General features: G+C 46.5%; 1 protein-coding gene across 7 annotated transcripts; it reads right to left on the bottom strand.

The window, feature by feature from the left end:
* Nucleotides 1-23,372: 23,372 nt before the first annotated feature.
* On the bottom strand, nucleotides 23,373-60,815 carry znf516 (zinc finger protein 516). Of its 7 annotated transcripts, none has more exons than XM_034528541.1 (7): nucleotides 60,709-60,789; nucleotides 56,899-57,092; nucleotides 35,068-37,368; nucleotides 31,029-32,390; nucleotides 27,962-28,066; nucleotides 26,111-26,181; nucleotides 24,236-24,415 (listed from the first exon to the last, which is right to left on the bottom strand). In XM_034528541.1, exons 3-7 carry the CDS (start codon nucleotides 36,806-36,808, stop codon nucleotides 24,356-24,358), a joined length of 3,339 nt encoding a protein of 1,112 aa, XP_034384432.1. In that variant the 5' UTR covers nucleotides 36,809-37,368; nucleotides 56,899-57,092; nucleotides 60,709-60,789; the 3' UTR covers nucleotides 24,236-24,355. The 7 variants fall into 7 exon arrangements, with proteins under 7 accessions (XP_034384437.1, XP_034384432.1, XP_034384433.1 ...); XM_034528542.1 differs by lacking the exon at nucleotides 60,709-60,789 and adding an exon at nucleotides 57,938-58,786; XM_034528539.1 differs by lacking the exon at nucleotides 56,899-57,092 and having other exon boundaries at nucleotides 60,709-60,815.
* Between the last annotated feature and the right edge of the window lie 11,274 nt (nucleotides 60,816-72,089).

Raw genomic sequence — 72,089 nt, 5'->3', positions numbered from 1 at the left:
CGGCTACGGTGTGTGTGCCTGGAGTCAAGTGTTGCTAAAAGTTTGAGCTAAAGTGTTAACATAAAAGAAGTTTTGGATGATATAATGTGTCTACAAGTACATGTGAGAGTCTGATCTCGTTCAGACAACAAAAAGATGTGACACTTCCTCAAGATGGGAGGAAGCCAGACAAAGAGCTGAGGCTGCCCTCAGGCACACTGGCGCTTGGAGCTAAATGCTAACGTGCTCACAAAGACAATGCTAACATGCTCACCGTGTTAGTTTTAGAGTATCAAGCTGAGGCTGACGGGGCTGTGGTTCTCCAGGAATGGTGCTGGAGGAATTAGTCTCAAAAGTTGTTCACTTCCGGTTCCCTCGTTTTTTTTGGGGGGGGGGGTTAGATGCCTGAAATAAGGTCCGTGCTCAATAGAGGCTTACGATATTTTTTAAATGTCGTCCTACGATATAAAATACGTCAGTGCATACCCTTCTTGTCTTTTAAAAGTGTCCGACTCGCTGAGCAAAAAGCAAGCAAGTGAGTGTCATAAACGTTTGTTTGCAGCAGAGCTTATTTCTTGCTAGTGCCCACTTGACTCAAACAGCAGTGACCTTTGACCTCAACACATTGGAGTTAAAGCATCTCCCTCCGTTCCGTTGTGTCTCGGCCTTTAATTAACAGAAATGATAACCGCATATTTTCCCGGTGGCTTGAACAAATTGAGTATAAATCCAACCAACCTGCCCAAAGAGGAGCTAATATGCTGAATCTTGAAATAACGCCCCGTGAGTTTCACTCTCGCCCATTGACTTGAAGCTGCTGCAGCTCCTGTCTCATGCTCGTGGTGCTCTTCCATCACTGCACAGGACGAAATATGTAGAGAACCTCAACACCTGGACCGAATAAATGGTTGACTCAGTGGATATTGATCAACGGCCGTAACAAGCCCCTGCTGACGTATCTCGCTTGTTCACGTGCCCGTTGGACGGTGAAAAAAACTTTTCTTTTATTGCCCCTTTCAGCGAATTCATTCTTTCCCGCAGAAACGGTTTTATTTGGATGCATACGCAGTCGGACGGAGAGAGAGGAGAGAGACAAATACAACAAATAAGCCTTGCCACAGCATCGCACAACATGGCTGCGCGTCGTCCCCAGGAGGTGTTGCACGCGGAAGGGAGGCCTGCCGCCTGCTCGCCGGCCTGGTACGACCCGCTCGGCTCTCAAGTCTTCCGGGTGATTAATGAAATCTTAACGGCAGGCCAGACACAAATATTCATCACCTGGCTGCCCCTATTGTAATGCATGTGGCGAAGCCGGAGCGTGACAGAGGAGAGGGGAGACGCGAGCCGGCCCAGAGACAAAACACAACATGGGGGCGCGGGGATTATTACCAGGCCCACGGAAAAACAACGCTTTTTTGTTCCTCCTCGACAAAATGGAGGCATGTGATTTATGGACAGCCAGCATCTGTTTTGGGAGCAAAAGGGAGACACGGATTCATGTCCGCTATTATGGCCTGTCCATGTTACTGGGGTTGTTGGTTTGTGTTGCTAGGAGGGGAGTGGGGGGTTTGGGGGGGGGGGGGGGGGGGGGGGGTTACCGCCGTTAAGAGCAAGACCTTCTGGGAAAGTACACCGTGTCAATTCCTAGTCGTGCTGTGAATCTGTGACATTGTAGCGTGTGGGTGAGGTGTTGTGTTACATTGTATCTCACAAACAGATGTAGTAGGCCTACGAGGCATCCGGGGGCGTTGTTTTTTTTGGGATAGAGTCAAGTGTTTGGTGGGTGGGACTGAGAGTGAAACACACACACACACACACACGCACACGCAAACAAAAGTTTTGATACACCAACTGATAATGTGTCTCCACGCGGCGCAAGAGGGAGGATGAAATCTATTGTATCATCATTCCTCGCAATAAATACGGCTTTGTAGGCAAGACTGATATGATCATTTTGATTTATGACATGCACAAGACTTCCAGGAATCTCTGGGACTGTGTGTGCGCAGGAGGTTGACTGTGTGTGTGTGTGTGTGTGTGTGTGGATTTTTAGTGTCTTTGAGAGGAGCGGCGGCAGAGGGACAAAGAGACATACATAAATACAGATGGAGGGAATGAAATAGCCAAGCAGCGGAAGTGAGACAGAGTGCAGCAGACAGTGAGGGAGATTGTGTGTCGGTGTGTGCAGTGTAGCATTGACTCCTGCATGCTCCCAGTGATAGATAGTGTCAGGTTAGGCTGCTCAGTGGCAGGTCTCACACTGTCGATGCTGTGGCTGTGGGGAGAGCAGGGCCCCGAAATGTTTTAACACCCATCGCTGATCCCTGTCAACATACACACTAACACACATGACATCAGGCGGCGCCGGCGGATACACGCCGCGTATACGTGCACCCGAGTGTGTCTTTTTTTGTGTGTGTGTTTGTGCACACTTCACATTCTTTTTTTTTTTGGTGTGCAGAGCATCATCTCGTCCCCTCCCTGAAAAACAAAAAAAAAACTTTGCATCTCCGAATCAGGTGCCTCAGAAAACAATTATACCAGCCCATTTTTTTGGGGGGGAGGGGGGATTTTTGTAAGGATCTCTTTTTCTTTTTCTTTTTCTTCTACTTTTTTTTCTTTATTTTTTTATTCCTCCATGCAGCAACAGAGAGAGAGAGAGAGAGAAGAAAAAAAAGCCCCTCATTGTTCCATTGTTCACATTGTGTCATTCTTTGCCTTTGGAACAGCGATTGTTTGCTGCACAGTTAGGAACACAATGGTGTTCACATAAAAATGAGCCACTTAGCTCTCACACTAAACTGCAAATTGCATAGCACTGCAGAGGAGAGAGTCGGGCTTTTCCAAATTCGCTTATTCACATTTTCCGCTCCTTACCAGCCCTATAAAACCAACCGCTTCTGCTGAGGTGGACAGAAACGGTGACAGACGTAGCGGCGGGCGCTGTGTCTGTATCCTCTGTTTTGATAGAGTAAGAGGAGAGATATTCAATTATACGGGGAGAATTGTATTATCATTCGGCGTAATCGTTTGGAATCAAAATCTATATCCTCTTGCAAATAATACCTAACGTTAAAATATTAAGCGCTGCACAGTTCGTGGAGTTTTCCGGCGGGCGTGTGACATATATATATATATATATATATATATATATATATATATATATATATATATATATACGCCTCCAGTGGGAAATCCTTTCTGTTTGTGTGAGAGTCCTACGCTCACTTTTACTGCAAAATCGTACACGGCACGTTCATATTTCCCCCATGCTTGCATAGCAAAAGGTGGCATGTTGCACCGCTGCAGCTTTAAATCTGAAAAGTGGCCGTGAGGCGCTCCCGGCGACGAGCGACTGGGAAGTATTGTGTCATCCGTAAAGAAGAAATAAAAAATGGCGCACGGGAGTGGGTGATTTTTTTTTTTCCAGCAGGTGTTAAAAAATAGTTTTGCATGGGTGCCTTTGCTCTCCTGTTAGTGGAACACGTCTGGGAGACCTCCAAGTACTCTCTTGGGCCAGACAAAATCAATTTCCTCCTTCACCTTCTTTTTTTGGAGTCCGGCTATTTGTTTTTAACGCTGGCATAGACTTATGGCTTGTGGAAGGCAGTTATGCCAAACAGTATAAACTACACCTCCTGACAAACATTCGGAACGCCATTGAACTTTCATTCATTTTTGGTGGTGTCAGCCTCAACTTTTTCCGAGGCTTTGTTATGAAGAAGTAGTGCTGTGAATTCCAATTTCTCAAATGTGGCACGCTCCTTTTTTCTTTCTTTTTTTTTTTTTTTATAAAAAGAACATCTGTCTATGTCTTTCCAAAGCCTGCATTTATCATTGAGATCTGTTTATTTGAATGATCCCCCTGGATGAATTACCTGAGCCGGTACATGTACAGCATGTACAAGAGATAGAGGGCTTTTTTTTTTTTCCTGTGGGAAATCAGAGTCACCGACTCAGTAGCCAACATTGCCATTAAATCAAATATAATCCCACGTTTACCGGCGAACACGTGTCATTAATTGATGTTGCCTCACTCAATCATGATTTATTTATTTTTGACTTTTAAATACAAAAATAAAATGCATACTTCTGCTTCTCCGCCCTCCTCTCGGGAATCGTGTAGATGGATTCAATGAACGGCAGATGATTAGGAAATTATTTTTTAAAAGTCTTCTTTTCATCACCGTGTATGTACAAAACGTTCCTATCCCGAACAATCGCAAATGGCAATTTATAAGCTATAGATTTGAACTGTGGAGCAACGCGTTGGCACAAGAGAAAAGGCCATTGTAAAGCGAGGCGCAATTCCCCTTTTTTTTTGATAACATAAAAATCCCCTTGTGAGCAATCATCTTTGTGTATTTGGCCGGAGTCGCTTTCACACGGTTTTTCGGGCTCCTCCTCCTCTCTTTCTGCATCGACCCCGGGGGTTGATTTCCATGAGAATCAACGCGGCGATTAATCACAGTGTTCCTCCACTCCCAGATGTCATTCAGGGCCTTTTAAAGACATCAGCGCTGTGTGATGTTTATGGGAGGAGAGAGATATGTGCTCGGCCCAAAGACCCTTGTGCAATCTCCCTGTGGGACCCTCATACAGTCAGTCAGCTCCTACTGTCTGGATCGTCCCGAACGCGGCGAAACGTCCTCCACTAGTGGCAGAAGCAATCAAAACCAGCTGACCGACAGCTGTGCTCCATATCTGATTGACGGTGTTCATGGAAAGTCCTCCAGATAACCCCACACACTCTCCGTTGTGTAATTTTCTATTTTTTTTTCTTTTCTTTTACCAAAATGTGGTACTTTTCCTGCAAAAAATGTATAGTTTCTGTAGAATTACAGTAGTTTTAAAGGTGTACTTTACACACCTTCGTCTACACACTCACCGTTGCCCCCTGTCATAACTGTAACGTAAGTTATTGGGGTGATTAGACATTTAAAAGACTTCTCCCCTCTACTGCATAGCCCAGAGTCAACATGGTGTTCTCTCACACGCTCTCATTTATAAATATTTCCTTTTTTTACTTGGTGGTATTCGCTGATGACGTGTTATATGAAATCGTCATTCATCATCATTTGATTCATCTGAAGCAAAATGTTGAACACAGAGAAGAGTCACATTAATTTGACAATTTAACTTGTTGAAGGGAAAGTAAATAGTCTTAAATTGTAAGTTTACATTTTACATATACTGTATGTATGCATATATAAATATATATATATACAGTGTATATATATAAATATATATATTTATATATGCATACATTTGTTATTGATACCATATTAGAAGACCGACATCCTCCAAAGTGTAGGATAACCCTAACCCAAGCGTATAACTTAACTAAGATAATACCAATAATTACAAAATGATATGCATACTACAAAACAATATGCAAAACATATATCATATTATGACAACTTGGTTAATCGTATAGTATTAAATGAATATAACTGATGATGCTTTTTAGTGTAAGAAGAGTTTCTCTCTGCTGGAACAAAAAATAAATAAACAAATCATCAATAATGCTATTTTCTCCTTATTTTTAATGAAGTAAAGTGAAAGCACAGGCAGAAATGAGGACGACACAAACAAGGGGGGGGGGGAGAAATCCCCCCCACGAACCGAGCTAAAAGGTTGAGATTTGCTCGCTCCACCAGGTCCCTGATAATGGAGGGGGAAACGCAGGCTCCCAGTGACGTCTGAGTGAAGGTGGTGGGTGGAGGGGTGAGCTCAGTTTAAAGAGTCTAGTGAAGTCAAAGACGTGTTAATAAACAGTTATGGAGAGCCCCGGGGGCTGGGGGGGGGGGGGGGCTCGGGAGCCGTGAGGATGGAAGGAAGCAAGAAGGGTGAAGGGGTTTGGGGAGGGCACGGGGTGCTGCATGGGAGGGGGGTCAGGATCATGGTAGTCAAACCGCTGTTTCCTCCTGGGGAGAAGAAAGGAGTTAATGACACCCTAGAGCTTACCACCCCCACCCGCCGTTCCTCCCTCTCCTTTATGGAGGGTGAGCGACACACACAGCCCTCTCGGAGGTGAGGAGGCCAGGGAGACAGCCACGCCGTCCCACTGCCCCGCTAGCGGGCGGCTCTAACAAAAAGGAGGGAGGAGGGAGGAGGCGCGATAACTGTGATTATTATTACTAAATATAATATAAAACAGTCAGTGCGGGGGGGATGGGGGGGGGGGGGGAAAGGGATCCACCCATCCGCCCACAGGCTCACGATGGAGAACTCTGTTGGAGACGCGGGGACAGGTTTAAAGACAGCGCCTTTTCAATGCCAGGGGAAAAGGGAGGGGTTAATGAGGGGCTTGGTGAAGGAGCTTATGGCAGGGTGAGGGAGTGTGGGGGAGAGGAGCGAGGGGCACCCGGAGGAGGGGATGCCAGGCATGCCGCGGTGTCAGCGGAGGAGACGGCGGAAACAGACCCGGAGACAAAGCGGAGACGAGCCCACAAACGAGGGACGAACAGTGACACATGTGTCAGCGCGGTGTTGTGCTGTGATTGTAGCTTCCTCCTCTTTGGGCCGGGGCGGTGTCATTTTTGTTGAAAAGGTGAAATGCATCCATTTCTCCCAGTTTTGTCAAGATGGGGGGGTGGGGGGGGAGCAGGAATCACATGCGATGATGGAGAGAGTAACAAAGTACGCCGTGCCATTTTGAAAATACCAGAACGTCGTCGAGGATTGTTATTTTTTTTGCCGTTCTCTCGTCCGTGATTCATCACGAACCGATGCATCCTTTCCCCAGAGTTTCATGAAAAGTGGAACAGTGGCGACGAACCAGCGAACAAACACATAAACTGACACGGAGCCTTTTTTTAAATTTTTTTTGGGGGGGTCTTTGATATACGCTGATGAAAGAATGATTTTTTTTATCTCGTCTCTCCGTGACGAAATGACAAGCAACAGGGGGGGGGGGGGGGGGGGGGGGGGGGGGGGGGGGGGGGGGGGGGGGGGGTGGCGATCCTGAGGGGGTTGACCGAGCAGAAAGGTCAAGTTGAGACGACACCGGGGCAGGTCAAGGTCACAGGAAATCAGGGGTGGGGGGACAGCAGGTAAGTGCTGATGTGCCGTGGCAGCAGCCCTGAGCAAAGGGGCACTAAGTATGGGACGGTCCAGGCTGAAGTCCCAGGACCATAAATCCCTCCTCTCACTGTCCAAAATTCATTAATGGCCACACAAAGTGGCCAGTGAAGCCAGATGGAGGGAGAAACGGGGGGGGGGGGGGGGGGGGGGGGGGATAGGTGGGTGTGCTGGTGTGGGGGGGTTAGCGTCTATTCTCGGGACACGGTGGGGCCCGGGATAGCGGATAACTGGTTCTACTCCACTGTAGTGTGAAATTATAAAGCGTTACCTGCTTTAATTTTCCAAATACAAATTAAATCCTCAGTAAGCTGACTTTAAATCAATAGTTTCATTTAAGGGGACCGCGTGATTTAACAAAAATGAAAACTAGCTGGTCCGCTCAATGGAGCCGGGTCATAAATCACAGAGCTTTGGGAGGCAAAAAGCCGATTTGACTTGTATATGGAGCGGCTGGTGGCCAGGGGGGAGCGCAGCGGGGAAATGAACTCAGGCTTTATTAGGACTCATATTGACCTGCCTCTCCTCCACCAGCACCACCTCCACTCTCGGAGCGTCATGCCGCATACACCCCCGATTGGAAAAACCCAGAGGCGTTCGACTGGAAAACATTTAAGTCACGCGCGACCCCCCCCCCCCCCCCCCCCCCCCCCCGAGTGAATTTCTGTTTTTTCGTTCCTCAATTCTGGCGACTTTTCTGGTTCAAGAGGAAAAAGAAAATGAAGAGATAAAACAGTTGAAAACTTTTTTTTTTTTTTTTTAAAAGGGGGGGGAGGCAAACTTGAATCGAATCGGCAAACAACAGAAAACAACAAATGTATTGTCAAAATGCAAGAGGAAAAAAAAAAGAAGACAAACATGTCTCACCGGTGAAGTTTTCATTTGTACATCAGTTGTGCATGCCAACATCAAACATTTAATGTCAGCGTTCTTCAGAGACACAGACGAAAGGAAGCGAGATGCAAAGGCTCACATTGTCATCAAACAATCAAACAGTCATCCGCTTCTCTCAAACAGCTTGCAGCTCAGCTCAGCTGGCACCAGACACTCACATTACAATAAACATCCTCTCCTAATGCTGCGCTTACGCCACGCCAATGCTTACACAGACACAATGCACACAGATCACGGAGAAGAAGAAAGAAGAACACTACTGTTTTAATAGGTCGGAACTGACAGCTGGAAAATGGAAGTCGGGAAAACACGGAGAATCGCCGTCAATACTTTGCCAGAGGAATTATTGAAGGAAGGAGGCCGTGGACATTAAGGCCTGATTGTGAACGAATGGTTCAGAGCGCCACAATAAATCCATTATCAAGTTGTTATGTCATACTTAAATTCTCCCCCCAAAGTGTTCCCATATATCTTGTCAGTGGTTCATTAGCCGTTTGGACAGGTAAAGCTTTCTGAGTTCGGCCCACAGCTGACCCCATATTCTGCCTCTGTGTTCCACTTAAAAATAATGGACATCCCCTGTCCCGCATCCATCAATCACGCGGCCAGAAAACAGTTTGGAGGGGTTCGGAATTACAGTTACAGCGGCTTTCTGACTGGGGATAGATTAGCCAGGCATTAGCAGTGTTTCATTAACCTTGCGTTAAGTGACACGCTCGCGTGATTAATGGACATTATTAACAAATGGGAGATTGTATTCCCGAAAATGAACCTTTTGTGAAATGTCTGCGGTATTGTTAATAGCTTTTGTTTATTAATCATTCATAGGAGAGAGGGGCCTTCATTTCTGAGGTAGTGATACATAGGATGGCTGCGAAGGAGACTTGACAGTGAGGTCCGCGTCTGTCTGCCGGCGCACGCCGTTTGAATTTTGAAGTATTCGACCGCGTATGCTGGGAAAGAAAGCAGGGTGCTTGTACTTGAGTATTTCCATTGATTGCACCTGTATGCTCATAATTCAGAGGACATTATTGTACTGTTTTACTCCACTACATTTATTTGTCAACTAGAGTTACTAAGAAGCCTTTGGCTCGTGAGTTGATGCCCTTTCAGACATTTCGGGCTTCTTTCTTTTTTTTTTGAGGCCCAACAAGTAAAAAAAAATCACACACTATTTTCCAAATATAAAAGATAAGAGAAACATCCCATAGAATGGTGTTCACAAAACGACCTTCTTTGCTGTCCCTGTGATCGTTTCGACCTCCGCTCAGATTTATCTTTGCAGGGGCCTCGACCTCTATGATCAAGGTCACCGACATGTATGTAAAGAAGTGCAAACTAGCAGAGAACAACTCAACCCACTATAACAGGACTTTGACTTGGAACCGAGTATTTTCAAATTGTTGTACCCACCTGAGCGAAGGGCTGGAAGAACTTCTTGCACAACTGGACATGTGTCTGTTTCACAGCCATCAATCACGAATGCGACACAGTAGTGAATCACATGTGAGCTATTATGAAGGCTTTGACATTTGCTGCTATAAAAACCGAGCGTGGGCCACACAGGAGGTGATGCATTTGACATTTTAGACTAAGTATGAGCGCCGATAACCACTGTGGTTGAGCAGACAAAGAAAGCAGCAGCACCTATAGAGACTTAAAGGGAAAGGAGACCCCCGCGGGCGCCTTGATTGACACAAAGCAAAGACATCGCGGCACGGAGACGAAGCAGAAGCAGCTCGAGGCTCGCCGTCTTAGCTCCGTTCCCTTTTCCGTTGCTCGCCTCGCGAGCTGCCTGTCCGTGGCGTCGGCCAGAGAGTGGGCGAGAGTCCATCACCTCTCATCCTGCCGGGCTCTTCTGAGGGTTGCTGTCCTGCGCGGTGAAAGACAGTGGGTGAGAGGGGGGTGAGAGGGGGAGGGGGGGGGGGGGGGGGGGGCCTCCTGTCCTGCTGTCTGGAAACTATCCGGGGCCACATGGGAGCTCTCACGCCGCTGACGACCTGACAAACCTGGGCTGCGTGAGGTGCGGGTTTGTTTGAGCGCACACCTGTGTGTGATTTTTTTTTTTTTTTTTGTCCGTGCCCTTGACTGCCACGAGTGTTTTGTAGCAAGCTTTTATGTGCACTCCTTCTGGGGTGACATCCTGCACCCTCCCGGCAGCTTAAGGCCCGAATAAAAAAAGAAAGATGTATAAAATTAAATAAAAAAAATTGCATCAGGTCTGACAGGATAGGCAGCTCAATCATCAACTTGCCGGCTGTCAAATCCCCAAGCCAGGCACAAACACACACACACACACACACACTTGCATAATGCAAGAGGTTAGAGAGCCACTAGAGGGTGGACCAGAACCCCCCCCCCCACACACACACACACACACATACACACACCTTTTACTCAGCCAGTGTGATCGTACGCATGTGAAGCACGACGTGGCTATGAAAGAAAACTGGGCTCCATCGCCTTCTCCTGTGTCTGAGTGTTAAATATATAAAATATCAACTCAAATGCTGGACGCTTGATGTGTTTGCATGTGGAATCAAACGCTGGACTTTCCCCTCCTCTCCCACCTCATCGTCGCCCCTGTGGTCTCTCTCTCTTTCCCCCCCCTCCACCACCTCCTCCTCTTCTTCTGTGTCCCACAGCCTGCTGCTGGGCTGCGGGATGACTGACGCTGTCATAACGTCTGGCAGTCAAACAGACCCGCTCCTGACGGGTGGTGGCAAACGCAATGTGACACAGCCAGCAGTATCTGGTTTCTCCTGCACCGACTACATTTCATATGGCTCAGAGGGGCTTAGAGCGGCCATGGGGAGGGCGTCTGTGTGTGTGTGTGTGTGTGTGTGTGTGTGTGTGTGTGTGTGTGTGTGTGTGTGGCTGCAGGAGGTAATCGAGCAGATGTCAGGAGAGAGTCTGAGAGGGGATGTGTACACTGAGGGACGACTGAAACCTGTCACATTGATTTTCATTGGTCTAGTAGCATGGGCGTGTGTGTGTGTGTGTGTGTGTTTGCAGAGTGTGTAGAGTGTGTCCATGTTCAAAGCAGTGGTAACGGAGCAAATGTGATCTGTAGAAACACAGTGTTACATTCACTTACAGTTTGAAAACCCAGTTGCAGGGAGAAAGCGCAATATGGGAGAACTACTTGATGTAAAAAAAAAAAAAAAAAAGAAGAGGATGACAAATGTATTTGATTTTTGAAAACAACCACATCAGCATGTGTGTCGGAACACGTGCCAGTATAAATCGCAAGTTCATGGATCACGATCCATTTCAAGGGAGCAAAAATGTCAAATTTTTTCTGATAATCAGAACGTAATGATTCTCTCCCCCCCCCCTCCCCCCCCAAAAAAAGGGAACATTCCAATCATTCATGTCTGGCAACGAGAAATTGTTTAGTACGGATTTAAAACTTCCGGCGTGAGGAAAGAATGATTAAAAGAAATCAGCAACACCCATAAAAAAAAAAGGAACATTTTTGTGGGATTAATGAGCGTGTGCTTCATGACAAATTTGTTTAAAAAATGATGTATGAAAGAACCTTTTTTCATTCCCCTCTCATTTTTTGAGGAACCAAACATATTAACCTGTACAATGTGTCCTACCTGGTTAGTCGGGGCATTTATTTTCTGACTGGGACGTTAAAAAAACACAAATCATCACAATCACCATTATTTTTAGCCGCGTTCTCAGATTGCACTGTAACTCCACATGTTCCACACACGAAATGAACCAGAGGAAAATGTCACAGCCATATATCCTCAGGCTCATTTTAGTGTTAAAGCAGCCACAGTACGGCTTGTTGAGCAGCATGGGCAGCAGCATGACATCCGTTCACCTACCTAGCTCCTTCTTCTCCCTCCTCCTCCTCCTCCTCCTCCTCCTCCTCCTCCTCCTCCTCCTCTATGAATCCTAGAAGCAGAAGATTCCCAGCAGAGGAAACACAGACGCTCTCCAGGTTCTAGGTTAAATACAGACACCACAAGGCCGCCGCGGCGCTCATCACCACCCCTTCATCCCGCCATACATAGTGTGCCATCTTTTGGCCGCTCGAGGAACTGCTTCCTCGTTCCTCTTTTCCTTTTTTCTTCTTCTTCTTCTTCTTCTTTTCAGGAAAAGATCATAAAATCAGTGAAATGAAGTGAAATGGCCGTCTGGGGATGGATACGTCCCCATTGCAACGTGAAGTGGAACTTGAGGAAAATCGACGGCTCTCCTGCAGCTTTGCGGAGGACTATTGCTGCAGGGCTCTTTTTTTTTTTTGTGTTCAAACCCTTACAATTTATGCAGCGCTCTCCAGCCCGTAAAAACACACACACATGTCTGCCTTCTGATGTCTCACGCGCTCGATCCCGACGAGAGGATTGGACCAACGAATGAGCCGAGAGCGGCGAGTAATTATGGCGGTTGAAAACAATTAGACATAAATATTACAACTTTTGTATGAAAATCACAAGGACTCGTGTGCGTGCATACGTGTAAATGTGTGTGTGTGCCTCTGCGTGTGTGTGTGTGTGTGTGTGTGTGTGTGTGTGTGCGTGAATGGCATGCATGCATACACTTCCACACTGCAAAATACACAGAGAGAGAGATAGAGATATTCACCTTCGAAGGGTCACTCTCCTCTTCCTGGCTCATTAAAAACAGCCCCATTAGCAGTGTTCCTTCAGAGCCTGACTGCCGACAGATATGTGAGTGTGTGTGTGTGTGTGTGTGTGTGTGTGTGTGTGTGTGTATACACTGGAATTGTAAAGACATGCAGTGTTTTGGAGGCCTCTGGGCTGCCGGAGAATACATTAAACAGCAAAGAGCCCCTCTCCTCTTCCTGACTGACTCCTGCTGGGACTACTTAGCATTTCTGGGGTGAAAACTTCTCCAGCAAGGTTGTCAAACACTGTATACAAATTACGGCGGAGCTAAATTGCTCCCGTATTTAACTTTTGCGGTGGGCTCGTGTGTGTTTTTGAGCGTGTGTTTGTCTTGGCCCGTTGAAGGCTGTATTCCCTCGATGCACTTATGGGGGCAATGTCGCTGGAAGGTAGAGAGATTTGTAGGGTTTTGCAACAAAAAAAAAAGAGGACGTTCAAAAGCTGCAAATCCCACAAGAGTCCCAAGACATCGTCACAATCGTTCGCTCGTGAACATTCGGGGGGAGGGTTTTAAATCTGTTTTTGGGTCACAGATGGCAAGAGGAAGTAAAAAATATCTCTTTGCACTCGCTGTATCACGGTCCACGGAGAATAAAAGTGAAAGATTAGAAATGGGATTACATGCTAACCACAATCAGTTCACATGTGAGTGTGTCCTTGTTGAGCTTATGAGTGAGGTCCTGGATCCGACCAGGGCTGGAAGTCTGTCTCCAAACTACTCCATAAGGTCTCTGTACTGTACTCAGTAGTTTATTGCTGTATTTGTAAGAACTACTACATGTTTTATGACATTTTGAAAGTTTCATTCAAAGATATTCCTCATGTAGACAAAGTGCATAAGTATTATCAGCAGAATGTAGGAAAATGATGAAATGTAAAAGAAGTCAGTGTGCAGAAAACTGGCATAAGATCATAAGTATGGTGGAGATGGAGCTACTTTTCACCATTCTAGTTTGCAGTTTAGTCCAGTGTTTCTCAAGCTAGGGTTCCGGCCCCCTCCACAGGGTCACGAGATAAATCTGAGAGGTCGTGAGATGATTAATGGGACGGAAAGAAGAAGAAAAACAAAGCGTCGCTACACACAAGTTTGTATTTATTTATTTCTGTTTACTTTATTGGTGAAGTTTATAAGGGATATCTCTTTTTTTGGTGTTATTGCTGACACAAAATGTACAAGGACAGTACTTGTTGTTTATTTGTTTCTACAGTTGTTGTTTTTTCTTCAAATGTAGTTTATGATAGAAGACTGAAGATTTTTTATTTTTTTTAATATGTGTTAATTTAGGTTATAAGATTTTTCTCTATATAATCATTTAATTAAATTCAGTTTTGCCTGTGAGGACAATTAATATCAATTATGTTATTGATATATTTATATTTTAATGGCATTTAAATTGAATTTTAGCTTAGAATAGTCTAATAAATTGTGTATATGGTGATACTTCGAAGGACACACTATACAGGATGCCATTCTCACGTTCATGAAATGGTACAACTAAATAAAAGTTGACTGAAAATACACATATATCATTTGATATATATATATATATATATATATATATATATATATATATATATATATATATATATATATATCCCACCTGTTTTGACCTGTTATATTGAACCTGTGATTGAACTGCACTACAATTTGCTCTGCGGTGCTTTGTTTAATCGTACGTTTCTCTGTGTGTGTGTGTGTGTGTGTGTGTGTGTGTGTGTGTGCACGTGGACATGGACGTGTCTCGTAAGACTCACCGACACCAGTCATCCATTAAAACTGAACCGGGATTCAGAATACTGGACCCATCAGAGGTGCCAATAACGAGGAGCCCCTTAGCAAATTACAGGGGGGATTTTAGTATGCCGGCTAATGGCATCGGCACCGACACTTTGCCAATACGCGTTTAGCGGCGCGGTGGTGCGGCCGGGCCCCGGGTGCCGGCGGAGACTGACACGTCTCTCTTGAGTCTGTCCAGGCGGGAGATTGGCCTGTCTGTCAGCAGCCAGGTCCCTGCCATTACCCGTGATCACCCCCAGCTCTTCTTACCCTTTTAACCCCCTCCTCCCTCCCTCTAACGCAGCCTCTCTTCTCCCTTTGTCCACAGCATCCCTCCGTGTTCTCCTCTCCTCCTCGCCCACCTCTGTGTCCTCCATCCTTGTATTACAGCGGTGTTGTGGTGGTAAACAAAAAAACAAGGTCTTTAAACTCTGCCCTCCAGTCGATGATCCTAATGAGAGAGAAAACAACCGATGTAATAAAAATCAGATAAACTCTTAATTATTGGGCTTCGTGAAACTCAATTTGCTCTAACGCCATTCAGGTTTATATGATGCATTGAAATTACTCTTCTTCTGTTCCAGTTCAATACTTATTAGAAATGATACTGACAAAGTTAATTATTTTGATTTGATTTGATTACACAAAAATGTGTCTTTGTTTAAAATCGGTTAAACCCATTTTATTGGCTGTTTCTTAAAAAATGTGTCCTCCAAGTTTGATCAAATTAACAGTGTACATAGTAGAAATTTGCTTTGGAATTAATTTAATTCAATATACGTTTAGAAAGTAAAGGTTACATGATTTTCTGATGGTTTTACACCCATTACATTCCTGCATCCCCCCCCCAACACACACACACACACACACTCTTAAAAGAGGTATTTGCTATCAAATTAGCATCATATTATGAACACGTGTAGCTGGAGAGGCTGATGCTGAACCACCTTGGTCACATGCTCTCTGTGGGATCTTGTGACCTCCCTGTAGAAACACATGGAAAAAGCTCTCTGCCCTTGAACAAGGTTGGAGAGCGTCACTAATTACCGGGGAGGAGGGCTGTCGTATGATAGTTACACATTTTTCACACAATAATCTCCTCCGTGTACAGATCTAAGTGAAAGAATGATAATAAAACGCGGGGCAGTTCCTCGGGCCCCGTTATCCTCTGTGATGTGGCTTTGCTTGGGGGGGGGGGGGGGGGGGGGGGGGGGGGGGGGGGGGGGGGGGGGGGGGGGGGGGGGGGGGGGGGGGGGGGAACTATAGTGTGAGTGAGGTCTTCGAGCCGCTGGAGGAGAAGAAGAGATGAAGGGTATCGGACGGCATTTGTTTCAACGAGAAGGGCTGAGGGTGATGGAACAGGCGTTGAGCCAGAAAAGAGATGCCCCCCCCCCCCCCCCCCCCCCCCCTTTTTTTTTTCTTAATCTTCCGCGATGCTCGTGTCAATTGGTAAAGGGGGTGTGACCGATAGAATAGATTCCCAACTTAAAGGCTTTGTGCGACTCCCTCCCTCCCTCCCATTCTTTAATTTCTCCCTCCCTTGTTGTCTCCCTGCAACAAAAAAAAAAGGAGCAGGAAGTAAAGCGTAAAAGAGGACGACTGAAAGATCGCTGCCAAAAAAGTGTAACGTGAAATTTAAGCTGCAAAGAGGCAGCCAGCAGCATTAGCTGGTTAAGTATCAGCAGCAGAGAAGGGGGTAATGAATGTAGAAGGGGAGACATATGAAATGTCATTAATGTTAATTCTAATCACTTTTTGGCTATTAAGCACAAATTAGTGAAGGCGATGTTAAATGTCATGGTCTGTCCTGGGATTCACATAAGAGAGGGGTGTGTGTGTGTGTGTGTGTGGGGGGCACAGAATAGGTTCTCATTTACATACTTAAGATCCAACTTAATTCTCACAAGGGGTGATGGAAAACGAAGCCGAGTCGTAAACCCGATGACGGTGAAGCGGCGAGGCTGAGGAGAAGAGAAAAAAAAACACACAAACGTTTTCTGGCGGCTGATTCTTCATTGTTCGTCCTCAAGGTTATTTTCATGAGCTTGTCGTCGAACGTCATTCCCTTGAATAATTCCGCCCGGGCTTCTTTTTTCTCTCCTCCCTCTGGCTTTAAGGTTTGCGCTATTTAAGACCAATCATGTCAATGTGGAGAAAAAAAAGCATTAATCCTGCTTAAAATATATCTTACATGACTCGAGTGTATGTTCACAGCCCCCCCCCCCCCCCCCCCCCCCAACCCCCACCTCTGATTCTGTCTCTGGATATAGACTTTGGTTTGGTGGAGATAGTTGAAGTAAATAATCATGTGGGCTGGATACAAGAGGAGTTCATTGTCAAGTTCACTTATGTACTCACGGGGGCCTTGTTTTCATGGAGGTACTCCGTATCTGTTGAGCACTCCAATCCGGGAGAGGAATCAAGGCGGTGAAACAATGCAGCGTTTTAGAAGCACGTCGAGCTACAGTCCCACAAAAACCATGTCATGTAATGCATTGCGATGGATAGGTTAACCTCAGTGCACCGCAGAGGCCTCTGCATTCTTGTCCACATTGTTCTAATGGCAGCCCACGGTCTTTGGGAATATCCTGTTCTCTCTTTGTGTGTGTGTGTGTGTGTGCGTTTTCTTTTTTTTGTGTGGCGCTCTCTCTCTTTCTTTCCTCTGTGGCTACAGTTGACTGTGGGAGAGTAAATAACATTTGATATGCATAAACAGCCCCTTCCTATTCATTACTGTCAGAGCGTTGGAGTGCAGGAGGCGGAGGTCAGCATGTGAAGGTCCTCCTCAGGCAGGAGAAACGCCTGTGGTAGCTGTCACTCCTCAACTCCCCACCCCTCCGCCTCACCACCACCACAACTCAACCCCCCCCAGCCCTCCCTCCATCACCTCCCCTTCCTCCACCCCTCCATCGCTCCCCTATTAGCACAGGCTCCGGGTCATAACCTTTCCGTGGCATTTTGCGATTCCACAACCCTTTGATTAGTGCAATATTTACATATTTCACAGCGGTGAGGGCGTTCTTGTGTCGCAGACACTTGAAGTGTTGTAAATGCGTTTGGCCTTTTGCCTGGGAGATGCAGAGGAGTCGGGCTCTCTGGTGGTGACTGTAGTCAAGGCTGCCGCGTTGATATACGCCGTAGCGTGTTTTTAAGTATATTTACCATTGCACATGCACGAGTGGCATTCGGTCCGCGATGTGGCCCCCCTGTCCTCCTGAGGAAGGCCGTTTAGCAGCCATTAGAGAGGGATAGTGCTCCCTGGTGGCTGATATAGATCATGCCCTCTGCCTTTGACGGTACACAGCAGCGCTCCGGAGGGTTCCACGCAGAGAATAAGAGAGGAGAGCTACTCCAGACGGATGACTGCAGTTCTTTGTTTAATGCAGGAACAGCGCTAGAGAGACCAGAGAAGGTATGCTCATGGTGAGCCACACGATATGGTGGACTGGAGCAAGGGTCAGAAACCGGCCTGCTATTCTATCATTGATTGTTTTTGTTTTTTTAAGTTATGTCCTTGGTGGGAGGTGTCGTGTTCCACATTGCTGACTACCATTCTTGATACTCCTCCTGAAGGAGAGTACACTACTACTAAGTAAGAGTTGCAAAGGTTGATGGATACAAGCTGGTCAGCTTTACCAGTGTTATTCAATTGTTGGTCATTTGGAAGGATGTTTAGTCTTAATAGCGCTGTACCTTTAAGGATGGTGGCCTGTCAATTTGTCTGTCCAACCACTTTGGTCCAAGTTGAAAATATCAAGGGCATGAGTTTGCATAAAGCCGGTAGGGGACATGTCCCGACCAATATTACGGAGGACCGAATTGTCCCTACCAATTTCTGAGTGAACTCAATCGCATTATGTTTGGATGCAAAGTCATATTTGATCATTTCAAAGTATCTACGCTTCCCCAGACGACCGAGCAACGCTCGCATTTGATTGGCTGACATGGGGGGGGGGAAAGTTTGGACTGCAGTGCGGTGTCTTTCCTCTGACCCCCCCCCCCCTTAGAGACAGCTGTGCCCTGTTTGGGACTGTCTCTCTACTGGCTGTAATGTATAATGTAATGCACATGCATATAAAGCTGTCATATTATATTGTTCAAATGGGGATAACGGCGCACGTATTTGTACGGCTCTCTCCTTGAAGTTATTCTTGGTGTTGCACTCGTTTTGAACAACACGGAAAGTGATGAAAGTATTTGTGTGGAGAATGAAAGAAGAGAGAGAGAGAGAGAGAGAGAGACTCGGAGTGTAAATCCTGCCTACTTTCTTACGTCAGTCCTGTGTGAAAAGGCCGCGCTGGTAAGATTTAGTTCTGGTAAAGTTGTGAACAATTTTTTAAGCATACTGATGCCTGTGCTGTTCCCTGGAAGTCCAAATGTCCGTCAAATGGTCACATAACATCCGCCCCAATGAGATGTCTATCCGAAAAAGACCTGAATCGGGTTGTTCCCGGACATATAACAGACGTGCATTCAAACAGGTAACAAATTAAAAAAAACTTCTACATATTCTGACGTTACCTGTAGGTATGAACCCAAAGACTTCCAAAGGGAACAACAATGGCTTTTCTTTTGCGACACATACATATACTGTGTTCCCCAACCGCACCTGTCCGTCAAATCTGAGTCAGCCTGACATGTGGCGTATTTTCCTGCCTCAGTCAGTCAGTCAGTCAGTCAGTCAGCTTCTCTCCGCCGTGTGACAGAAAGGAGAGATGTCAGCGAACAGGTTTTTCCGGGGAGCTCAGGGCCGTAACGTCTGCCTTTCGCGGTGACTGATGAGGTCGGGAAGAGTGACGGGCAGCTGCAGTCTTTTCTCAGCCCGCGGGCCTGCCTGGCATTAACATTATGTGCCATGTTCTCAGAGGGAACCTGTCATTCACCCGTCGCTCAAACCGACAGACAGATGGTGCACGTAGACACGGAACATGAAAGAGACTGGCAGAGGAGCGACGAGTCCCTAGGTGGTCCCTGGTAGTTGAAGGGTGAGGGGTTTCTCATCGCCGTTGCTTGGCAGCTCGACTTCAACCCCGCGCGGCCACACGCGGACATCAAGGTGCCAACCGGGCGAAGATCAAAGTCGCTATCCATCAAGCATGTCACGTGCTATGAAAGGGAACAGCTTGCAGTGCGCCTGAGGTCTGATCTGCTTTCACCCCATCTTCATGAATCACGACCACTTTCTTTTTCTTTCCGCGGGGTCGTGTAAATCGTGTGTGGAGCCACGTGTGTTTTTTTTTTTTGGGGGGGGGGGGGGGGGGGGGGGGGTTCTTCATTAAAAACAGATGCAATTAGCATCCAGCTCGTTGTTTGTCGTCAGGTGGCAAGACTCCACCCCCCACGTGTGGCATGAAATAGCTGGAGAAAAGCATTTGTTGTGACTGTGGGAATACTTCTACGGGAGCATGTGTTTCCATAATGAGACACTAAAAATATGTTGGACGGACTTGGTCAGATTTATTCATCCATCCAACTAAGCAGATACCTTTTATAGAGGATGTGAATCACACCAGATATATAGAAAAAGTACCTATTGTAGGACAAACCAACCAACAGACGGGCTATTTGTTACTCACTGGAAGATAAAAAGGCCCATTGGGAATCTGCAACGACTGCCTGGGTGTCAATATCCAAAAGGTATGCACTATATGTAAATGAGGTTCCACACTACATGCAACCGTGGTCTTGAATCAATAAATAGGTCATTTAGAGCTTCCAGTAAATCGAACCTGCATGTATAGCCCTTCATAACCTCACCGGCATGTTTCTACAGGAGCCCAGAGGAGACAAACCAAACACTCTTGGGCAATATAGGTAACTTTAGGGTAAAATCCCAAGAACGGTTTTATCAATTTTATTTTAAACCTCAATTATAGCAAAATCAAAGTGTGTTGCAGGTTGTTGTGGACTGTGGACATGAATATTTAGGATTGATATACCAATACAGCTTGTGTGCACAGTGCTGATGACAGCGAGTGACCATGGCACAGATATGTTGTATGAGTGGCACGAAATAATAAAAAAAAAATATGCAAGTTGTTGTTTTTTTATTCAGAGACGGTGCACTTTTTTGGGGGGCGTTTGTAAATTGTGTGATGAAAAGGAGAAGAAGAAGAAGAAAAAAAAAAGGGAACATTTGCAAACTGCAAATCTGTGTGAAGCTTTTTCATCTAAACTTGGACGTGTTCAGTCACAGTTGCCGAGGTAGATTTTAAACAAACAAGCAAAACCAGATGAAACGCCGACCAACAGGTGCCATTTTGTGTGTGTTTATTGTGGACATGACATTACATCTTTTTTTGAAATGATGTACAAAAGTGTAACAGAACTGAGAATGGCTCAGACGAGGTAGAGCTTTCACATCGGGTTTGCTGGCATGAAAACTACACGGTATAAAAACAAAAACAAGCCAGAAAAATCAAATTCAACAAACGGTCCTGTCTGCCTCTGTCCTCTAATCCTTTTTGAAGTGATAATAAATACAGATATCAACCAAATACATTTGGAATAATAATGTCTTCTAAGGTAAATTAATCATGAAGTTCACAACACATAAAAAAAAAAAAGCAATACGGACACAAATAATACAACTTAAGAGGCAAGATGAAAACCCAACCCGAAAGAAAAGAACAACACCTGCCAGCCCCATCAGGGAGGGCAGCCATGGCCAAGCTACTGAACACATCCTACAGTTTAGCAAAGAGAAAGACAACAACAAAAACTCCTATGAAAAATGAAGCACTTCACCTAGCATCGTCGAAACTTTCAATGAGGATAACAAAGCTAAAAAAATCTGTGCCGCACAGCCGTTTGCCATTACTATCTATGCAATGGAACAAAAAGCCTCTAAACCAGAAATGACATTGAAGTGTGTTAGCTGGCACCATTAAAAAGACACTCTCAAAGAAACCTTAGCTAGAGTTGGACAACATGAGAAGGGTTAAAGCAGTAACATAGTCTAAGTGCACTAGTAATGCCATTTGGTTTCTACCGCTGTATATAAGGGTTTGGTAAGAGTGGATTACAGATAAACAGTTCATATATACACTCACTCCTGCTTCATAGTTTTTCTAAGTCACACTTCGGAGTACAAATTCATAACTGAGGAGTTAATCTTAAAGGGAATTCTGTACAACATTGGTATTAGTACTACCTCGAAGGCTAGAGTATCCGTTTCAAGTATTTTTCACTACCCACGCCTTCAATATACACATGTGTGTATTATTAGGCATATTCAAGCACATGACGTTGTATGCATAACTCAACAAACCCACTGGTATAGCAACCGTTTCATCATCATGGGGGAAAAAAACTGCTGAGGTCTCAAAATAGATGTATGCTCCGTAATCTTGTAACTTGTTTTGAATTTTGGACTTTAAAAATGTCTCCACGTGTTCCACTCTTGCTCTGTAAGTCTCAACTGCCTTGCTTCTTCTTCCTCTTCCCCCCCCACCCCCTCGACGTGTCAAGGCCGATGAGGAGAGAAACCCCGGCTTCACACCAGCCGATGCACTTAAAAACAGGCTTTCATTGCAAAGGAGGTAGAGCGAGGAGTACACAGGAGTCAGCCGACCTCGACACACGTCCGTGTTAAGGCCGTGACGGCTCGTCAATTCATTTAAAGGCTTCAAAGCGTCTCCATCTCGTCCCATCATACCTGAGCTCTCTGATAGCGTGACCTCCTGACCTCCTGGCTGCTCTCTCTCTCTCTCTATCTCTCTGACCACCTTACTCGTTCTTCCCAGAAATGCACATCTTCACGTCGACCGTTGAAGAAATTAGACCGACGGTATGAGACGATGTGCTTAAAACGCTTCGGTCACAAAACCAGCCCCGCGTCTCCGATTGTTTGCTATGTGGGACGTGCATGCTGATGCATAACATGCTGAATTATATTCTGTTAAAAATATGACGTCTTCCAGGTTTAAAGGAAGAGTTTTGGGACATACGCTTACTCATTTTCTTGCTGCGATTGAGATGAGACGATTGATACCGCTCCACTAAATATACAGCAAGCAGCCTGTTAGCTTAGCTTAGCTTAGCTTAGCACGGGGGTTACCAGCTAGCCTGAGCGAACACAACTTCTCACCAGTGTACACGAGTAGAAAACCAAGTGTGTGAAGAAGAAGTTTGTTTTTGAATCGGGCTACATCGACGCTGAGGTATAATTTTCGTCTGACAGGCATTTCACTAGAGAGACTGGGTTGGTTTCGGGTATCAAAGCGTTCGTCACATAGAAACCAACAGGCCAAAGAGTCAGTGTTGCACTTTAGCGATATATGAAATCAAGGTGCATCTTTGCCGGTTAACACTTGCAGTACCATCTTCTCTTTTGCAAGTGCACGAGTATTGGAGTTCAATCTGTGCGATCCGCCGCTGAGCCGGCGCCTCCCCGTCGTCCCCACTGTTCTGAAGTCAGTCAAACTCAAAGTCAGAAGTGTCGGGGTCGGAAACACTCCTTAATGCGATGGAGTTATGGAGGAAAACTGCCTCCACTCAGTCCCTTCCTCTTAAATTGACAATAATTGAATGACCATAAAAATGGTACGCTCATTTATATAGGCTATTAAAAACGCACACTCTTTTTAATGAGCACTAAAGCAGACACCCCCATTAGCGTTCTCTCTCTCTCTCTCTCTTTAATCCTACCTCTCTCCAACTCTCTCTCTGTCCTTCTAATCATCAGCTACACAGCATCAGAGTGGAGGGAAGTGAGTTTAACACATGTGTATATACACACACACACACACACACACACACGCAGACAGATACAAGTCATCTTCTCGAACCCCCGAGGAAAAAAGCACTTGCAACGCGTCAATTGTCTGTTGAGGAATTGCAGAGCATCTTCTCTCTCATCTCTTATAATAATTAATAATGTATCCTTTATTGATCCCCGTGGGGAAATTCTTCTCTGCATTTTGACCCATCCTCAGTTATTAAGGAGCAGTGGGGCTGCAGTGAAGCGCCCGGGGGAGCAACTGGGGGTGGGGGGGGTTCAGTGTCTTGCTCAAGGACACTTCGACATGCAACTAAATGGGGAGAGCGGGGATCGAACCGAGGACCTTGTGGTTACGGGACGACCGCTCTCCCCCGTGTGCGACAGCCGACCCCTTGACGATTGGTGTCCTGAGGAATGCACAAACTCTTTATACAATAAAGCTTTAAAAAAAAAAAAAAGAAAAAGAAAATGGGAGGCAACTACAGCAGCCATGCAATGCAACAGTCCTTGATTAAAAACGCTAAGCAGTTGCATTCAAGTACAGTTCGTCTTTGCAGCCGCACGAGGCAACTTCCCGTGTCGGTACCTCCGAAATGGCAGCAAGAGGTAACTCTTTGAATTTTGAGGGCTTCTGTCTTCAGAAATCCTTTAAGGTCATTTGTAAACACACAATCTGCTTAATTTGATGCCAGCCTTCAAACTAAAGAAGCAAAAGATCAATCAGCTTTTCGAGACACTTTAAATCTCACTCTTCACCTGTGTGCACACCCGACACCTACGTTTATTTACCGTTAGTAAATAAGACACTCCTCTCTGCCCTGCATTGTGATTTTTAAAATTGCCTATAGAACTGCTTTGCTTGTTAAAAAGAAAAAAATCCCTTCATTGTAGAAAATTCTTCAAAGGGCTTTAAAGGATGACGGGTGGAGAGGAGAGGCTCAAAAAAAAAGAGTCTATCGTGAGTCTTGGGTCCTACTTCCAGTCCTCTGATTTTTTTGGGGGGGAATGGGCGATGATGTTTTTCCAGGATGTGCGATCCCCTAAATAGTCTGTTCCCAAGTCCGGATCCCGGTCTATCAAATGGTCTCTACCGCTGCTGTTGTTGTTGTTGTTGTTGTTGTTGTTGTTGTGGCATTGGTGGGTGTTTGGCAGCCAGCGGTTCTTCCTCCTGTTGGCTCAGTAGCCAGCTCCTTGTGTCTGGGTACCGGCTGTTGTCAAAAGGCATATGGTGGACACTCTGGACGTGCGTCTTTAGGTTCCCTTTCTGAGATGCTCGGTATGGGCAGAGCTGGCAGCAGAATGGCCTTTCCCCTGAGGAACACACACACACACACACACACACACACACGGTAAGTGCAAAGGTCAGGTGGAGGCCTGGAGAGGGCGTCACACACGGGTCAAGGCTTTTTAGAGGGTTGTGAATGTACAGGGGGGTTTAGCGAGACGGATGAGAATCAAAAGGATGCAGAAAGTAGCAAACAGACAAACAGACACATGGCAGCATTCAAGTAGAAATGGGGGAATATTATGCAGGTCGAGAGCAGCGTTCGCGTTTCATTTTTTACACCTGATTTCACTTAAAAAGGTAACTACGCTGACCCAGATGGACAAACTATTTCTTTCTCGTCCGTGCCATCTGGAGAAGTGCGCCACGCGTCCGCCGTCTGAACAGTCCTAATTTCGTCTCTGTGTATTTATCTCAATCACCCGGACCACCCAATGGCCCCCACACACACTTCCACACACTCTTCCACACACACACACACCCGTACCCTCTCTTCTAATTAGACTGACCTACAACGGCACAGACACACCTCTGCATTTTTTTAAGAAATTAGAAAAGAAAAAAACTCACACACCTGAACAAAACAAATGAGATTGCCATTTAATTGCACCTAATTATCATTTTGATAAATGGAAGAGTATCAAAGCCGGAAAACGAATGACTCCCCGTGCCCCTCCCACACCCTTCTTCCCTGAAGAAGGAACAGGGAAGTGTAGCTGTTATCATACATCATCAAAAACACAGCGGAGAGAAAGAAGAGGAGGGGGTCGGCGGGGTAGAGGGAGGGGGGGGGAGAGATAAAAAAAACAACAACAAAAAAAGGTATAATTAATCACACAAAATTCCCAAAAAGGAAAGAATAAAAAAAAAAAGAAGACAAAAAAAGCTGGAGAGACGGGCGAGGGTGGAGGGCGAGACGTGAGGAGAAAGCGAGAACCTCCACGACGTCGTCCTGCGAGGGGAACGTCGCTGACGGGACCGCCGCGCTGCATTATAATAAAGGTTATCGGCACCGTAAAGCAGCGTCAACACTCCATCTAATTGGACCCCTCCGCCGCGCCCGCTCCCATCATTCATCGCGTGCGGTAAATCTGAGTCCTGTGTGTGTGTGTGTGTGTGTGTGTGTGTGTGATTAATTAAGATGGAGGCGCTGCTCGTGGAACCCGGCTCCCTCCGAATGTCAGAGCAGAACGGATTTACTCGTCTGCTCCTCCTCCGTCTCAATGAGTGACTCTAACAACTCTTTAAAGACATTAAAAGAAACTACGGGGACTAAGTTTCTTCTAAGTTTCTTCCATTTTTTAACCCATTTTCACGTCTAGCTTTTAGGTGACATTTACAAGCATGTGATAACTTTTTCCTCACCTACTAAAATAACCGGTAACCCTTCAAATGTAATTATGACCACAAAAAAAAAAAAAAATATATATATAAATTATTTTTTATAATGAGACTTCTGGTGTGTGTACACTGGATACACGCAATCAATGTCAGGTGTGATCCAGCAGCATATGAGCCAGGTGCAGAGAGTGCCACATGTGGAAAAAAAACACTCACAAAAGGGATGGTGTGTGTGTGTGTGTGTGTGTGTGTGTGTGTGGGGGGGGGGGGGGGGGGGGGGGGGGTATTGACACAGACACACATGCGGAGGTGAGACACGTAGAACACGACACGTGCAGAAGCGGTGAGGGAGCCCAGTGGTTAGCCATCGTGCCACATACTTGTTTGGGAGCCTCAGAAGCGGTGGTGTGAGCGTCAGTACCTCTGTGGAGTCCGTTAAAATCAAACCCAACTGTCGGGGGGAGAAGGAGGAAGGGGAGGGGGGTGGGGGGAGAGGAAGGGGAGTAGGGCATTCGGTTAAAAGCTCTACCACATCCACACAAGCATTTGTCTTTTCTCCTTGCACCACCACCACCACCGCGACCCGCACGCGCTAGCGTTTGCCACCAGCGCCCTCGCTAATAGAGGGGAGCTGGCAGTGATGATGTTGATGATGATGATGATGATGGTGATGGCGGTGATGGTGATGGAACCTGGTGGAGGCAAGTCAGTGATTTAATATGACGCATGTTAATCGAGGCCTCGGGGTGGCTGGCCTTTTCTGCGTGTGCACGTCCGCGCTGAAGACAACCGTCGGTGACAACATTAATTACAGCCTCTGCGAGTGTTTACGGACCCTTTGCATGGGCCTGTGTGTGTGTGTGTGTGTGTGTGTGTGTGTGTTTAGAGCAGGGCTTGGGGGGAAGCTGAGCGCTGCATCACTTACCATTTGGCCTCTGTCACTTAGAATCACTGGCTGTGCCACATATCATTCACACTCTCTATAAAGAAGCTACTTATCTCATTGTCTACTCTGATCACTGCCGGGCCCGGTTGATGGACATGACAGCACGGGAGGAGGAGGAGGAGGAGGAGGAGGAAGGCAGACAAATAGGAGAGGAGACAAAAGCGAGAAGGACAGGCGAGAGGAGAAAAGGTGAGATGAGAAGAAAGATTTGAGGGAAAAAGGGGGGATGGAAAGGAGAGACTGTATTAGGTGTGTAGAGAAGAGCAGGTGAGATGAGGCAGAAGAGGAAATAACTGGAGAGTAGAAGGAATGACGGGAAACAGAAGAGGGAGAGGAGAAAAGAAAAAGTCTGACACACACGAAAGAAAGAAAGAAAGGAAGAGGAAGAGGACAGGAGGAACGGGGAGATGAGAGGAAACAAGGAGATGGAAGGAGAAGGAACGAGGACAGGAGACAAGTGAGATGCCAGGAAGGAAGGCGGAAGGGAAGAAGTGAGACTAGAGGAAACAAGGAAGAGGAGAGGAGATTAAAGTAAACAGGAAATGGAGAAAGGGGAGGAAAAGGCAGGATGTCTAAACCGAGGTGTTTAGTGAATTGTGTCGGGGTGCATGCAAATGGTATTCATAAGGTTGGCGTGGACAAATGCTGTTATGCTTCATTAGAATGCGCAGATCCATCTCTCTAATTGACATGTGATTAATAATGTATACAATTTGTCACAGGTCAGTATCCGGAGCAAATCACGTTTCACTTTTTAAAAAAATAGAGACAGCTGCCCGGCCCAGGGCGGGGAGGGACTCGCGGACCGCCTGTCACACTCCGCTGAACAAAAAATATCTGCTTTTGATTTATTTTCTGGAGAATGCAGGGACGTATGGAGAGTCGGGGCGATGAGATATGAGAATGCGAATACCCATGCATATATATATATATTCTCTGGACTTCATGTGAGCGTTTGTGGGTGAATAAATAAATGCGACAGGGAGGGGGGGGAGGGGGTGATGCACGTGCACAGGTGGCACGGGAATGAGTGGCTATTGAAAGGAGTGGCCGGAAAAAATGGGAACATCCAGTAATACGTGAATAATAGTGGCAGACTTTTGGATTATTCTACACGTATATATTGACATTGAATACGGATGTTTCAAGGAACAATGAAGGCCAAAGTCAACAAAGGGTTTAAAGTTGTGTTTACATCATTCCATCGAGCTGGAGGTGCGCGTACGTATGCGATCTGTGTGTGTGTGCGTGTGTGTGTGTGTGTCCGTCTTGTGGCTGCATTTACCTGTGTGGGATCTCATGTGCGTGCGCAGGTGGCTGGGCTGACTGAAACTCTTCCCGCACTCATGGCAGAAATACTGCCCATGCCGCATCAGAGACTTCAGCATCCCTGATCACACACACACACACACACACACACAGAGAGAGACGTACGATTAAACAAAGTACCGCAGAGTAAATTGTAGTCCAATCACAGGTTCAATATAAAGTGGTCAAAACAGGTGGGATATATATAGATCAAATGATATACAGCTGTATTTTCAGTCAACTTTTATTTTGTTCTACCATTTCATGAGAGTTTCATAATTCTGAACATGAGAATGGCATCCTGTATAGTGTGTGATGCCCTAAAAATCCTCTATTTTTTATTCCATAATGAAGAAAAAAAAAGAAAAGTAACGCTCAACTTTCTGCAAACGATACCACGATGCAATGTCGCATTTTATAGATGCTAATATTACTTGTTATTGTGTTTCGTATTGTTTTTTTTCCTTTCTTTTGGCATTATATTTTGTGCGTGCTTATGAATTGCTGTGGGATATTTCACGTGTGTCTTTTGACTCGAGAGGAGCGGTGGGGGAAAAGGTGGACACCAAGCAACAGTGTATTCCGAGGGCGGAAGACACATTTTCAGATTGAAAAGGTCAGAAATGGGCAGAAAGTGAGTGGGCGTACGTGCACGCCGAGAGCCCGGCTGTAGCGGTGGAGGTGGGTAGTAGTCAGTAGTGGACTCGCACACGCAGGCATCATTAGTATGTCTAATGTGTCATTATGAGCGGCCAGCTCCAGGGGCTGGACTGCAGCTGTCACACAGCATCATCTCACAGGCTGACAGCCAGACACACACACACACACCGCATAAATTACAGGCAATTAAAACGCCCCGGCTGTGATGTGCCCGCTCCGCTGCCCGTGTGTCACATGTCAGGTGTGTGTGTGTGTGTTTTTAAGAGTTGTATATGTGTGCGCTTGGTCCAAGAGAGGAAAGTGAGGCATAGTCTGGCTACACACAAACACACACACACACGCACACACTCACAATTTACATGTCAATGGCCTTAAATGGCAAAAGAAACTTGTTGAATTTGGATGACTTCACGTCCTGTCACCTGACGACGTGTAAATGGAAAGTCGGCCTCCTCGTAGAGGTGGGGAAGAGATGACATCGTTGTTAGATTTGCTTTACTTTCTTGGCTCCGTCGGTATTTACCGTCCAGTATTCTTCTTTTATATCAAGTCATTCCCCCTGAGATGATATTAAAACCTCCTCAAATGAACTGTGTACCACCCAAGATCACAATTATGTTAATTCCAGGTAACCAAATACATGTTTTTATGGAGCTAGAATAATACATTAGCGGGCCCGATATTAGCTTATTGAAGAGGTCATTTAGAAAAAGCCATTCAGCAAATAAACCTGTTGTTATAGATAGTTGGATCCACTTCATGTCATTGTGGCCACTACCGATACACGCGCTCGTGCACAAAAACACCGCACGTGTACACGTGCACGTGCACCTGTGACCTCTCCTGTGACCTCTCCTGCTGACAGATAACAGGCCTCGGGGGTTCGGTGGAGCTTTTTTTCGGCGAGGGGGATTCCTACTGCACGGACCCCCGGCATCAACACCCATAGCATCAACGGCGGCCATATACCTGGGCGGTGCCCAATAGTCGTGCGTATGTTTGTGTGTGTGTGTGTGTGTGTGTGTGTGTGTGTGTGTGCGAAACAATGCCGGGGATCAGAGGGACAAAGCAGGACGGGGAGGCGGAGGAGGTGACAGAGAGTGTCTCTGGCAGCCCGGCTGCCGGCCTCTGGATACTCTACTTCTACTCCGGGGCCGCCAGCCCTTCTCACTGATGCACTAATGAAAGACAAGACAGAGCTGGACGGAAAACACAAGCAGGCGCACACACGCACACACATACACACTCATACACATAAAACAGGGAGAAACGGGAGAAAGACTCAGTTGCTCAAAAAAGGTCACTTTATAGCATGTGACTCAAAGGGCTAAGGCGGATCGTGACGATATGCGCCTGGACGGGTGACAGCGATGTCACGCGTCTGCTCTGGGGCTGTTGTCTTTGACCTCTGGCTCCATACAGCCCCACTTGACCTTAGAGACACAACCGAAAATGGGCAAATAATACGCGTGTTCGGTAATGACCATTTCCAAAGCAGCTGGTGGGGTAATTATTCTGTCTCATCTCTCTCTCTCTCTCTCTTTGCCTCTTATTTTTTTTTTTTCCCTCGCTCTCTCGCTTTTTTCCGCCTCCCTCCGTTCGCATCTGTGCGAGTGCTCTCGTCAGGCAGAGCCGTGACCTAAACAGTTTGTGACAGCTTTCTGGGAGAGTGGAGCTGGAGACTAGGCATGCCTCGCAGACCTGAGAGCAGCAAAGGTTCTCTCACGTCTCTCACATGAAAGAAGAAAAAAAAACACACACTCACAAACACTCATTTTGCATCTAAAGGCCCAAGCACATATGGCCACACATGCACGGACACACACGCTGCCCCAGATACATCATGTCTCACAAACATGCAAACGCACACAGGTTGTGTGTGTGTGTGTGTGTGTGTGTGTGTGTGTGCCCATTTAATGGATCGCCTCTCTTCATTATTCAGAAGCTTGTCGGAATCGAGCGCCGCATGTGTCTGTCAATCACTTCCTGCCAGATGGCGAGTTAGTGTGAGCGAGTGAGTCGGCATGTGTCGGGGAGGATAAATACACATATGATTGAATGCGGCTCGTGCGTTGGGTTTGGATCCTCTACTGCGGGTGTCCTCGCCTGGTTGGGCCTGTCGAGTTCAGGCGATTCTACTCATGACAGCTCAAAACAAAACGCTAAGTCACTGGAAAAGTCTCCTCAACTCCTGACATTTGGCATTTTCTCCAACGCAGACATCCTCTGGGCATTTTGTATGTGAACTGATAACGGGGGGATTTAACTGGACTTTCTCGAATAGAGCCCGTTTCGAACGAAGGTATTGCAAAGACTTAAAAGAAAACACACACACAACCTCAATAAATCAACAAATTCAACAATAATGTTCAATTTCTCCCTACCAGTGGGATCCATCAGTGCATTGGCTGCACCCCAGCGGTGGTACAGGGCAGCCAGCTCATGGGGGTTGTAGTTTTTGAGGAAGCCGAGGATGTCCGTTGGCATCTCTGTTGTCTCTGCGATTGGCTCCTGCTTCACTTCTCCACGAGCCTCTGAAGGCAAAGGCGTAGAGGAGGAGGAGGAGGAGGAGGAGGAAGTAGAAGAAGAATTCAGCAGGGTAACTCCATGTACCTGGGAGGCTCTGGAGCTGTGGGCGATGGTGCTGGGCCTCGTCGCGTTAGCCCGGCCTTGGCCGTGGGAGTTGGGAAGCGGCTGATGAGGGGAACCCCTCGCTCGGCTGTACTCGGCGAGGCCATGTTTGCTGGACAGCATGAAGCCGAGGCCCTCTTGGGGCATCAAGTAGCGGTCAGCAATCCGGGACGCGGTAGCAGAGCTGGGGCTCGGGGCCGACGAACGGGAGAGGGCACCAGTGCTCTTCTCCATGGAGCTGGAGGAAGAGGATGAGCCTCCCCGAGGGTACATATCCACTTTGGGTCTGAAGCGAGACTGATGACTCTGGTCCTCCATGTGTCTGACGGTGCTGCTGCTGCTGCTGCTGCTGCTGCCTGGCCGGACTGGGACTCTCCCAGCTTGGGTGGATGAGGAGCCCTTGGAGAGCGAGGAGGAAGGGGTAGAGGAGGAGGAGGAGGAGGAGGAGGAGGAGGAGGAGGATGAGGATGATGGCATGGCTGGCTGACTGGCTGGCCTGCTCTTCTTCAGAACCTCACTGGAGTAGGTTGGGGGCTGGGTACGCTGGGCACGCATCAGTGGAGGCAGCGGGGGGCATTCCTTCCCCTCCAGGACCGGCGGGGGACCAGTGCGTCTCCTGGGGGATAACAAGTTGTCTCTGGAGCCCTTTGAGCCGTTTTTCAGGGCCCATTTAGGGGCCAGATTGGAGCTGCTGCTGTTGATGCGGTGAGCCACAGTCTGGTGCATCCAGAGCACCTCTGGGTAGCGGGTGGAGTGGGAGCAGAAGGAGCACTTGTGGCTTGGGAGGCTCTTCCTGTCCTGGGTTAGGGAGGCTACGCCCCTGCAGCCCTCAGCCCTCACACATAGATCCACGGGGGTCAGGCCGGGATTGAGCGGGGAGGATCGAGCCGAGAGGTAAGCAGGGGGGGACGCCGAGTTGCTCAACCCCTGTAGAAGAGCTCTCTTCAGCTTGGGATAACCACTCGGGGTGCCTCTGTCCGAGCTGGAGCTGGGGCTGGGAATGGGGCTGGGTCTGTCTCTGGGAGCAGCCGGGTGTTGCACACGAACATGAGTCAAGTAGGACTGCAACTCTGAGGTGACAAAGTCACAAAGGCTGCAGATGTAAGGCTTCTCATCTGTGGGGAGAAAGGAAAGACAACAGACAGGTCAATGACTGCGAAGGAATTGACCTTGAATTGACATTATGCTCTTCTCTCTACTGCCAGCTATAAATCAGAGTTCATTACGACAGCTGATTGGGCCACATTCATATTGTTCCATCCAGATGTAGGTTTGCTGAACAGCCACCAGGCTGCAGTATTGGACAGTATTTCCATATATCTCCTCCTTTCATTTTACATGTCAACGTATCCTGAAATAAAACTATTACTTCTACTTTTACAAGCACAATACACATATCAACAGAAGAATAAACAATGGAGAATTACATCCATCATCATCAGATATTGTTTCAAGGATTTGATATTTGTGCAGCGATTCATATCGACGCTGTAATAGTCTCAGAGAGTTGTCGATTGGTAATGTGTCATGGTCCAGATGGTGTGAGACAATTACCATTAATAAATAATAATATTAAACGGCGCAGTAGAGTTGAATCAACACAGTTGGTCAAATTAAACAATCGGGGTGCTATGAATCTCACTGAGTTGGTTTAATCCTTGTAAAGAATTCATTGTTGTACTAATATTGCTTCCTGATTCCTGAAGTGCAGCTCTATGGATTCCCCACAAGGTGGCGACTGTGATCCATCTTTCTTTACAAGTGAATTTGACTGTTGTCAAATGAAGATAAGAGATAAGAGAATAAAGATACAAATACAAATAGGTATTACGGTAGTAGGATAAGTATTAAAGCATTGAATGTTAAAGGTTATTAAATTTAAAGTAATGTAAAACGAATGAAAATCCTTTAAGCATAAAATCTGAGGTGCTGAACATAAACCCTCAAGCCTGGGTCATTATATCTATCACATACACGTACGTATGGCATCACGCTACTCCCCTACTACCTTCCTCGTGTTCACAATAACACCAGTAACATGCCATCTGTTTTTCATTCGGCTTCCTGTTGGCAGCACTGGCCCAAACTCTGCCAAGGTGGAGCCGTTTCAGTGGGGAGGCTGGTGTGTGTTTATGAGGCCGATATCGGCCTTTTATTATCCGGTTATTGACATGTTAAAGTCAAAGAATTGGATAACCTGATGATGAACAGCTTAACATATTGTATTGCTCTTCACATCCAAAAGCATCAGTCTGATCCTGAATCAGAACGGATCGGTCTATCGAGTCGGGCCACTTATCATCTACCTCCCCCCCCCCCCCCAAAAAAAAGGTAGAGCTGTGAGGGACATCGGAGTATTCGCAACTACAGAGCGTCCTCTGAGTGTCTCTTGCCCAACCGCCCGCATCCCTCCTCCATCGGGAGGTGACTCTATAAATAACCAATCCCTCAGACGTCGCGCAGCCCGGCTGGCTCAATGGTAAGGAGAGTGGATGAGTGACAGTTGGAGTGTCACAGGAGGTAACCTTAGAGATTAGGAAAGAGTCCGAGGGGGGGGGGGGGGGCAGGGAGGCAGGGAGAGAAAGGATGGACGGGTGGACAGGAGCCGTCTTCTGCACACATAAATACGCTTCGTCAAAAGGAATGCGTCGTCCGATGTATTGCATACATTTGTGTTTCGTGTGTATACGTCGAGCTAAAAAAGATCCCGTGTCCCAAATGCACTTTCTGAAACCAGACACCAGGTTGTGCAATGTGTGGGTTGGGAGAGAGAGCGAATAATATACACAGTATATGAATTATTAGAAGTTAACCACCTCTTTAACCGCTCGCTTTTCAGAACTGTTATTATGCGTCGTAACTAATAATCGGTTGTCATACAATAAACACGTAAAAGAGGACCTGGAAAGCGTAAACGGGAACAAGAAGAGTTTCACGGGCATGAAAAGATGTAAAAAAGGAGAGCATAAGACATATTCTCGCACAGATAAGGGGGTGGGGGGGAGTTTCCTGAGACAGGAAGACCTGAAATAGCACACAGCTCGATCAGGCCTGAAGAAATGTTACTGCTATTTTTGAACGTCTGTACTAACAGGGAGGAATGGAGGCCATCGCCACGATGCTTAGCCATCCACTATCCTCACCTCTCCCGTGAGTCTGGGAGTCGAAAGACAAAAGCCAGAGATCTCTGACGCGCTGCGTACACAGGAATCCTCCCTTTAACAGCTGTGATTATGGGGTTTTTGCCCTTGCATGGGTAGGTTTTCTTTCGCGGTGTTTATTGGTTGTGGAGGTTGGAAAAAAAATAATGATAGGCATTCCAAAACCTTCAGTAAACTGCGGGGTCTTTATTGCTCGCCGTTTGTAAACAGAGATTTCGGTTTACTAAAGTTTATTAACCACATACGATAGCATGACAAAAATGCCAGATGTAATTCTGACGTGTTGCCACACGGTGGCTCCAGCTCCCACTCCGTGGAGTCTGAGGAGCTGAGGAGCTGCACCGACACAAAGCACATTTCATCAACAGATGATTACTACAGAGTGACAGAGGCGGGGGCCTTGAGTGGGAGGCTTGAAAAGGGCGACAGTCATTTCTGCTCATAAAAATGCTCCAGAGAGGCGCTTCTATTAGTGAACTGGTGTGTGAACCATTCATCTGCTTGCATAGCTGGAACATTTTCCTGTTTTAAAACAGTAAATTAAGCCGTAATTCCCAAAATACGGATACCCGCATCAAATTCTTCAGTATTTATTTTATCTTAGATAATCATTTAAAAGTTTTAGACCTACCTGCAATCTCTCCAGAGTTTGCGGTACCCATCTCTGAGGCCTGGTTTCCAAGGGTGGAGGCCGGTGGAGAGTCTCCGTACCCCGGGGTGCTCGGCCGGCTCGGGGAGCCTGAATCTGGATCACTGGTAAAGCCCCATCGGTCGTCTCTTGTAGTTCTTTCCTTGTCTCCTGCCGAAGCCCTACCTCCGTCCTTCCTGTGGACCCGCTGGTGGACGATCATCTGGTGCCGACTGCGGAACACCTTCCCGCACTCGAAGCACTCGTTGGACTTGGAGGAAGACGGCCGCCGGCGGTCCTGGCGAGGCGAAGGCCGGTACTCGGAGTCGCTGAGGCTCTCCGGTGACCGGTCCCCTGAAGAAGCGTGGCTTCCCAAACCGGAGCTGCTGCGTCGGCCCGAGCCGCGTTTCACTTGACCTTGCAGGACATAGCGGCTGCTCTCCTTTTCAAAAACCACCGCAGCTCCGGCGAGGGCCTCCTCCCCCATACTTCCTCCCCCATAGGAGGCTTTGTAACTCGGCTCCACTGGCTCAACAACCCTTCCTTTCGTAGCTAATTGCCAGGCCTGGTAGCTGCAAACTGGATCTAGCTCTGGGATTCTTTGACCGAGCATCTTCTTCTCGCTCTCCTCTTCTTCATTCAAGGTCTTTTCCTCAACAGGCTTGAGGTTTAAGAAGTCAATGAGACGTCTCTTAGCAGCTGGGGAGTCCTCGTCATCACTGCATTGGCTCTGGGATTTCTTGCCATAGCTGAGACTGTGGATTTTCTCATGGGCCCTCAGACTCTCTCTGTTATGGAACAGGTTCCCACATTTGGAACACATTTGATAGGTGGATGCAATAGAGCCAGTGGCAATTTCAGGGTCCTGGGCAACATCGTTGATGGTGGCCGGAAGCTCCGCGGGATCCGCTTTTGACCGTGACCTGGATTTGGTGTTGTGGGTTTTCATGTGCGATTTGAGGAACCAAGCTTCGCGGAACCGCCTGCCGCAAATACGACAGCAGTGGTCCAGGATCCCTGCGTGTTTCTTCATGTGTGACTTAAGAAACCAGGCCTGGCTAAAGACCTGGCCGCAGGTCTCACAGGGGAAGGTCCCGTCGCTCTGGGGTGGGGCGACATCCGGTTCGGGCATGACCTCTTCCTTAGCAGCGGCCTCCTCCTCTGCGTCTGCTGTTATGTGGACCTTTTCAATATGGCTGAGGAGCTGGTCTTCTCGATTGGCCTCGTAGCCGCACAGACGGCAACAGTAAGGCCTCTGGCCGGTAGCAAGCTTCTCTCTTTTCAGGGTCCTCCCAGGCCCTTTCCTCCTACCCTCCTCGCCGCTATCCCCATTGATCATCCGGTTGCAGGCTGAGCTGCTCTTGGTTGGACTCGTGCCTCCGTCGAGGCCCTCTGAAACGCTCATCTCCTCCTCCTCGGCGACGCCCTCCTCGTCCTCGTTGTTGGAGTGGTGGCTCGAGAGCGTGCCCAGTTTGTGGCTGCGGATGTGAACTTTGAGGTTGCCCTTCTGGGAGGCCCTGTGGTCACAGTAGGGGCATTTGTAAGGGCGCGCGCCAGTGTGGCGTCTCATATGCTGCGACAAGGAGCTGAGGAACGGGAAGCTGCGTCCGCAGACGTTGCAGTCGTACGCCCCGGGGATTTTGTCCTCGTCGCCATCGACCTCGTTGTGGACCTGGTCTCCGACAAGCTTCTCCTTCCCTCCCGCCTGGGTCTCCATCACCTCCACGCTCTCTCTGCGATTCATCGTCTGAACCGAAGTACCCCCTTCTACCTGGCTTGTCCCAAGCTCAATAAAACCCCCAAACCTATTGCTATCTGCAGTTGCACATCTAGGGATGTCTGGCGTGCCTTTGTTGGTCAGTTAAAATGCCGTCTGCCTTCAATCATCCAGAAATCAAGCTGCTTACACAGCAGCTCATTTAGCACTCTCCAGTTACTGGATGCACCACCATCTATCCATCTTCTGCTAGCAGTCGGGCTCAAGCTAGCTGTGTGCCACTGGCGCCATAGAAGGCAACGTATGCAGACGTATCATTTATTTAGTCACAGGAAGTCAAATGTTTTTCATCCTAAATGAGTCCCAGGCACATGAATCATGCATGAGATTTTATATTATCTTTGTCTAAATAAAGGGAGTTTTTTTTTCCCCTCAATTCCAGGTCGTCATTGTGCTTCCGAGGGGTCTTTCCATCAGGGTTATTGTCCCACCACGCGCATGTTCTTCTTCTTCTTATCTTCTCGTCATCGTCTTCAGTTGGTGAGCACATTAGCAGCGTCCAGGTCATGTAGCTCCATATCCTTCACCTGAGTAAAGAAAAGAGACAAAGAGCATGTGAGTCAAGTGGAAATTCAAAAGGCACGTCAAGTTAGTCAGCTATGAATTAAAAAGTAGGACCTGGGGTTGGTGATCTTGACAGAGACTGTATATCCTCATAAAGGCAAGAAATAAAATGCAATCCATGATGTCTTCAGAAACATGTACGGGTGTGCTTGTTCGAGTGACACCGCAAACCCCTAACACATAAGCAACTTATTTATAAAAATGGGATTTTATATTCAATTCGTACGCAAAATCCATGAGTTTGATAATCGACTCATTCTCCTTCTTAAACCCCATAAACCTATATTGACTTGCAATGAATTATAAATTGAGGGCAGGTGGGGTATTATCATGTCCACGATGTATCTATGGCTGACACTGTGCACCACCCGGCACGTGTGTGTGTGTGTGTGTGTGTGTGTGTGTGTGTGTGTGTGTGTGTGTGTGTGTGTGTGTGTGTGTGTGTGTGTGTGTGTGTGTGTGTGCATGAGGCGTGCAGGGCTCGGGGGTCTCTGACGCCACACCGTCTGAGTCGACACTTTACACAATCAGCGTGCGTGGGTGGGGGCCGGGGGGTGTGTATGTGTGTGTGTGGGGGGGAGGGGGGGGGGGGGGCATGTTCACATCAGCGGGATCAGCAGTGCCACCATATTCCCTCCCCGCATTGCTGGCCTCGCGCACCCGCCTCAACTGACACGATCACGTGACAGGGATCTTAAGTACACAACAGGAAGTGGCTCTTCAGACGGTTTGCTCTGCTCTATTTCTCAAACTACAGTTGAATGGGGTCAGGTAGGGAGAGAGAGAGAGAGGGGATAAGAGAAGACGCCGAAACAGTGTTGACTAATTTCATACTTCATAAATTTCCTTCAGTGGGTGGAATAATTTGCATATTTTCATCAACAGTTTACGTGTCTTATTTCTTGCTGCTAAAGTCCCAATCGTCTCTCACAAGAATCACCCAAGTTTAATCACATCTTTATTCTTTTCCCTCTCGCAGCTCATCGATAATATCATTACAAAGGAGCCCTTTCTGTTACAGCTTTGTTGGTTGCAGTGACATATTTCTGACTGGAGTATTAATTTCAGCGGATGCTCGAGCCTGAAAAGTGTGGACTATATGAAATGTGACTGACAGCATTATTACAGGCTATTATATAAAGTGCCAGGGCCCATAAGCTGAGTTACTGCCAGGCTCTAATTATAAGTGGATAATTGATCATAATCATAAGAGGATGAGGTGGTGGAGCAGGGAAGTTAGCGCAAGAACAATCATACGTCTTAAACTCTCGCACTGGAAATAACTACCCTGCGCCAGAGCCACCGAAGTATCCAGAAGGATGCTATTGAAATCAAATGAACTGATGGTTCGCCGCGCTTCCTCTTGGAGCGCTCATTACTGAGGCTTCCAGCTGGCGAGCGCCGCACCGTTTCAGCCAGAAGGACAGACAGCTCTGGCTGCCGTTGCCTGGCGTTTGAAGGCGTTCTGTCGGTCACTTAGTCCACCACTTGGGACCGGAGCTACTTGACGGCTCGCCATGAAGTCCTGAGTGTGGTGATCCCCTGACTCCTCCTCTAGCGACACCATCAGTTTGTACTCTACTGTCTACTTGACGGATTCCACCACGAGGGGTCCCCCTTTATGACTAAAACTATCTTCGATTGGAACGCCATGAAATTGGGAGTGAATTTGTACCAAATACTTTTTGGTTCGCGACCCGCAAAACTATTGACATTCCCATCACGCTCGGCTGCATTTTCTTTGGCGTTAATTAGCTCAACTTAGCACGCTGACAATATGCCTGCTAAGCATTAGCATGTTGACATTGTGTAATCGTGAGCATGTTCACATGCTGGCTTTAACATCGAGCTCAAAGCGCCACCGTGCCCAATGTACAGTCTCACGGAGCAGCAGACTATATATATATATATATAAAAGTATTACAGTTTGTATTGCATGCAGTGTAACTAACATTGTTATCGTTGTGATCTGTGCGCCTTGTGCAAGCGGTGTGCAGTTTGTAGTCTTGTTTATTTGAGCACCTTTTTGATTCTCATAGTTCTCATTCATTATATTTGGTGCTTGCTCGGATCGATTCGGCCACATCAGATGCTCACAAGCTGTCCATGATGTAGAAAAACATCAAAACGTATGCTTAAGCTTGTCGGCTTTATTAGAAAGATACAACAAAAATTAAAAATGCAGATTGATATCCTCGACGTACCACTTAAACAAGAAACAACCGAGCTTAAGGGAATTACGTGCAACACACGGCGCGATGGACATAAATCAGCAAAATAAGTAACACAAAGCCGTCCAACCCCATCTACCCCCCCCCCCCCTCCCATCTGTTCCATTTCTCTGTCTCCACGTCCTAATGTTGCTCATTAATACTTAGTAGTTTCTTCCAGTTCTGTGCGCTAAAAACAGAGGATAATAATCTTATTTCCTGTTAAATGGCCTCGCTGATTGGGGGTCAGCGGGGCCGGGGGGGGGGGGATTGAGTGTATTCAACAGTAAGCCTGTCATCCACCAGACAGTCGCATGTGCAAATTGAAACGTAATGAGATTAGCCCCCAGAGGGGAAACAATGCAGGCTCCTCGAGTGCAGGCGAGGGGAGGAGTACAAAAAAAAAAAAATGACAAATTGGCTTATGGAAGGAGAAACTGTCCAGGAGAGACGGACCTATTAGCAATCATCAAAGTCATCAAAAAAGAGGAGGGAGGCATCAAAGCGCTCTTAAAGGCCAACGTGGCACAGTAAATGGATAAAGGGTCTTCCTGAAGCTAAGGACAGTCCACTTTGTTAATCCTCCAGCTAGTAGAACCTCTCACACACACACACACACACAAAGAGATTAGTAAGACTACAGATAGGGTGCATCTGCAGTTTGTATTTCTTATAATTAAATGCTGTGTTCTGATGGAAACACATCGGAGTCACCGCAAAACGATCACCTTTAAATACTTCAGACCAGTCCAACCCTCACCGGGAGCGTCACTGGTCTGATATCAGACGTGCCATTGATGGACAGTTAAGCAGCCCCAGCATGAGTCACAGGCAGTGAGTGGAGGCCTACACTCAGCTGATAATGACTGCCGTGTGGAACAAAAACAAACTGTTCTCTTTTTTTTGGCCCCTCCCTCGTTGACATGCTCCTCGACAGCTTTCTGAAAGCTGAACCATGGCGGCTGAGGTCCGGCAAGAGGAGGAAGTCCACTCTCGGCTGGCTATTTCTGTTTCCTGAGACTCCTGAGGTTCACATCTGGAGCGAGTCTGGAAACAAACAGTGTCAAACTGTGCGCTTCCAGCTTTCAGCCTTTCTGTTTGGTTCTTGTCGTCACACTGTCACAGAGGCCTAAAGAACCTAAAAAACACGTTTGATATCAATACCGCTGTGACGACGAAAACAATATCGATGACCTATATATATATATATATATATATATATATATATATATATATATATATATATATATAATACCTAAATAAAAATAAGCCAGTTCTAAACTAAGTACTCCATTTGGCTTTTTCTGTGCCGTTCATTATTTAAATCTGCTCCTTAGCTCCCTCTACAGGCCACAAATCCAGCTTGCGGAACACGTTTGGTGCATGAATATCTTTTAAGTATTAAAATGTGTCTGAACACATGACATCTATTCATCTGTCCATCCGGGGAGAGGGATCCTCCTCTGTTGCTCTCCTGAAGGTTTCTTCCCTTTTTTCCCTGTGAAAGGTTATTTTTGGGGAGTTTTTTCCTGTTTCGATGTGAGGTCCTGGGACAGGGATGTCGTATGTGTACAGATTGTAAAGCCCTCTGAGGCAAATTTGTAATTTGAGATATTGGGCTGTACAAAATAAACTGAATTGAATTGAATTACAAAACAGAAATAGTGCAGTCGACTATTTAAAGAGCTTTTTTCTCCTTTTTTTTATTTTTAAAAAGGAGTCATACAAAGCTCAGCCTCTATTTCTTTTCTTCTCCCTTTTTTTTTGCTCCTCCGTGATAGAAAACACTGTCACCCAGCCAGGAAGCACCTTCATCATAGCAATCATCTCAGAGGCAGCCATGGCACAAATCTGCTGCACCCAAGGTGCTGTGGAGATTGGCTTTCATAACACACTGACTCACTCATGCTGTCACCTCATCACTGATAACGACTGCAGGTCGTTCTCGTGCGTGACATCCTTCAGCCGCGATGGGGCTCTTCTTCCCTCACACACGGCGGCAAAGAGACGAGCATTAGAGGTTAGGAAAAAATACACAGCGGGGAGCCGGGGGAGGGGGGGGTAAAGAGTGGACCTCTTGTTTAAATGCAGGGGGCGCTCACGCACACATGCAACTGAGAAATCAAGAAGCAAGACAGAGGGGGCTTTTAATGTTGTCCACACACATCATTTGAAAGTCTATATGTGTGCACACTGTGGGCTTTTAATACTGTTTCATACAGGCAGCATTGAGGACTTAACGGCCCATACAGAGAGCTGCTCACACACACACACACACACACATTCACACACACGGCTCACAGAGCATAACATACAGGGAGCGCTTTACAAAAAAAAACTTGCTATCCTGTGTTCGGTTGCCCATAAAGTGGAGACATTCAGGGCTCAGAGTGGGACAGAGGGGATGGAGTCACACACACACACACACACACAGGGCAGAGCCAGTGTATTCTCAGACCAATCAATAATCCATTATGAACAGGCCGCTCTTCACCTCACACCCTGCTCTAAATCGTCAGACAAAGAGGTCTACTGCGAGCTCCACGATGAAGTGAGAGAGAAAGGGGTAAAGCATAGCTGGATGCACACACACACACACACACACACACACACGCGCATTTTTAGGGTGGCAAAGCGTCAGCTGTGGAGCACAAAAGAAGCTTTTTGAAAACTTGGTGTTTGACGGACAACGTTCTGCATAAGCTGCTGTGGAGTGTACAGCAGATTCAGTTACGTCCCATTTGTCAGAAGTGGAAGACACACACGTTCGTTTCACTATAACGAGGAACTTTCTTCCCTTTTTTTTTTAAACACGACAAAAAGCCTTTGGAAAAAATATTGTACGTGTAAAAAAATTTCACTCGAATGTATGTTTTCGAAGGACATTTTTCTTGCATTGATATCACTGCATTGCTAAAATATGCACGTGCTCAATCCAGCATTGGCTCACATACTTGACCTCATGTATGCATTCATGTGTGCACCCAAGCGCGATGGGGTAATCCTTTATGGACTAAATGCAGATGGATGTGGTGCAGATGTTTCTTTAAGTCATTTTTCTACTGATTGGGGTCTGTTCTGTGTCTGGACTGGCTATTTATTAAGTTTTACTCAAGTTTGGCTCTTTTTTTTGCACCCTGGCGTGACTCAATTGTGTCTCCAGTTTTGACTCTGACTGATTTTGGTCTAGTCTGGCTTGTTGGTGCTATTTTGAGTAATTTTTTTGTTTGACTCTTGGTCAAAAAGAAAAAGTATACACGTGGCAAACACATTCAGGTATCCCCTTTGTGAGGATATGTGGCAGTTTGACAGACGTTTGCTCGTTCGGCTCTAGTTTGATTGATGTGATTTCTGTCTAAAGTGACTCAGAATTGACCCCAATTTAGGATCTAATCTCGTAGCCGTTTAGGTTTTGTTCTACAACCTTTACGAGGGCAGTTTGTTGTAGTTTCGGTCTAGTTTCCCTCTGGTCCCTGGACTGTCAGAGCAGGTCATGCTCATAAGCAGGGAGAGCAGTGGGGGGTTTGGTTGCATTGTTTGGGTCTCCAATTCCCATCCTATCCCTGGTTCCATCCCTGCCCCACCACCCCGTCCCTTAAACCCAGCCAGAACAATAGAGGGGGTCTACGCTGTCTGGCCCTTCTCAAGCCCCCCCCTCCCCCTTGATAAATAGGCTGAGAAGGGATCCTGCCTGCCTACTCTATTTGCGTGAGAAGGGCCTTTGGACAGAAAAGAGTCCACTGGGTCTGTGTGTGTGTGTGTGTGTGTGTGTAAAGGAAGTGGCAGGTGTTTGGGTCAATACTGTCATGTTACATTTTGGTGACCAGTCCGTGCTCGTGGGATTAATGTACGGGTCAGGAGGGTCAGGGGCCGGTACACTGCGTTAGTACGTCACACACTAGTAAAGGATGGAGATTTGACGGAGACAGCTGTCTGTTTAGATTGATTTGTTTCCAATATTGCCTGTGAAGTTGCTCTCTGGCTGTTGCACCGTGTGACTTCTTGACATCTTATTTTTGGATGCTTGTCTACGTCTTTAAAACGGCACAAAGGTGATCAGCGTGGCGCGATACCTGCAGCTTTCATTAAGCCAAGTTTAGAGCCGGCAAAGAGCTGCCCGCTCTCGTGGGCCCAGCCGTCTTCAGCTTCCTCTGGGACACTGTGTGTGTGTGTGTGTGTGTGTGTGTGTGTGTGTGTGTGTGTGTGTGTGTGTGTGTGTGTGTGTGTGTGTGTGCGTGTGTGTGTGTGTGTGTGCGTATGCTTCCCTCCCCGCCCCCCCTCCTTCTCAAACTCTGCCTGTTTTTCTCACACCGCTCGTTAACCCCTGGGTGCTCCTGCCCATAGAGCCCCCCCCCCTCCCTTCCTCTGCCTGCACCACAGCAGCATTCCTCACACACGCACACACACACACACACACGCACACACACATTGAGATCTGCTGTCACTGTGCAACGCAGACTAAACTATCATCATCACATGAGCCAAACTACTCTCCAGGGGATACATATGCTTCCTGCATAAGCCGTTCTTCTGAAAATCTGAATCTTAATTCAGATTTTCTAAACTGTCTGATGAGATGTAAGGAAAACGTCAAAACGTGCGCATGTAACGCAACGTTTAACATCGTTTATGAACTACGGTTTTCAAGCACGATCTTTGTTGTTTTGCAACCAGAAGTGACACAAGTGGGAGGAGCCACTGAACGCTGAATAAGACATTTTTAGGCAACCAAAATGTACAAAATAGCCTTTTAATGAACTGAAAACACAGACCTCTCCCAGAACAAACAATGACATGGTAGTCACACCCTAAAGAATACCCATCGTCTATTTTACCATAATTTACTAAATGAACATCAACGCTTGAGACCACGATCTCATGTTTACAATGTTTACCGAGGGAATAAATCAAGTGTGGAAGAAGAGCCGTAGACTTCAAAACAATCTGACTTATTCTTTGAAACAAGAGGAGTCGCCCCCCGCTGGCCGTTAGATAGAACGCACGTTTCAGGCACTTTTGCCGCGAGATGACCCGGTGGTTAGTTCACACACACACACACACACACACACACACACACACACACGATCTTAGCCGTATTTTAAGATCCAAAATCCAGCTTCGGGCTGTCAACTGCCACACAGCACGGTGTTTACACGCGTTATTAGCCCGTGGAGCTGTGCAGGGAAATAGCTAAATTGACCATTTATGCATGATTTGAGGAACAAAAGGTCCATGCCGAGGTGTTGAACCGGCGCTCCTGATAGCTTTGTGTTGTTCCCGTGCATGAACACAGTGGGTCTGATTTTAATTTCCTTTTGACTTCTCTTCTCTTACGTGGCAGTTTTGTTTTAAAACTTGTCTTTCTACCTTGAGGCAAAATGTGAAGATCACATCCTGTAACAGAGAAACAGATCTGGCTTTGACTCTTCATTGCCGCCTACGCACACGCGCACACACACACACACACACACACACACACACACACACACACACGCACACCCACACTGGCAGGCTGGATGGGAGGGTTTCCACAGAGATCTCCTGATGGCTCTACTACAGAGAGAGTGTGTGGGCTCCAACAGGCAGTTGTTGTTGTTGTTGCTAGGTGGTTCACACAATGCTCTTACAAGTACAAACACACACACACATGCCAAGAAATATAGATATTAGAAAGAAGCTCCGAACTCCAAACGAACCTGTGGGGAAAATCTAATTTGAATCTCCTGGAAAACGGGTTATTGTGCAGAGCCCACCGGGTTGAGTACTGAACATGCATGAATGTGTGGGACGGAAAAATAAGAAGCATAGGTCGCCTCCTATAAATCCTTATTGGATTGTCATACAACCATTATTAAAAAAACATTTGTGACATCACATCAATGGGATAATAGTGCTGTGTAATATGGTGGAAATCGATACCACAGTGGGCTTCAATATTGATGCTTTAAAAGTATTATATCAGCCAAAACTCCGCATGCATGTAAAACCAGAACTTCCGAAGCTGAACACAATTAGTTAAAAAGTGAGCTTTAAGTGGATTTTGTTACCATATGAGGTTTACAGTCTTTATGCTAAGCTACGCTAACAGGCTGCTGGCGATAGCGTCATATTGACTGTTCAGATATGAAAGTCCTATCTTTTCCATGAAACAATAAACAACACCGCATATTTTAACATCCCCTTGTAATAAGGTACCTTCAAATCCCCTATGATGTCCTACAGACATACTTTGGGAATGTTACAGAAATACGAAAGCGATACAATCGGAAATAAATAATACCACAAAGCTCAATAAGGTCACCAGAACTCATTACTGGCTATCATAAGTCTCTAAAGGGATGTCTTGTTTATGGTGGAGTGTTTTGTTTGTGTGTGTGTGTGTGTGTGTGTGCGTGAGCGCGCTGAGAAATCTGCCCAGGATTTCATAACCAAAAATAATACTAATAAAAAATGAAGAAAAAAAAAAGTAAGCACCACACAGGAATTGGGGGCTGCTAGATGAGAATAACAAACGTTGTTAGCCTTGTATACGGGACGCAGAGTTTTTCTCGAGAGCGCGTGACACATTTCTTTCATACGCAGGCTGAACAGCCATTACCGAGAGAGAGGGAGAGAGGGAGGGGGAGAGAGAGAGAGAGAGAGAGCTTATGTGGCTACGCGGTCGTGATGGATGGCTGTACAGAAAGAGCCCGGAGATCCCATCTGGGTCACGTCGTATCAGGATGCCTGATTCACATTGATGAAATCACGCCGGCTTGTTAACCCACCCAGTGGACAAAAAGAAAAGAAAGAAAGCTCTAAACTAATACGGAGGAAAACAAGGCGGGCGTCTGACAGAGGAGAGAGAGAGAGAGAGAGAGAGACTCATGTCAAGGAGAGAGGAAAGGCAGAGGGAATAATAGGGGGGGGGGGGGCAGCAGAGGGAAGATAAGTGGTAAATAGTGATGTAAAGTCACGGCAGGAGATAGATTGGGATAATAAGAGCTGACTGAGAGGGAGATTTGAGAGATTGAGGCTGGAGGACGCACACTGGAGGAAGAAATGTCCACCGTACAGGACTTTTCTTTTTTTTTGGGGGGGGGGGGGGCTATTGACGAGTGTCGTTCTGGTTATTAGCGGTGCTTTCTCACTTTCGCTAAGGAAGCGTGATTGAATCACTCAAGAGCCGACTGCACGGGCGTGTTATGACAGATATTCTTTGCAGTGTAACCACAGCACAGGATCCACTCTCTGGACATCCATCCAATAGTCCTACTGGGACAATCTGCTAGTTTATTTACACTCTAACCCCCCCACCCCCCCCCAAATCAACCCACACTGTGCTGTGAGCAGTGTGTTCATCAGGTCTATGTGTGTAGGTGTGTTTGTGTAAAGGTGGGTGACTGTGTGTGGGAAATGGCGAGCTCTCAAGAAAACGTTGACTTACTGTTTCCTCTGTTTTCACAGATGTTTTCAGTTCAGAAACATTCGAAATCAAAAGAAATCTCCCACGATAGAGTTGTCTGTCTCAATGTGTGAGCCAGGGCAACCAAATCAATTAAAAGCAATGTCTAACATGTCTGCATTGTTAAAGGAGCAACACAATCTGATTCACTTCCCCTTGTGATGCAGGTGGGCTTAAGAAAACCAGATCACAGCGCCTCGTCGGTACACAAGCAGCATTCCTCAACCCGCCTGTTTGCAATAAACCAGCACGACCCAATCTGCACCAGTGGCTGTGTTTAGACAGTAGTGGGTTTACCGAAAGTCGACATCTGGAAGCATGCAGCCCCGACACCGAATGTCAGGCGGGCAACCTGTCTGGTAATGGGCTACGTAACCGTCAGTGGGGATATTAATACAAACTAATTGCTGTCAAGCACAAGTTTTTTGCTTTAAATGAAGGAAATCTCCTGCAGGCCTGGAAACAGTGTCCAGCGTTCCTAAATCTCTTTCACATGTATGTGTGTGAGGCACTCTTTTTGTTTTTTTTGGCATGTATTTATAACAGCTGTGTACAGTATAGCCGCTGTAGCTTCTCTGCGTTAGTTACTGTCAGACACCAATAATCAATGATGGTCATTCTGGGACCGGCCCGGATATCGAGGGGTAACTGACGCTGGTTGGCAGCCGCGAGCCGGGCGTCACTCTTCGGGCACCGAGGTGTCAGCGGCCTGGAGGCGCGCGCCTGAATTTGAATGCAGATTTATGTTCGTGACACACTTCGTCTGCACTCTTTCAAATAAATCCACCCTTTGACGCAGGATATTGTGTTGATATCGGGTGGATGTTATGCAACGTGTTTTGCCGTAATAAATCAGGCCCACTCGGGAGATATGGGGTGTAGAAGAAGCAGTTGTATAGTATTAGCAGTAATACTCGCAATGCCGATACACAACAGACATTTAGACATTTCCTTTTTCCAAATGGTGCAAAGCGACCACGCAGAACTTCAGCTCCACTCCAGTTAACGTTGACCTATTAATCCGGCGGAGCGACTGAGGGGGTAATAAGCAAATGTTGCATCAAGCGGTGTTTGCGTAGCTTTACCCCCCCTGGAGAGCTCAGGCGCTTCCAACGGGGGAGTTACCTGCACCAGCCGAGGCAACAAAACAGGCACCGAGTCGAAAAGGAAAAAGAAAGAAGAAGAAGTATACGGTGGGGGGGTGGGGGGGGGGCTGCTAGACGGGGAATGAGCGACAGAGGATTACGCACACTGTCGGTCTCTCCACATCGCACCAGTGGACCGGCTTTCCACAACACGCTGTGCCGGGCCCAGATTTAAAGAGAGCAGAGGGCGGGTTACTAAAAAAGGAGACAACTCACTCCCAAGCACACACACACACACACACACACAAAGAGAGAGAGTGAGAGATTGCAACAAATGTGTCTTGATACGTAGAGATAATGATATGAAAGGATCACAAGGAGCTTCACCGTAAACACTTTATCAGCCGATCTTGAGCTCGGCTTGTGTCGTCTAGCAAACGCGAGGAATATTGATCGTTACAGCAAGGCGACAATGGCCCTTTGTCACAGATCGGACTGTATCTGGTATTTTGTTGGCGTGCCGCCGCTTGATTGATCACACAAATGGTCGTGGGATTAATCGATGCTGCCACACTTGTTGAGCTGATTCTAATTTGATATTTTTAATTGTTAGCAGCCGTTTTAGATGTGAAATGACGTTTCGGGGGATTCGCACGCTGGTTGTTTTTGGAAATCCCTCAAAAGGTTTTAAATATAAAAATAGTTTTTTTTAGAAATACTGAAATTTGGCCCAAAATTCGCCGCCGCTTCAGTTTAAGAGTTGGCAGTAGCAGCCTTAAAAAATAAAGTCCTAATACATACAAGTATAGCACACAGACCAGTGCTTCAGATCTATCTGGGACAATGATGCCTGTGGAGCCGGCTGTCCAGGTATTTAAACCTCAGCATACCAACCGCTCGTGGGACCCCAGGCACAGAATCAATATGCAATATGTAAAAAGAGGTAATATCAGAATATGTGCAGCAGCCAGCTACAACCCCGTCAGAGTGGGGCACTCGTAGTATTTGTTGTTGGGTGGTAATACACATCTCAGATTAAGATGGTCTCAAGTCGGTTTAGTGCAAATGTGAACTGGCATAGAAATGCAGATCTGTTGTTCCCATTGTCAGCCCCTTTACTCGATGACGAGTCACGCCCATGTTTAGGCCTCTCTGTTTGAGACCCAGTATTAGATTAAGCCTCCATGGATGGGGCAGATTCTTCTTTTTTTCTGCGACATATTGGGGTTTGTTTTTTAGGGGAGACGGGCTTTTGTGACCATTGTTAGGGCTATTAATTGGGCGATTTTGTGGAGTTGGTCAACTATAATCTGATGGGATTAGCGGCTATGCTCTTTAAATAGAGGGATTAGATGATCACAGCCAGTTGGTTCGCGAGAGCAACAGATTTTCATCTCCGAAAACATAGAAACAGGATGATACCGTCGGTCACGATGCTGTAATGTAGATGTAGGTGTGTGTGTGTGTGTGTGTGTGTGTGTGTGTGTGTGTGTGTACGCAATACAAAACAACACCACGGGATATTTGAATAAAAGGCCTTAAGTGTGTAAATGTGTTTGGAATGTGTTTAGCTGGGATGGTGTGTTTGTAGGTGTGGAGGGGGGGGGGGCACCACCAGGGGCCTCTACCTTCCTCCCCTCAACTATCCTCCTCACATCTGGATACAATGTGGGAACAGGGCACTGAGGCCAGGGGGATAGCTGAAGGGTGGGTGCGAGTGGGCTGGGGGATTCTTTACACAACATCAAGAGACAATGGAGAAAGGTAGTGGTGGTGGATGGGCTGTGAGTGTTGTGGTAGGGGTTATAAAAAGCTCCCTGTCTTTGGTCTCTTCTTCCCTGTGTAGTTGACTGCAAGCCCCCCGAGCAACAGACAGATAGAGAGGCAGCTGGGAACCGAGGTAGCAAACAGCAGCCCAGGAAACACAACGCGGGAGCATAAATCCAGACGAGGTATGAACCAAAAAAAAAAGGAAAAATAATCCAGCGTTTCTGTTCTTACTGCGGTGAATAGAACAAGCAACCAATGCCGGGTTTAGATTCCCACGTGTGACGTGAAACACGGGAGTCAAAGCATCACCCATATCACCTTTTACAGGCATTTCCAAACCCCCACATTAAATCAAATGTGACACCTGTTTCGGGACCACACCGGCCAATTATGATGACCAGAAGGGGCGATATTGGCCTGCAATTATTTCTTTAACAGTAAATAACAATCATTCCTAGCGATATAATTCATTAAATGAATGCACCTTGATCCAGATAGATGAACAGCACTATTAATTCATCTCACTTGCCCTGCCATCATGAGACAATGAGCTTTTTACCAGTATAGTGACGGTGATTTCTAAAGGTCTGACGGCAGATGTGTACTGGATTTCTTTTATTGTCGGTAAAAGGCATTCTTTGGAGAAAAAAAAAAAGAAATTGCATGAATATAATAGCGGAATGAGAAAATTCCTTGCTGAATAGAAAGCCTCAGAATATAGATGACAGGTGCACATGGCCTGCAACCCGTGCTTGCATCCAGCTTACAGTCATCCTGCCTGCACGCATGGAGTTGAACTGTATCTCTGATCCATATGTGGATTTGGGGAGAGCTCATTAGCCCCCAGGCGGCCTGCCTCCTCGTCCTCACCTCTGTCCTCGGAGACCCTTAAGCCTCCTTGACCTCACCACAGCTCAACTATTACTTCCTCTACCCTGTTTCCTACCGCCCCGTTCGATCCCTTCACTGCAAGGTAGCAAGTAAAGTAAAAAAAAACAACAAAAAAAGGGAAGTAAGACTGCCAAATGTATCTCATATTTAATGATATCACGTGGATATTTTGGTTCTTCCAGGTGGCGGATGATGAAGCGTTTACATTGCACAAACAGAAAAGGAGAAGTCAAACTGTATTTCCATGTAGTGGCTCTGCTCGACCTCTTTTCCCCACAGCAAGAGGGACATAACGATAGTGGCATGCAGGCGACCGCTTTGTACAGAAGTCCTGCTCCTTTACAATTCACCGGCATCGCACGTATATAGTACTTTAATATTCTTATGTTGAAATGCCACAATTGCTAAAAGTCGTGTCTTTCTCCTCTATGACGATGAGAAAAAGCTGCTTTATTTGTGTTTGACAGGATTAGGTCCAAACACACACACACACACACACACACACACGTGCGCTCTCACTAAAGCGCATCGCGGCAAGGTTAGGCTGACATCAGCGCCTAACGATCAGTTCCTCTGTGGGCCGAATGATTAGCTCCAGTAGCCTGGAGACTTTTCCAGCTTGTTTCCCTAAGTTGGTCAGACATGCAACATCGCCGGCCTTCAATCTGCACGAACGACATCCACTCTCTTCCCGTTCTCTCTGACTCCAAAAGAAGGAGGAAAAAAAAAAGAAAATACTTCGACAGACTAATAGATGATGCTAACAATGGAGAGAATGTGGGGCAATTGGATAAACCAATGTAAGTTTGTTGTAATTAAAGTTGTTTCGTGAACGGTAGTTCCCTGAGGGAAATTAGAGCACACTGTGTGTGTGTGTGTGTGTGTGTGTGTAACGGGGTGGAGTAGCTAGCAGTTGTACATTTGCATCAAAGTGAAACTAAATTGCAACAATATTCTTTTCTTTGTTTAGTTTCCAACTGAAGTTCCTAATGCTCGATCCGCTGCTGTAGTCCTGCTCCCCATACTTTCCCAGAGTTTGAGTGGCGCTCCTTGCTTCGTCCATACTGACCCTCACCGCCTTCTGCTTCTCTGCCTTCTAAAGCGGCTGCAAAGCAAAGCACCACTTCCTGGGCACCTTTTGTTTTCTTAGAAAAACGACCTCAATTTGTTATCATTTTTTAGGACCTATTTAATTTTTTTCCGCAGACCTTTTCATTCCCACTGAGAGCGTGTGTTTAATAACTGGAACGGAATGGCGAATGCCTAAAAGGAGCCTCTCTGCTTAGGCAACAGTTCACCCAACCCCCACCCACCCTTCATGCCCTCTGGGCTGCTGTGAGTTTGGATTAAGTTTGGGTGCCGTGTCCCCCCCCCCCCCCCCCCCCCCCCCCAGCCGTCACCCCTGCAAAACACACATACGCGGGGGGTTTGTGTGTGTCATTGAGTGGCCCATCAAACGAGCAGACGGCCATTAGGAGGGCCACAGTCCTCACATAGATTAGATAGACGGGGCGGAGAGAATGCAGAGCAAAGTGATCACTACGAGGACGCCGTGTGTCGAAATATAAGTCATCTGTTACACCGGTTATCGGTAGCAGCCTGGACTGTGTCTTTGATTTTTTTATTCCAATTTAAATGCCTGCTAATTAAGGTATGAGTGCATTTGTGTGTGTGTGTGTGTGTGTGTGTGTGTGTGTGTAAAGCAGTGGATCAATAATGGCAGTCTACTATGGTGACATCTGGGCCGGACAAAGAGTGCAATTCCTTCCCCCGGCAGTTCTCCCCTTCTCTCTGTCTCCCTCTCTTTCGCTCCCTCTCTCCCCCCTCTCTGTCTCTCTTTCTTTCCCTCCCTCTCTGTCTCTCTCTCTCCCCTTACTCTCTCCCTCTCTCTCTCCCCCCCTCTCTCTCCCCCCCTCCCTCTCCCTCCCTCCCTCTCAATCCCTGATCACAGCCACGTGGTTCTCTGGGCCATTTCTCCGAGCTAAGATTGTTTCTCCCCTTTAATCCGGCAGCAATCACAGCGACAATGCCGAGTGTCGGTCGGCAGAAATCTATTAACTATGATCAGCATGTCAGCTCAGAACCTGATAAGCGCTGCTAATGAATCCAGCCCGGCGCTGGGTGCTCGTGATTGTTGTTTCATTGGATCATCAATAATGTGTAAGATGGAAAATCAACGTGAGTGCCAGTGATGGACAACTGCGCTCGTGATGTAGTGAAGTGAGATTATGCTTCTTTTTTTTCTTTAAACATCCTACTCAATTCAACTAATGGAATCTATATTCAATTAATTCAGTTAATTTTGTATAGCCCAGAATCACAAGTGACACATATGCCTCGGAGGGCTATACAATCTGTACGCATACGACATCCCTGACCTTTGACCTCACATCGGATCAGGAAAAACTACCCCAAAAAATAGAAAAAAGTGAAGAACCCTTCAGGAGAGCAACAGAGGAGGATTCCTCTCCCCGGATGAACAGATGCAATAGATGTCATGTGACCAGAGTTACAACACATTCAATGAATATGACAGACATGTATGAATAATGAGTAGTAGGCACGATGCACCTCCACAATCCATGTAAACAGAAGGAGTTAGGGAGGAGAGGGGCATCAGCAGGGCCACGGCAGGAGGCGGGGCCACAACAAGCCGCTGAGTGCCCTCAGTTGATGCAAACACAGTTTGATAAATGGGGTCAATATCCCACTCAGATTATCAGCCACTCAGCGTGGAACACCTCCAATTGAAACGGTGCTTCCAGCCTTTATTGCACATTGTAATTATTATTAGTGCGACTCCTGGTAAAAGGTGTGTAGCAAGCGTTGCGTTGCTACACACTCGCACCGATTCCACAATAACTAATCGTTTAGAATAACTTCATACCAACATCGGCTACAATTTCTTTTTTAAAAATGACAGTTAAAAAGAAGAATGCCAATCAGTGATAAAAGCCCACAGCTCTCTAATGCACGTGCAGCCAATGGGATCGTCTGCTTTCATCACTCTCTCTGTATATTGAGGCCCGCTGCTCGCCACTGGGAGCGGTCGCAGCGTGAATGACTTCAAATGTTGCGCGTGAACTCTTTCATGTCAATTGTTGCAATTAATAAAAAACAGGTGCACACTTTGTTCTTTCTTCGACATTCAGTGTGAACTTTTTATCGTGCGCGGCCTCTATTTATGCTTTTTATAGCAGCTTTTAGCTGTCGATTTGTTTAACAACTGCGGGCGTGTGCCAATGTGGCAACGATACTTTTATTAATAAGCCTTTTTGGAATGCATATTGAACAACATGGCTGCGCCTAATTAGCGTGGGTTCCACGCCTACATTCGACTGGTGTTACTTTAATGACAGGGCCTGTGTAATAAACAATGTCATCATGTTATTAGCAACCATGAAACGGTCGATGACATGCCCTAAAAAGAAGCATTTAGTCTACTTTGTATTTTCAGTAATATGCCGATGCTGCTGTCATGAATATGTGACATGTGCACATTGTATTTGATACAATTTCAACTTTTGGTTGCAGGCGTTTGAGCCCTTGTCTTAAAACATGCATGCAGCAGCTTTAAGGAAAATCATCCCCCAACCCCCACCAACTAACCCCTCTCCTATCTTAATCCTCCGATTACTACATCATTTTCTTTGGGTCTAATTTAGACGGCTATTGGGCCCTCACAGTTCGCTACCTGGACAGTGCTGCTCGGCTTGAGACTCCATTGATCCTTTTTTTTTTCGGGTGCAGGTGTGACAAAGAAATAAAATAACAGGTATAACTGCCCACCCGTTTTTGCAAAGTTTCACAAAAATAGGCGACCGAGAACGTTTGAGTAATTACGAATGGACGTAGAACCGGAAATGTGTAGGATGACAGCCACAGGAAATGTACATTCCTTCTGATTACACAAAGCAGTAAGCAATATGTTTCCCATGGAGGGCTCATTTATAATTTAATCCAGGAGCTTGGTGTTTCTCGGCTAACACACAGAGACGTTGCCCTTTCAGAGTGGAAACCCCCACCATGCAGTGGGGAATCAATGCCGTCACCAGAACAGACACCAGACCTCGTCGTATTTTTTCGCTTTTCGTTTCATCCCCCCCCCCTCCCAAAAAAAAAGAATTAAAAAATAAACAGCTCTTTAAAAAAAAAAAAAAGAATGCCACAGAAAGATATTTAAAGGCTGTGGCGGAAGATACGGCTCTGCTTTCATGGAGAGTGGATTGATGCAATCTAATAACGAGGAGGAGTTGAGAGAAGAAACAGAAAGAACAGGATGCAATAAGATTTCCACCTAACTGACTTTGACTGAGTGTCTGTCTTGTGACTCATTGTATTTTTCATATTTATTCTAGTTCAAAAGCACACAACATTAACATGAGCAGTAGAGCCAGAGCAGGGGAGCAACACTCAAAAAAAAAGGCCTGAATGGAGTATATAAGTATGCACAAACCAACTAGCTCCCTCTGGATCTCTTCCAGACGTAAATTCCACAAGGTGCTGGAAACCACCCACAGAGGCCGTGGTCCACGCTAACACATGTCAGACCAGGCCATGACACACATAAGCCACTGCCATGTCCAGGACAGTACAGAGAGACTAACCAGGAGCTGCACCTGATAACAAGAGTAAATGCCAACATCTTGCATTAAGACAACGTAAAACCAGATCATAAACCCAGTGTGCTCTTCTCAACCCGAGAGATGTTTTGGCCACTCAGGGGCAGCAGAAACATCCATTAATTAAGTTGATATGACCAACACAGTGGCTCATTTACATATCCAGCTGAGCGACATTAGGAGTAGTTTTGGGTTTTATGTCTCCGGCCACCTGATGAATGTGTTGTGGTCTACCCGTATGACCTGAGGGAAATATCTGGTTCTTTAGCTGTTAAATAATCCACTATTTTTTTTTTTTGTATTAGGTTTTTGCTGGAAAAAACAAACAAAAAACGACACAGTGAGAGAATTGACCGGCAAAAGAAAGTGTAAAGAAAAATCGAAACTACAAATAGTCTTATTTATTTTTTTCATTTATTGTAGCAGCTTTAATATTAACTGCTGAGTAAGCTAAGAGAAAAAAAAGAGCCATAAAGAAAAAGGGGAAAAAAGAAATTTGGCCAATCAAGCTCTGTGATTATTACCTAAAGCAAAATTTCCTATGACAGGTTCTTTATAGCATTGAGGTTTAACCCCCCCCCCCCCCCCCCCGTTGGTGAAGGTAAATGACTATGTCCACGGTGAAAAGGCACAAGGCAGTAATGAGTAATGAAAACAGCCGAGTTAGTGCTGCCATTCAGTAAAGGGCCTGCTGCTGTGGAATGTGAGGCGCCATTCATTCACATGGGTTAAAAAATGCATTTCTGCCACCACAAAGCCCTGCCTTGTCCTCATTGTTTCTCACCACACCAATAAAACACTTCGGCATTCTGAAGGGAGAGGATAAAAAAAAAAATGTAATTGCTAATTTTTTCTCCTACGGATACAGGAAGACAAAAAAAAGAAGGAGTTGAGCGGGGGTGAACTTCGCAAAGATAAAAACAAAAGTCAGGTCTTCGGAGGGGCTGAACAGTCACGGTAGAGTTGAAAGTTTGATAAGCACGGGGATGGAAAAGTGAGAACAAAACAAAGGCAACGAATGCAGCACGTAGTCAACGGTATGGAAAGGGGCAGAGGAGTGGAGGGCAAGCAAGTACGTACAAAAAGTAAAAAATAGCTTCACTCGAGTCATGTGTGAGGGGGGGGGGGGGGGGTATATGAGGCATCTGCCACAGCTAAAAAAGAAGAAGGAAAAAAAAAATCCCGTTTTGCATCTGCGGAACAAGCTCGATTCGACATCAGTTGCAAATCACATTTGAATTAGTCAACCGATACGTCCATTTGAACATTGCTCAAGTTCCCCTTTTGCCTCCCTTAGCGATGCTCAACAAGTGACCTCACACATGACAAGTGTTTGGACTGTTAACACAAAAACACGAGCGTGACGTTTTAAAAGTCTGCCCAACTCAATTGAGCTGTTCAGAGAGAAAAGAAAAAACACAAAATGTATTTATTTACATAAAATCCCAAAGGCGTCTAGAATGTGTGTTACCTTCAAACGCTCTCCTGGTGCTATTCAAGGGTTGGAAAAAAAACAAACAGGTGGCACTCTGAAGGACGATTTATTATCTCACAGTCCATTTGAGGAAGTATGCGACCATTTACTGTTGCGCTGTGCTGCACTCCCTCCTATGCGCCCACGGAGTGAGGGGCTGCAGGCTCCGGGAGAAATGTTTAACATAACGCCTGAAATCGGACATAGAGGGGAGACAATGTTATCCTGTCTGCAAAACAACGCTCTGTCTCTTCCTCCCTCCCTCGCTTCCTCCCTCCCTCCTCTCTCTATCGCTCTTTCTCTTTCTGTTTGTGACCTTACAGAAGAAAATACTGTATCTTCACACAACTGGAGAGAAAAACACAGCACACCATAGAAAGACAATATGGGGGGGGGGGGGGGGGGGGGGGGGGTATTTCTGTAGAGTACAGAAGGCTCACAGTTTGATGATCCCGTGCACACACACACACACACACACACACACACACTGTGAGTTTGTAAAAGATCATTCCTGGAATACAATGCTCCCCCACCCCCAAACACACCCCCTCCTCTCTCTCTCTACTGCAAACTACTATGCTTTTACATAACTATCTCCTCTGATACCCCACCCCACCCAAAGGGAGGGTCACTGACAATCATGTAATGTTGCTATAGTGCGTATATTTAACATGGAATAGCTTTTATTGTGACACTAGAAGGATATTGTTACTCCTATGATCACCTGCTGTTCGTGTCACTGCTGGCTAGTAAGTTCATAACGTTGTTATGTGTCCTATAATAATCCTTATAATAAAAATCCCTTTAAGAAGTGAACGTTGCACGTTACTTGTACTAAGCATCTATGCGTGTATCCAATGATTACTGTGGCTCTCTGCGTGCTGTTATCGGTCGGACATTCCTCTTTATCTCCGCTCACTTCTGAATCAGTCCGCCGTGCACTCTTCTGGGGGAACATGGCACCAAAACACTGCGTAACAAACAGCCGAGGAGAAATAACAAACGAGGATACTTAGAGATACGGTCACTTCCTTACCAGTTAAAGCACCGCTGAGCTCAAACACTCACGCGCACACACAAAAAAAGAAGAAGAAGGGGGGCGTGGGGGGTGTGTGGGGGGTGCTGGACTGGTGCCGCTCTCCAAAAAAAAAAAATAAAGGCAAATTTAAAGAGTCCAGATCCGGCGGAGAGAAGAGGAGCGACTGACAACGGCGACCCGAGGTTCAACTCCGCGAGGATCGCGTGTAATTATTATGATGTCTGGCGAATTCCTATCTCCTTTGGAGCAGTACAGGTTCCTCTCTCTCTCTCTCGCTGTTTGTCTACGTCTCTCTCTCTCTCTCTCTCGTCTCTTGTCGTTTCCCTGTTGTCGCCTTCAGGTGTTGTCAGGAAATGTCGTGACTCGGGAGATCAAAGTTGGCAAACGAAGTGAATTCCGTAGTAAAATGTTTTAATTAAATAATAAAAAATAAATAAAAAAGTGATGCGGTGTCGGTTGTTCATATAAGATATCCCTAGCATATGTGTGTCTTAAAATACACAAATGCATTGAAAGAGATGTGCGTGAGTGTTACTACTATGCTCTTGTATTGAAATGCAACACTGTGCGGGAGGCATTAGTTTCGCTGACTGGTTGAGCGAATAAAAAAAAAAGGAAACAGCAACGAGGATGATTGATTCCTTCTGAAGAAAGAAAAAGGTTCCAGCTGCTTCTCTGACTCATGCTGACTGACTGTTTGTCAGATTCACTTTGTACTGCGGAACATACTTAGTTTGTTTTTAAAGAGACTAATCGATCAAATCATCAATTAAGAAGAAAATAACTTAGATGCGTTCAAACACTTAAATATTATAGTGGTTTACAGGTGGAAGTGCAATAGTTAAGCTCACACAGACGCCCCCCCCCCTCCCCCCCCTCCCCCACCCCCATCTAACGAAAGTAATTCTGATCGAACTCGCACATTTCAAATGGCGGAGCTTTCGCGACCACCTGAACGCACCACGAATGGAACGAAGCCCTGTGTGTGCGTGTTTATGTGTGCGTGCGCGTGTGTGAGTGAAATACCGAGGACTAGATGGAGGGCGAGAAGATAAAAAAAAAAAAAAAGTTTGTCCCCGCCGTGCAGTCACTCACACCTCCGTGCGCGTGGACGTCTTTGTGTCACTCGTGCCTGCGGCGCTTCCTATCAGCTGATGTGTGTTCTTGTGTGTTTAGTCTAGAAGTGTCCAGAGGAGAGGAGAGGAGACGAGAGGAGAGGAGAGGAGACGAGAGGAGAGGAGAGGAGACGAAAGGAGAGGAGAGGAGACGAGAGGAGACGACGCTGAACAGTTGCGTCCCAGTAGCTCTCACCAGCCAAGACGTGCGCAAAAAGATCGGGTTGGGGCCACGCACGGGCAGATAGATCTGGGCTACCTGTGATGGGGGGGGGGGGGGGCTGCACTTTTTTGGGGATTTTTCCCACAGAAGGCTCATTCTGGTACAGTCACCTGGACGTGCATGTCCGGTAATGGAGTTAAGGAGAGAACCGTCATGAGTTAGTCTTGCACTGAGCCCCCCCCCCCCCCCCCCCCCCCCGCAGCTTAATCCCATTGTGTCGCTTTACCATAACAGCAGGCTCACATCCTGTAGGTGCATCATCATTTTAGGTGTGGGGGGTTTAATACACAGACCGCCCCCCCCCCCCTCACTACCACCGCTATCACTCACACGAAAGACATAACCCCTCCCCTATTCACTTTACTCCTCGGCCAAATGTTTCCGTCCACAACAAACACACGCAATCACGCACGCGCGCATGCATGCAGATGACTTGAGAGAGCTCGAATCGGCGCCGAGATTGACAGAAGGAAGAAGGAGAACCTTATGCGGCACACCGGAGATCTTCCAGCGGGGTTCAGGTCTCCTCATCCGAGAAGAGCAGTTCCGGCTGCTGGCACCTGTGCCTTGCTCAGTGGCAGCGCCGACTCAGTGCCATGAACATCAGCCTACGTAGGACACGTCTTCCTAATATGGATACCCCCCCCTCCCCCTCTACCCCTCCCATACGTCCACCTCCACCCCGTGTGTCTGTCTGTCTCCGTGTGAATAAAACACTCTTTAAAAAAAGAAGACACACTGTTCATCCATCTCCTGGATGTTTTATGCACTGAGCTGTCTTTTTTTTCCCTTTAAATTCTCCTCGCACTTTTATTGTGGCAACAAATAATCTGTCTGCCCGATGCTGCGGTGATTGTGTGCGTTGTCCAAAGAATTACTCAAGGAAGGGGTGAATGTGCGTGTGCGTGCGCGCGCGTGTGTGCGTGTGTTTGTGTGGCGAGCTGGTGGAAAGTTTGCTGAACCCCCATGGGATGTTGGCGGAGGACATGAGTCCGGTCAATTCCCCGTGTATTCCTACGATTCTTATTTGAACAGCTGACTTCTTGGAGCTTGCCATGAAGTATGATGACTCGCATGCATCACAAGTATTGTTTATAAACTGCTGCAAATGATATCCTACCGCGTATATATGTATAGCCGATATGGTGCAAGTGGAAATTAGATTAGATTATATATACATATATATATTTTATATTTTTTAAACACACTTCTGGCTCTGGTTTCTTGATATGTTTACCGACTGGAGGTCAAAGAAGACAGTTTTTGTTGTTCTTCTTTTATTAACCCCTACACCCTGCATGTAACCTATTTATAAAATAAAGATCCGACAGTCGCCTTCCACCTACTTCCCATTCAGAGCACGCGAGGTGGTCCGCGAGACTCTGCGCGCGTGTGTAAAAAAAGGAGAACAAAATCAGAGATGTGCGTACCTGCTTGATCCAAAAGTGTAATCCAGGGTGACTTCAAGAAGCGCAGACAATCCGAAAGGTGAAAGCGTGCTCTTTGCGGTGTATGCTGAAGTGCATGATTGAGTAGGTCGAGTCCATTCTCGTCCCGCGGGGGTGGCGTGTGGGGGGGGGGGGGGTGAGGGTTGGACTGTGATTTCTCTCCGCGGTGATTGGCATATCACCGACTTGGCTCGTGTTGAAATCGATCACGTAGACACCGGTGTCGGTGGTTGAGCCCCTCGGTAACGAGCAGCCGCGTGAGACGTGAGCTCGGCGCCTCGGCGCGCGTGTTGTTAGATTCCCGACCACCCCTTTGCCGTGGGCCGAATGGCTCCTCCCGCATTAAATGGAACTATCTGCTATTGTCTCATCAGCGAAAAGTTGTTGATGCTGTTAGGGACTGGGAAAAAAAAAAGGAAAACAAAGTGTCCACCGTGATGGCCCCTTTTTTTTCAGACTTTAAATGGTGTCATGTCAAATGAAAGGGACAGAGTAATAGATGGCGATGTGTATTACTCGAGTCGTCCTTCTTGACATCGACCCTGTTTGCAACAACAGGCAGCTGTTTCTAAGGTGTGTGTGTGTGTGTGTGTGTGTGTGTGTGTGTGTTTTTAGTGTTTCTTCTCCATGATGATACATACACTGATACCACTGTGACATTATTCCACCAGCACATTGTTTCACCTTTTTATGTGGAAAAAGTATTGAAAGAAATTCAAAGAAAAGTACTGAAAGAAGAGAACAATTAATTGTTGGTTCCCCCGTCCTGTTTTTGATACTGATTTTATGGCTATAGCCCAACTTCTTTATTTTCAGTCAAGCAGGTTCTCAATCCAGTTCCACGCACGTGCTCGACAATGACGAACAAAATAACACGGGAACAGCCAAAGTTCAATCTATGCCAAAAAGTTAATGATATAACAACTATAACTACAAAGTCGTTTAATCACCCATTATCTGCTATTTGTAGCTCTAATATTACTCCACCTGTGCCACACTGATGGATGATACGCCTAGAAAAAGTAAAAGTTAAATTAGGGGATTAATTAGGTCCTGTGGAAGAAAGACGATAAATCCCTTGCAGGACTGTAAAATCTAGAAAAGCATGTCGATTAAATGTGATAATGTGATGGCGTGGAAATGGACAACTATAGTTATTATTTGGCCTTATACATACTATACGGGTTATTTTTGTTGTAGTACCGCTGTTAAAATGTACTCCAGCTTATTGTATACCGCAGTCATGTGTAATAACTGTCACTCCGAGGTGTTGTTGTCGGTGCTCTGCAGAGGTCAGGCTTGTTTGCTCAGCATGCGTCTGGTGAGAGGGAGCCATGTTGCTGACTGGTGATGAACCAGTGAGTTAAGACACACAGACATCTTATCAGCGAAGAGCCCTTGAATTTCAGCAGCAGTATATATATATATATATATATATATATATATATATATATATATATAGTATACACATGAGTATCTTTAGCGCTCAAATGCATCGTTGCTTCCTTAAATGTAAGGACATGCGCATATACAGATGCATGTAAAAGACTATTAAAAAAGTAATCATGTCCTTGATGATGTATGATGTTCTCTACTAGCGTCACACAAGAAACACACAAGTGAAAACACACTGATAGCCCCTCCAGCAGACGCACACACACGCGCACACACACACACACACACATCTCCTGAAATGCAGTGCTGCATTCTTGAAATGTGATCTAATCGTACACTCGAACACCCACGCCCGTACACATGCATGTGGCCTTCCTTCCTTACACACACGCGCGCACACACACAAAGATTTGTCCAACATGCAATATAGATAGAAAATCCATCATTCTTCAAATGGTACACACCCTAAGTGCTGACATTTGTTATTACAACAAAATGGGTCCTCACACCCATGAATGTAATAAACACACAGCACATTGGTGGTATTTAGTTACAACACAATGAACAGAACCTCCCTGCTCTCCCTCTCTCTCTCCTTGTGTGTGAGTCACTGTTCAGATACTTCCTGTTGTAAGAAAACAGTCTTTAAAACAGCCTCTCTCTCTCTCTCTTTCTCTCTGTCTGTCTGTCTGTCCATTCCTAATCTCCATGTCAGAGGGAATGTCAGGGCCAAATGCACACCAAGGTGTCCTCTCCCTCTCTCTCTCCCTATCTCCCCTCTCTCTCTCTCTCTCTCTCCCACTCTCTCTCTCTCCCTCTCTCTCTCTCCTCTTTGAACCAGTTGGCAGAGGAGTCCTTCAGTCTGCAGGTCACCCACTCAGCATTTTAAAACAAACCGCAGTGAACCCTCACCTTTGAAAAAAAAAAAAAGGAAAAGCGGGGTGTTTTTTTGTTGTTGTTGTCGTTGAAAATATTCTGCAACCTACTGTACCGGCGTCGTTCCAATGCGTACAACAAGGCGTGCGTGCACTTGCACACTATATTGCGTGTGTATAGCTGCTCGTGTGCCTCAGGGCAGCTATCGCGATAGCCGTACCCGTGGTAACCAACGCTGCTCTCGGCAGCATTGATTTACATAACTGTATGTTTGTGGCCATCAACTACATGGTCCAAGCGGGCTTCGTAAAGAAGAAGGCCGGTAAATAAGTGTTCCAGAAGTGTCGAATGGAAGTCCCAAGCCCCCGACGCAAGCCATGTGCAAGCCTATATTCATTCCTCTTATTGTCTAGTTCAAAAATATAATATATGAAAATATTTCCTGGTTTTCTGATCGCTTTCCCTCTCAACGAACTTCATCTTCTCTTGTCTGTCTGTAGAATGTCACCATAGTGTTGGGTGCGACTCTCACAAAGCCCTCTCCAGTGACTGACACCTTCAGTCCCCTTGTGCTCAATTAGCTGGTAGTGCATTAGCGACCGCATGCTAATTGTCAGATGGCAAAAGGAGTGCAAGGAGAAACCCTCAAGGAGATACCTCAGGGAGGGAGAGACGGGGGTGGGGCGGGGGGGGCGCTTTGTTGCCAAACCAGCCCAAGAGCAAATACAGTATCTCCGAGCAGCAGGAGGAAGCCCACATCGTGCCATACGCCGTGAAATATTCATGGGATATCACGTTACCTCTTTTGAATAAGACAGATTACACCCCTTCTCTTTTTTTTGTTTTTTGTGTTTGTTGTTGTACTACTCCGATGCCACGCCTCTCTTGATTCAGTTGAGCAAAAAAAAAGAAGAAGAAAGAAAGAAAGAAAGAATTCAAGTCAAATGTGCTTCGAAGGTACGCGGAAACACTGGCTGCTGCTTGTGTGAAACGGTGGCATCCTCTGTGCACGTGCTGTGTGTAGCTCAGTCTCTCCTTCCTTTCTCTTCAGGTGGCTGAACTGAGCCGAGAGAGGACCGGGCTCTTTTACCTCTTCATCGCCACACAGAAGGAAGTGCTCCCTCTCTCTCCCCCTCTCTCTCTCTCTCTCTCTCTCTCTCTCTCTCTCTCTCGCTCTATCTTGTTGACTCAATCTGAAACAGCTTTTGGATCTCATCTATTTCCTGGTTACACATCTCCCCTCCTCTCCCCTTTAAATTTTTTACACATCGCTCTCATTTTGCCAGCCCTCCCTCCCTCGTCTCCTCTTCTCTTTTGACCACCTTTTTCCCCTCTCCATCTCATCAAATTATATAAGGTTGTGGAGGGGATGGGGGGGTGGATCCACCCACATGAGTGATCATTTCATGCTATCTTCGAGCCGTCGTTCTCAGCCGGGGCCGCAGCGTCCACCTGCAGAGAGACATCAATACAACGCAATGTCTTGTCGCGTCACTGGATCAACACAAAATCAGAGACGTTGACAAAAATGGCAACGCATCCCACGTTGTCCAACTATACGCTTATGATAGCTAATTCAGCAGCAGCAGCAGCAGCAGGGAGGAGAGCGATGAAGGCAAATGGCTGACTCCTTCTGTTGTTAGTTCAGGGTGTGTACAGTGTGTGTATCTGTGTGTCGGGCAGGGAGGGGTTGTTGAAAAGTCCTCTCGGTATGAAGGGAAGGTGACTGATTGAGAAGTCCCAGGTCGTGTTCTGTTGCTAATATAGTTATGTGGTGTAATCGTGCAGTAATAACATCATAATCCCATCTGGAATGAGAAACTGTGGACTGTGTGCTACAGTGATTGAGGCCATTTCCTGTGTGCGTGTGTGTGTGTGTGGTTGAAAGAGAGTGTGTGTGTGTGTGTGCGTGTGTCTGTGGCAGTGCATTTTAAGCAGCGGTGACTGCAGGAGGCAGTCTGATGGATACAGGATCATACTGCAGCGCTCACATTGTCTTCAGTCCTCCTCTTCCTCCTGCTTCACCCTCCCCTATACTGTCTGCCTGCCTCTCAGCAGAATTATCACTCTAAAACACACACACACACACGCACACACTAGCCCCGAACACACACACAGCAACCCCCACACGCACACACACACGCACTAGCCCTGAACACACACAGCAACACACACACACACACAAGCCCTTAACACACATGCAGCAATATGCAAACACACGCACACACACACACACAGCCACATGCAGGGATAATACACATCTTCTGTGTGAAAAGCACGACACACACACTGAAAAAGTGCACAGGCTGATTGTGCAGGAGAACTCCAAAAGTGCTAACACACACTCGGTATCTACCCCCCCCCCCCCCCCCCCCCCCCCCCCCCCCCCCCCCCCCCACCCCCTGACCGTCAGCACAGCTCCACACGAGGACCCCGTGTCTGTCTGTCTGTCTGTCTGTCTGCACAAAGGCAAACAGGAAGTGAGACAGGGAGCTGTCGTCGTGTGCACCTTTACCACACAAGCTGTGTGTAAGGGAAGTGTGCACTCGAGTCGTATGTGGCCCTTTAATTCAAACACAGAGCCGCCTCTGTCTGTCCTCAGGTTCAAAAGAGATAGGGAGAGAAGGGAGAGGGTGTGTGTGTGTGTGTGTGTGTGTGTATGTGTGTGTGTGTGTGTGTGTGTGTGTGTGTGTGGTGGGGACAGGACAAGGTCCCTAAAGCTTGTGCATGTTGTATGTGCTGGTGTGTATGCCGGCCTATAGTGTATTAAACCTCGCTCTACACACACTGCAATGTGAAGCCGCCACTATTGTGCCTTACATTGTCTCTTACATTGTGCCTTACATTGTCTCTTACACTGAGCCTTACACTGTGCTTTACATGCGCCTTACATTGTCTCTTACATTGCGCCTTCCATTGTCTCTTACATTGTGCTTTACATTGTGCCTTACATTATCTCTTACATTGTGCCTTACATTGTCTCTTACAATGTGCTTTACATTGTGCCTTACATTGTCTCTTACATTGTCTCTTACATTGTGCTTTACATTGTGCCTTACATTGTCTCTTACATTGTGCCTTACATTATCTCTTACATTGTGCCTTACATTGTCTCTTACATTGTGCCTTACATTATCTCTTACATTGTGCTTTACATTGTGCCTTACATTGTCTCTTACATTGTGCCTTACATTATCTCTTACATTGTGCCTTACATTGTCTCTTACATTGTGCCGTACATTATCTCTTACATTGTGCCTTACATTATCTCTTACATTGTGCCTTACATTGTTTCTTACATTGTGCCTTACATTGTCTCTTACATTGTCTCTTACACTGGCGTGTGTATCAGTGTACATTGTACAACATCTTTTCTAACTTCTCTCATATCGCTTTCACTTCAGGTGCGAAGAAGAAAGAAGCCCGCCGTCATTTCTGAAAGCTATGTTTACAAAGATGATGTGATGATGTGCTGTGTCGAGGATGTAAATCCTGTAAAGAAAAATGTATAAATGCTCTTTAAAATTCAATGTTTCAGTATAACGTCACTGCAGGCAAGTATTAATGCAATCGCTCCTTTTAAAATTATTTATTTCATAACCAGGTTCCTGTTTCAAAATGATACCTTTTCCTCAAAAGCTGTCGTATTACCGCCGTGTTTATTTGTGATGATGAGGACGACGACGACGATGATGATGCTCTAATTAACGCGTTAGCCCTGGACGTGTTGCCTGTTTGACATTGTGTCTGACATTGAATCCGGCGGTAGATAACCGCTCAGAGGCATGTGATGAGGATGTGAGAGGCTGGTCTAGACTCCAGGCGACACACCATATGATATTGATTATCTTTTGTTTCCCCATCTCTGCAGCTCCTTGCCCTAAAGGACTGAACTCACATTATTGTCTGGCATGAGGCTCTATAACTCCAATTTAGCGAGCTCTCCAACCGGCAGGCAAATGCGCCACTGTTGAAATGTGTCCACGCCCCCTCCCGTAACGAGGCCGCCGCCCACCGCACCCACTGCAGGCTTTTAGTTATGCAAACTTTCTTTCTTGATAATCTCGTTGAGTTGAACCGTGCCAGAGCTCCTCGGATCTTGGGGAGCACAAAAAAAACAAAAAGAATATGCACAATCATTTTAAGTGCTGTTGGGTTTGGCACCTATAATAGAAAGGGCAACACTTTAAAAAGATGCAGCACAGAAAACAAATGTTTGTTTTGTTTTGGTTGAAAACTGTATCTGTAGATAAGAGATATTAGATTGGCATTTCCACAGTGTTCGTGTGTGTGTGTGTGTGTGTGTGTGTGTGTGTGTGTGTGTGTGTGTGTGTGCGTGCGTGTGTGTGTAAAGAAGCATTTCTACAAAGTAAATATGCATTTCTACAAAATTCCATTTCAAGAATCTAACAACATAACTTTGAAACCCGGAGACAAACTTACTTTTTTTTTTTTTTTACAAACGTATTTCTTTTACACACTGTATTCGATAGTTTGATGATACATTATTTTTTAAACAACATTTTTTTTTCCGAACAGTTTAGGCTACCCCGACGACTATGAACCTGCATGAAATCAATCACCCGATGAAGCATTCGTGTTTTGTGTCCAATGAAGATGGACGTGTGCCAGATCGTGTGTGCAAGTTGGAACGTTTTTGTTGACATTTCAAAAGCGCCTAGGGGGGGGGGGGGAGCTTGAAAGTAAACACACTGACACGAGTACATTTCGGTGACTCCCGCTGTCACTGTTTTTTCTCCCCAGTTTAACGCCCGGGACTTTTGACAGTCCATGAAACATGATTGCAGCTGGAGGAGCCACAGAGGTCGGGACCCGTATTACCTACTTTGCAGACACTTACAAAATCTGAAATAGTACTACACAGTAAATCTAAAACCTGCTTACACACCCACTCGCCTAACCCTCGCCTCAAACACTCTCACTCGCCCGTCATACCCACCTCCGCACGCACCCACTTCCCTGTCTGTACGGAGAAGTTGAAATTGATATCGCCACTACAACGAATAGTGCTGCCGTTACAGTCGTAAGGATTCACTGTTGGAATCAAACTGGGGGAGGTTTGCAAGAGACAGATTAAAGAAAAATAAAGAGGTCAAGCTATGCTGCCTGGTAAACACCTCTGCCCCCCGCCACCCCTTCATTTTATCATAGGAGGCCTACTCGTAGTTCTAAAATGTATTTAGATTTTGTCAAATTAAACTTTGTATGTGTTTTGCATCTGTCAGCTTTAATTGCGCAACATTAATATTCTGCTTGCCGTCGCCCATTGCTGCCTGCCATTAAAGGTCACCGGGGTTACATTTTCCTCACCACACACTTTGGAGCTTTTTACTGGCCCGAGGTCGTCTCCGGAAGAAAAAAAAATCATTGCATCCACGAGGACGTGATAGCTAGCTAACGGCGGCAAAGACATTCGTGCTGCAAACAGAACCGGTGTGTTGAAATCATGCATTTTTTACCATTTGGCAGTACCTCCGCAGCCCACTAGGCGGCGCTCTGAGGTCAAGTAGTTCATCTCCTGCTTGTTATGCCTCGATTTTTTCGCACACTCCATAATCGGGCGTGCCGAAATTGAACATTGCATACTAATGTACAAAACTCGTACTGGTTCTCAACATCCACCTCAATGGTGGTGTGAAACTTACCAAATAGTTTCGGAGCACACTAAACACACACACACACACCTACACACACAGTCGTCTTGAGTTGCCAGGCACTTACCTTGATCTCGCTAATTATATCCAAGGTGTGTGTGTGTCGGTGTGTGCCTTTGTACGCAACAGTGTGTGTGACTCTCCTGCTCATGCCACAGACAGCTGTTGTTTGTATGGCCCCGAGTGCTTGAAGCCACTTTGTAATTAGGCCCTATCCGTGTTTTTACTTTACGTGTGTGTGTGTGTGTGTGTGTGTGAGGAGGAAGAGAAGCCTCCCCACCTCCAACACCACCAGTGCCGTGCCAGTTCCCAACACCCTACCCACCCCCAATCCTTTTTTTTCCTGCAAAGTGGAGCCTGAACCATCCACACGCACGGCTCCAGCCGGCAACAATAGCTCCGGCACAGAAGCCGTGTCCCAAAGAACCGCTGACGGTTGGAAAAGTGTCAGTTTATGACCTCATTCCGGGAAAAAAAAGAGTCGGGGACATATGGAGCGTATGTTTGTGTGGAATCCCACTGACACAATATCCGTCGCAGTCCACTGGCATATCAAAGCTGCTTACACACAGAAACCTGTTGCCCCGAGCAGCAGACCTGCCACATCATTTATTCAAATCAAAAGTCACCCAGAGTTGCATGAATCAGGATCATCATCTCGGGGGACGTGAGGAGGAAAGTCTTGAGTTGAAGAAACGCAGGGCTCCAATGAAGGTGAGGGAGGAAATCACGGCAAGGCATGCGCTTCTTTTCTTTTTCTTTTTTTTCTCCAGCGAGATGGGGGATGGGTGGCTTTTTTTAGTTTGTCCCCCCTCCCTCTTCCTCTGTCTCTTTTTTTCTCTTCCCTCTCATCTTTGTTCAAGGGCTGCCTGCCTCAAAACCAGCCGCCCCTGCACACCGAAGGAAAGTCATAATAAAGGAGTCCAAGATGTTGTAATTGACTGGGAAGTTGGTGCGTTTACTTGAGATATTGTAGATTATTATTTTGTGGTGGTGTGTGTGTGTGTGTGTGTGTGTGAGAGAGAGAAATAGTTTATATGTGTGTGTGTGTGTGTGTGTGTGTGTGTGTGTGAGAGAGAGAAATAGTTTATATGTGTGTGTGTGTGTGTGTGTGTGTGTGTGTGTGTGCACATGGTAATGAGTTGGTGAGGTATCAGGGGAGTTGAAGTAAAGTAAACACAAATGAATGACGACACACACACACACACACACACACACTTATTTAGACTATTCATACATTTAAAAACCTATCAAATCAAAAGCCAAACTTGCGTTCCTTCGTTTGAAAACAGTGTTGTTCTTTATTTATCTTTTGACCATCTCCGTCATCTCCATTTTCTTCTTCTTCCCCTTCTGGCCTTCATCACCATACTACAAGTGGCTCTGGTGTACCTCCTGGTTTAATGACCACTGATGACGCACAAACACAATTTCTAACTCCATCTATATGCCGTGGGTAGGCAGGGACACACAAAGCCTCTCACTGAAAACCCCCCTCTCTCTCTCTCTCTCTCTCTCTCTCTCTCTCTCTCTCTCTCTCTCTCTCTCTCTCCCTCTCTCTCTCTCTCCCTCTCACAAAGCCTGCATGCCTCTCATTTGTAAATCACTTTAAAAGCATGACAAATGTGCATTGGAAGTTTCAGAGCGTCCCCTCCTGAAAAGCATTTTCTCGTCTCTCCTTCGCAACCTCTCTCCCCCCCACGCCGCCCGCCGCATTGTGCTAACTAGTACGGCCCGGGCATCAGACTCACGGTTATGGTCACTTAATTTGCGAGCAGGGTTGGCGGCGGGTCAGTGCGATTGGGCCCGGGTTACGTTCAGAGGTTCTCGTAGCTGAGCAGAACGAAGTTTTGTCGTTATGAAACGGTTTGAGGGCCAGAGAATGTTGGGACTGAAATCCAAAACAAAGGAGTCTTGTCCACAACACTAATCCCACAGGAGCATTTTTTTTTTTGCCGCGGACCCGGAGAATTACTCTGTATTCCAATCACGTGACGGGCCATCGAGCACGGGGGGCCGCGGCGCGTTTCCCCCGTGCGTTTGGGTCTTTGTATCTGTGGCGTTTCTACAGCGTATTTCCACATGTATACAGATCGTCTTGTTGAAAGGAAAATGCGGGTACGGGAAAGCACTGGCAGATTTTCAGATGGGTCACACATTAAGAAGATATCACTCACAATATATATATATATATATATATATATATATATATATATATATATATATACTTCAGTCTGTCCACGACCTCTTGCATGTGCTTCAGTGTTACTGGGATCTTCTCCAGTATAGTGTGTATGTGTGTGTGTGTGTGTGTGTTCAAAAACCTATTTGTGCAGCCCATTTGAATATTTCTTATAGTTTACCGGTGACCACGCTGACACTCCGGATTATGTCTAACAAGTAAAGAGTAACAGAAATCCTGAGAAAAGCGTCACAGGAATCGTGTTGCACAGCAGTTGGCCAGAGTACGGACCTCCCTCGTTCCTCTCACGAGCCATGAGGTATAGGAGGGCAGTCTGTGCCGTTGCGTTCACGTCACCTTTTTGTTTGTTTGTGTGTTATCTCCGTCTCCGTGAGCCACGTCCTCCTCAGCTTGCAGACGGACGGAGGAAGTGTACAAAAGATTATTTTTATTTATTAATCCTACTTTTTTTTTGGCGCTATACAGCCTTGACAACTTCCACTGACATCTTCCCGATCCACCCATAAATATATGCCGCGATGAAAAATGAATGAGGTATACTTTGTCAAAGGATACATTATTTATCTCGGCGCGAGGTTTCAACACCTCCATTAAGCCCCTGGTCACTCCCTCCAGGGCTGTTATCAAGTCCACTTTCACCACAACGCACACGGTGAAAGGGTTCTCCACAGCACATCAAAGTTTTCAGCCTTTATTTCTGCAAAACAACGGCGCGCACACATCGCACGCCTCCGCTCCCCCCACCGCCACCACTCGTGTGTCTTTGTTTCCGAACCCCTGCCTCATCCCTATTGTCATGTTAATGACCTGTTTGCTCTGTTTTGCAGGAGCCCGCCATCCATCAAAGCGTCCCCCAGCTTTTCATCTCACACAGTGCGTCTCCACCTGTAATTAGGTTTGGGGGCGAGGGAGAAGATGGATTTTGTTAGCACCCTGCAGAGGGAAAAGAAGACATTAGGAAGTCTCCATGGCTGTTCTGGGACCGGCCTTTAATGGCGTCTAATTGATGTGAGCTGCCATAGGGGCCCGTGGCTTCATGTGGTCGGAGGCTGATTATCCTGATGCGTCATCCTCAGTGCACCAGCATTAGCTCAGCGCCTCTGGCTTTTTACAGTAGCGTGCATGTGCAGGTGTGCGCAACCACACGTAGGCCAATATCACGACAATGTTCATGCACTCTGTGTGACTGAAAGGCGACTGAAAGGTGCTTGTTT

The sequence above is a fragment of the Cyclopterus lumpus genome, chromosome 25 (assembly GCF_009769545.1).
Source record: "Cyclopterus lumpus isolate fCycLum1 chromosome 25, fCycLum1.pri, whole genome shotgun sequence".
NCBI lineage: Eukaryota > Metazoa > Chordata > Actinopteri > Perciformes > Cyclopteridae > Cyclopterus > Cyclopterus lumpus.
Note: the sequence above shows the minus strand (reverse complement) of the source record. Positions and strands in the feature narration are given on the sequence as shown.

What these genes read in the sequence shown, in the direction of transcription:
- znf516 (XM_034528539.1), bottom strand. Translation starts at nt 36,808, where the DNA reads ATGAATCGCAGAGAGAGCGTGGAGGTGATGGAGACCCAGGCGGGAGGG. An exon ending in AAACTCTGGAGAGATTGCAG is followed by an intron (nt 32,391 to 35,067) that starts GTAGGTCTAAAA and finishes TTCTCCCCACAG; the next exon opens with ATGAGAAGCCTTACATCTGC. An exon ending in GCACATGAGATCCCACACAG is followed by an intron (nt 26,182 to 27,961) that starts GTAAATGCAGCC and finishes TCCCCCCGACAG; the next exon opens with TTGGGTTTGATTTTAACGGA.